At 50.4% G+C, this 60,948-nt stretch overlaps 1 protein-coding gene across 1 annotated transcript; it reads right to left on the bottom strand.

Moving 5' to 3' along the window:
• Positions 1-14,286: 14,286 nt before the first annotated feature.
• Positions 14,287-41,824, bottom strand: CALB2 (calbindin 2). The gene is made up of 11 exons (XM_004273241.2): positions 41,649-41,824; positions 32,030-32,106; positions 29,033-29,122; positions 26,336-26,416; positions 21,256-21,312; positions 20,599-20,676; positions 20,009-20,064; positions 19,634-19,673; positions 19,311-19,364; positions 18,459-18,530; positions 14,287-14,975 (listed from the first exon to the last, which is right to left on the bottom strand). Exons 1-11 carry the CDS (start codon positions 41,743-41,745, stop codon positions 14,859-14,861), a joined length of 819 nt encoding a protein of 272 aa, XP_004273289.1. The 5' UTR covers positions 41,746-41,824; the 3' UTR covers positions 14,287-14,858.
• Positions 41,825-60,948: the final 19,124 nt, after the last annotated feature.

Raw genomic sequence — 60,948 nt, 5'->3', positions numbered from 1 at the left:
AGTTTTTTTTTTTTTTTTTTTTTTTTTTTTTGCTGTACGCGGGCCTCTCACTGTTGTGGCCTCTCCCGTTGCGGAGCACAGGCTCCGGACGCGCAGGCTCAGCGGCCATGGCTCACGGGCCCAGCCACTCCACGGCATGTGGGGTCTTCCCGGACCGGGGCACGGACCCGTGTCCCCTGCATCGGCAGGCAGACTCTCAACCACTGCGCCACCAGGGAAGCCCCAAACCCAAAGATTTTTAGAGCATTACACGCAGTGCTGTAAGTCACTCAGCCCTTTACTGTTAATTGACACCTGAGCTGCTATTAAAATTAAACAGTTACGTGGCGAACAAGGTCTTGAGGTAATCTTCTTGTGCGGTGAATACATTTTTGTTTTTTTAAATCACAAACTTCAGCAGTGGTAGTTGCTCATTCAGGGGAGAGACCAGAGAAGGGTTTTAAGGAGAAGGCCCAGCAGGGAACGGATGTGGCAGAAGAATTGGAAGCATTTGAGGTCCCCACTGTTTAGGAGGTGGTGTAAACTGCACTTGCTGTGCCCTCAGACCAGGGCGTCCTGGATGCAATGAGGGTTTGGGGTCTTTTTTTTTTTAAATGATGACTCATCCTCCATAGCCGAGTCAGGCTCGCCTCTCCTTTCCCTGCTTAATTCCTGGTATACCTGCTCTGACAGCTCCCCAGGAATCCCAAACGACTCGAGGATGTGTTGCTGCTCAGGAGTGAGGAATGTTCCTCCAGACTTTGGAAGCTTTTCGTCTGAATGCTCACGTGGCCTGCTTCGGGCAGTCATTCAGTTGTGGGTCTACCAGCCAGAGATTCCCTCATTGTTGGGACTGTGATGCCTGGTACCAGGCAGCGGAAGCAAGCTTTGGAAATGCTGTGGGTGCAACAAGGAGCACCTCTGGGTGAGGGAACCGAGTGCTGGTTTTTGCCTTGAGTCGCCCCTGCGCTCTGTGGGATTTGGGGATCTTGGCAAAGACCCCAGGCGTCAGCATCAGCGTGAAGTTGGGCTGTGGGAGGTACGTGTCTGTAGCGTTGAGTGTGGCCATTTGAGTCCCCCTTCCCATTTTGTGGACCTGGACGGTCATCTGCCCAGCTGGCCCTGTGAGCTCGGTGATGAAGATTCCATCTAGTGCCTTGTGACACCACGGCTTTGCCACGATACATGTAATGTACGCAGAGGCATCTGGAGTTGGTAAGGTGTGTGCACCCTGTCAACGTTGCTGGCTGCTTTAAAGCATGGTGGTGGTTCTCTGCAGTACGAATGTGGCCGTTATCACGGGAGTCTCTAAACGATGCCGCTAGGATGTTGACGGCTGCGTGATATAGACCAAGTCGATGTTGCAGGTCATCATCAATGTGTGGGTTCAGAGATTCTGGTTTTCCATGTAAGTGTGGTAGCCATGGAGCTGGGGCTGTCAGGCTTGCAGTTAATTGCAAATAGCACCTCTTCAAGCTGGTCACACTGCACCAAAGATTGTGGTATGAATTGTCATAAGAGTGTGGAAGCCTCTCATTTGCTATGTAGACAGCAGAGCCGATGCTGGAGTATGTCCAGTCTCCACAGGTGGGGCCACAGTCTTCGAATTCTCACTGGGAAGAGCCAGGGAGGATTGCTGAGGAAGATGATGATTGAGTTGGCCCTGTTTGTGGGAATCAAGTTGGTTCTCCTTCGATGCTGTGACACAGTGGCTCTTCTCCACGTATTTGCAGAAGTGAAAGGTTTCAGCAAAGCACAGATATGTGGTCAGGAGAGACCTCAGAGGAGCCCAGGACAAGGTGTAGGGGCTTCCTCTGCAGGCCCGGACCCAAGTCCAGGCTGAACTCCTCCAGTGAGGGACGAGGAGGGGCTTGTAGGCTGACTCGTTGTTGGTGGTGGGAAGAGGCAGTTTAGCCAGTGGCCTTCACAGTGGTCAGACGGTTGTTTAAAACGCAAACCTCAGATTGTTCTTACTGGGCAGGCGGGGGAGGGGAGCACAGTTTGTATTTTCTCAGTAGGTCTAAGGCGAACCATAGGTGGAAGGATGCAGGGGGCACAGGAGGTCTTCCCAGGGGGTGGGCATCTTTGTCTCTGTGATCATGGAGATTGTGGAAATGACACGTGGCCTGTGACATCCATCTCTCTAGAAGAGAAGGGTTTCTCGCATCTGTTGGTGGGACTCCACTGAACCAGCCAGGAGGCAGGCACCGCACTGGAGGGCTCAGGTGACCCCTGGGAATGGTTGTCAGGGCTTCCAGTCCGGGCCGGGCTCCTTCAGCAGGAAGAGAAAGGCCCCACAGGTTGGCCTATTATTGATACTGGGAGCAAGACTTCACCTGTTTTGGTGGTTGGGCCAGAGGAACTCTCTGGTCATTGAGGGCATCTTCCAGGAAGTTTCTGGTGGACGGCTTACTTCTTGGAGCTGTTTCAAGAGACAGGGCTTGTTGAAGAGTCTCTCTGTTTCTTGGAGTGCTTGTCCTAAAACATGTCTCAAGTTGGCAATTCCCACCTTCTCTGTGGCAAGAGCTCTTTTAACATCCTGTACCCAGAACACGAGTTTGTGGCTTTCCTGTTTAAGAAGGCAGATGTACATTTTAGAGGACCTTTTCTTGTTTTTCTAATTTTTTTCTCCAGGTCTTGGATTTTCTGCTTATTCCTTTTCACTTCCTCAAGCCGCTTCTGCTGTTTCTCCACTCTGATTGGCTGTCTGTGCACCAGCACAGACTCGTGGCTGACGGCCTTCATTAAGGCCTGCGTGGTTTTGCCTTCATTTTCCAGGGGAGCATTGGCCAGATGCAGGGAACACTTGCCCCCTTCACTGTTCCCCTTCCTCTTCCAACACTTGCCTGCTGGACACGTATCTCATCTGGGATTGGAAGGCTGCATCTTTTTCAAACCATTCCCTTCCTTCCTGATTTGCTTGTGTTGTAGAGCCATGACTTGCTGCCGGTGGCCTTCTGAAGGCCCATGTGACTCTCCTCTTGCTTTTTCGGCAGAGCGTGGGCTGCGCACCTTCCTTGTCTCTGCTGTGGCGCAGCGATGCCTCCTCTCTCCATCTGGATGGGAAGGAGGCTGCCTCCTTCGAACCACTGTGGGCAGTATTTTGTCTTGGGATCGTATTCGTCACGATGGGACTCATCAGACTTCGGATTTTCTCATCCTGGGATTCAACTACCTTCTGACTTGGGGTGCACTGGATGCTGGGGTGGGGGCACAGGGCAGGGGGTGGGGTGTGAGCCATGGGAAATGGCACCAGGAAGTTGGGGTTTTTACCCACCGACTGCAGTCTCTCAGTTGAGGGATGCTCTGCAGGTGGTAACTCTCCGGGTCTTGTGGCCTCCCTGCCTTTTTGGGTCCATTTCTTTTCCCCTTTATACTTTTGCCTGGGGCTCTTCAGCTCCTTGCCAGTTAATCCGGCTGTGGTTCAGCTGCTTAGTCTTTGATGCGATAACCTACTTCAGAGGAGTGCCTCCTGACTTCAGTGATTTTCATGAAACCAGAGGCCAAGAAAGGGGAGTCCTGAGCAGCAGCCGTCTTCCTTCAGGACTTAGAAAGGCCACCTTTGGGGTGAGATGAGCCATCCTCCTCTAGGCTGCGGCTCTGGGGACAGCTGGAGCCCCTTCAGTGTCATCTCTCTGTTTGCTGACATGTCCCTGGGGGACGTGCTGCCCTGTCCATACCTGCCCCAAAGCCGGGGCCTGCTATGCAGGCTTTTGTGATTCAGAGCGTAGTTTTGTGGTCACAGAGGACTCTTCACAGCTTCACTTTGGTTTATTAAAATTAATATTCAGGATCCTTGCTTTTCGTTAACGGTTGAGTTCCATTTGCAATTTCTGCTCTAACAAGTGTTAGCGATCCCTTTTACGGGGAGTTGATGAGATTCTGGGCCCCGTTGGGGGCCGTTAGCGATGAGAGCCCATCCCCTGCTCATGACAAGCTGATGGGTCACAGACTGGGCTGCGCAGGTGGGCGTCTGTCCTGTTCTGCCCCAGGCTGGTGGTCGATGAGCTCGTTTATGTCTCCACGTCCCGGGGGCAGGGGCTGGCTTTTGGAGTGTGCAACCTGAGCGGCCACACGGGACCCCACGCTTGGTGTGATGCTCTGCTGTCGTTGCCTTGAAATTCTTCATACTTTTTTGAAGAAGGAGGCCCCGCATTTTCTTTTTAGCACTGAGCCCTACAGATCATTTACCTGGTTGGTCCTGAAGAGGGGCAGTTACAGACCACAGCGTGTCCCTGGAATATTACTGAGGGCAGTGAGGGAAGAAGAGGGGACAGGTCACTGGAGAAAGAGTTGTGCAGAGAGCCTGGGACTGCGGAGAGAGAGTGGAGGGTGGGCACAGAGGGACAGGGAGAGGGGCCGCCTTAAAATCAACGGGATGAATAGGATGAGAGGTTAGGCATTTTGTATGGGACTCAAAAAGGCAAGAACACCCCTGTGATTATTTGTCTGCTGGAAGTGTTGGCCATCCCCTCGACTGGGAGCCTTATCCGGGCAGGTCTGTTGTGGTTCTTCATTATATAAACCCCAGCGTGCGTGTAGCTCATAGCCTGTGGTTAATGCTCCAAACAGTAGTCGTCAAACAATGACAAACTTCGTAACCAAGCTGAATGACAGTGAAATCTGTTTCTTTGACAAGCAGCCAGGTCCCCGTTGTCGGCCAGGGCACTCGTTAAGCGGAAACCAGCAGGTCCTCCTGCGTTGATCACTGCTATTTCCATGGTTGGTTTGATGTGATGGAGCACATGCCCTTTGGGACATATCCATGGGATGTGAGCTGGTGGCACTGACCCCATGGATCGCTCTGCACCTTTTGAAGAAGTTTCCTCTCTCAGCTTCTGGCCCTCCAGTCTGGATTCTGTGTGTCTCTCCTGGGTTCCTTTTTCCTCTGCCACCCCTCACCGCAGGCACTGTGGCGCTCCAACTCATGCACCTTTTAAAAACATCCACTTAACAGGATGACAGACAGCGTGGTTGGTCCCTCCAGCCACTTTTGTCACTTCCTGCCTATTTCCGTGTTAGGTACAGGCTTCCCACCCGGCCAGCACTCCCACCCTTATCCCTGCAACTGAACAACCCCTTTGGTCCATGTAGGTGGTCTGTACATGATAAATATGCTTGCATTGCCTCTCTGGTATCTACCCAGTCCTACCTGCCTTCCCTCCCCTGGGGGCTCCTCCCTCCAAGGCCAGCTCTCCCTTGCTCCTCTCCATGTGTGGATGTGCTGGAGAAAATCCTCCAGGATGAGGCCCCTCCGGGAAGATGACGATGCTAGGAGCCAGGACAGGGTCTCTGTGTGGTGTCAGCTGTGTCCTGGGCAGCTGCAGCTTCCTGTGGGAGGGGACATGGGAGCCTCTGGGGCCTAGGGTGAATTTCAGCGCCCTTCTCGGTTTGTGGCAGTTTATTGTCTGTGCAAGGCCCCTGCCTTGTTTCAGGCCCTCTGAATGAGGTTTCCCACTCCCATGCCTCCCTCTCCCACCGTAGGCCACCCTTCTGGAACACTCAGTGGATGTCTTTTGGTTGTCTTAATGCTCTAACAGAGCATCGATGCTGTCTTGTAAGTACTTTTAATTCGCATAGGTGGTATTGTTACGCCATTTCTTAATCTGTTTCCTTTCGCACTCAACACTGTTTTTGGATGTGGTTTTCCCCTCTACATTCTTAAAACTCATTTGAGATTACCCAGAGAGCTTTTGTTTATGTGGGTTAAAACTCTCGATACTACTTAGCGCATTTGAAATCAGAATGGAGACATTAAAAAAATTACTTATTTATTGAGTCATTTGAAAATAGCAATGATGAACACATTGTATGTTAACATAAATAACATTTTATCATTATTATGAAAATAGTTTTGACCCCGCAGACTCTCTGTCCTACAGTAAAGTATCAGTCTGTTCCAGAAAGTGAAAGGGCACCGTGAAGGACAAGGTCTGGAAAGTGAAAGTGAATTTCATTTGTATTACTTTATAATACCTTTGTCTGAAAAGAAAGGGTGAAATATATTCTGTTTTAGCAAAGTTCGCTGAGGTTGGGTGGGCTTGCCTCCTTGGTTCACTGATTAATACCATTGCCTACAATACAGAAGGTTGTTCTCGATAGCAGAGATTCTGTATCCCACCAGAAAACTTCTTGGTGCTTTACGTTGAATTCGCTGTGTCCTAGAATAGACCATTTTACACCACAAAAAATAGAAACTCCTACTTACGAACAAGCTATGTGTATAATTCTGTTTATTTTACTTAATTTTTTCACAATCAGTGCCTGCATAGGCATTTTAAAAGAAAGTTAAGATATTATTCACCTTTGTAGAGAGTATAGGTCAGTGGGTTTTAGTATGTTATTAGGTTGTGCGACCGTCACCACTATCACCACTATCTAATTCTGCCTAATTCCAGAACATTTTCTTTTTTTTTTTTAAAGACTTTTTTCGATGTGGACCATTTTTTAAAAAGTCTTTATAGGGCTTCCCTGGTGGCGCAGTGGTTGAGAGTCCGCCCGTCGATTCAGGGGACAAGGGTTCGTGCCCCGGTCCGGGAAGATCCCACATGCTGTGGAGCGGCTGGGCCCGTGACCCATGGCTGCTGAGCCTGCACGTCCGGAGCCTGTGCTCCGCAACGGGAGAGGCCACAACAGTGAGAGGCCCGCGTACCGCAAAAAAAAAAAAAGTCTTTATAGAATTTGTTACAATATTGCTCCTGTTTTGTTTTGGTTTTTTGGCCACGAGGCATGTGCAATCTTAGCTCCCTGACCAGGGATCCAACCTGCACCCCCTGCACTGGAAGGCGAAGTCTTAACCACTGGACCTCCAGGGAAGTCCCTCCAGAACATTTTCAGAATGCAACCCCGTGCGCATTAGCAGTCACTCCTCAATACCGCACCCCGCCACCCCAGCCCCCGAACCACTGCCCCAGCCCCTGACAACCATTAGTCTACTTTTGGTCTCAATGGATTTGTCTGTTCTGGACATTTCATGTGAATAGAATTGCACAGTATGGGGCCTTTTTTGTGTAACTTCTTAGTATGATGTTTTTGGGTTCATCCGTGTTGTAGCATGTATCAGTACTTCGCTCCGTTTTATGAGTGGTTAATATTCCAGTGTATGGATACACCACGTTTTATTTATCCATTCATCAGTTGATGGGCATTTGGTTTGTTTCCACTTTTTGGCTATTATGAACAATGCTGCTGTGAACATTTGTGTGCAAATTTTTATGTGGATGTATGCCTTCAATACTCTTGGGTCTGTTTACTTTTATTTAATTTATTTATTTTTGCGGTACGCGGGCCTCTCACTGCTGTGGCCTCTCCCGCTGTGGAGCACAGGCTCCCGACGCGCAGCCTCAGCGGCCATGGCTCACGGGCCCAGCAGCTCCGCGGCATGTGGGATCCTCCCAGACCGGGGCACGAACCCGTGTCCCCTGCATCAGCAGGCGGACTCTCAACCACTGCGCCACCAGGGAAGCCCGGGTCTGTTTACTTTTAAATGTTGTTAATTAAGTGGGTAACCAAGGATTAAATTCTCAGGCACCCATGATCATATATTAATCAAGTGTCTATATCCCTTCTGGTAACTCTTTAGATTCTCCCTTTTCAAATAATTTAATAAATATAGAAAAAAAGAGAAAACTTTCAAGATATCTTTTACACCTACTATGTTCTTTGAGATTTCTCAGAGGAGCCCTGGAAAATCACAAAGATTTGTTTTTGCATCTTATCAAAAGAGAGTGCCAGAAAGAATTAGGTTTGTTTGATGTGTGACTCTTATAAGATTTACACAAGAAGACTTGTCAGATCAGAGAACGTTTTTGGCCTTCCTGAGGTTATGCTTATACAGATGAAATGTTAATGTAAGTAGTTTAGAAATCGTGTGGTTTATGGAAGCTCCTCGTGATTTGTGATGGCCTCACTGCCCATATATTTTTACCCTCAGGGGAAAGCCTCGCCTAAAGTCTCATGAAATCATTCCGTACGATAGCCTGAGAGAGAAGTTTACTCTCCTCCATTTTGATCTTATTGGTTAGAGTAATCAATTAACCACAGCCATGAAGTCTGTGTCACCGTAGAGATGTTTTCGTTTAGTCTGGTGTGTGCCTGAAGGCTCTGCTCTAAGCTGCAGGGTGCAGCGTGTGTCATCAATTTAAAAGGACAGTCTTAGAGCCTTGTGATAAAAGACTGTACCAGGTGCTTCAAACCGTTCATGCTTTATATAAAGAATAGACTCTTGGGTGCAGGCTTCTGAGCTGACGTCAGTTAAGCAGCTCTCAGACTATAAACATGGATCGAGTCAGGATTTCCAGGACTCTTTTTGGTCCAGAAGCAGATGGCTTCATGAAAGCAGACTGCTAATCCAAGATCCAGTGGAACAAGAATGAATTGCAGAGCACTGCATGGAGGGATGTGGGAATTTCATTGTGGTTATTTTTTAAAACTGTCGGTAATGTTGTTTTAACACTCAGCTTACTGGCTCTATGAGGAAGCCTTTTTTCTTCTTCAGCTCCCTGTCATCCGCAACAATTTAGCAGATTCTGCTTTTGTAAGCGGGGGTAAGACATTTAAAAATGATACTCAGTCTACACTGGTGTGCAGTGGGATCTCACAGTGGCATTTCCCTAATGGCTGATGATGTCAGTCGTCTTCGATGTGTTTGTTTGCCATTTATAAACGCTATTCAGTGAGATGTCAGGGGGTAAGATTTTGAAGGAGGCTTGCACACCGTTCGCTCCAAGCTTCCCATTCTACAGATGGGGAACTTGAGACCAACAAAGGGGCTGTCTGGCCAAGTTCTCCCGGTTGACTATGATCTCTGAGTGGAAACAAAGGACAGGCGTAAGGAGGACCGAGCACCCTGATCCAGGCTTCTGGGTGGTTTCTAGGACCCCCCTCGTGGGCCCGGTGTGTGAGGTCAGCTCCTGGGCCCTGGCAGACAGAACTGTCCCTTGGGGTGTCTGCCAGGTTTGGAGGACTCCCATCCCCGAAGGAGGATGCGGTGCACCAGGTGGGCGCCTGGTGGGCGACTTCCCAAATTTGGAACCAGCTGGGTCCCCGTGAGTCCTGGGGCAGCCACAGAACACACAGCAGAAAGCGGAGGAAGCCTCCTGCGCTACGGCCACAACAGACATCATCCCCACGGCTGCCAGTTAGTGAGACCCCGTGCCGGGCGCCGTGCGAAGCGTGTGTGTGACTAGCATCCGCTGGATCCTCGCAGAAACACTCACAGGAAGATATATTCTTACCCATATTTCATAATGTGACAGGAACACAAATACCGAGTAGGCGGGCCTATGTTTTATGTTTTGTTTTGTATTCACTTCCTGTTGGCTGCTGTGGCCACTTACCACAAACTTCGTGGCTTAAAACAACACAAATTTATTCCCTTACAGCTCTGGAGGTCAGAAGTCCAAAATGGGTTAAAACTGAGGTGTCGGCAGGCCTGCGGGGCTTCTGCAGGCTCTAAGGGAGAATGTTTTCCCGCCTTTCCTAGTTTCTAAACGCTTCCCGCTTACTGCATCCTTCTGACTCTGGGTTCTGCCTGCCTCTTTCACATCCAGGGACCTTTGTGATTACTCTGGGCCCACCTGGCTAATCTGAGATAGTCTCCCTGAAGTCAGCCGACTAGCAACCTTAATTCCTTCTACAGTCCCAATTCCCCTTCGCCATGGAAAATAACATATTCGCGACATCCGAGAATTTAGGGCTCAGACATCTTTGGGGCCACTATTCTGGGGAGCTGAGGGGTGCCAGGTGAGGAGGAGGCTGGAAGGAATGGTGCCCCCAGGTGTGTGGGTTGGGCAGATGTGGGCAGGACAGTAGAGTGTGAGCACCGCCCTGGAGGACCTACCTTCTAGCTGGGGGAGCACCTGAACGCACGTCAGGGCACGTCGTCATGTGCTATGGGGAAAAACATTCCTGGTGGGGAGGGGTTATGGGGCATCGGGTGGGGGGTGAGTGGGTTGCAGTTTAATCAGGGTGGGCCTCACTGAGGAGGTGACGGTTGAGCCAGGACCAGAAGGAGAAGAAAGGAGTTGCAAAGCAGCCTGGGAAAAGAGAGTGATGTCCAGCCTTGCACAAGCTGGTCCTGTCTGATCCTTGAGCTTTACCCTCTGAGCTTCTCCCCTCTGAGCTTCAGCTCTCAAGGGACTTGCAGTCCCCCCAGTTGAGCCTGGCTTCCTCTGGCTCTGGTGCCACTGTGGACGCTGACGTTTTAACTGCCAGGCATTCTCACCAAGGAATTCACCCCCGCCCCCAATCTAGGGACCTCTTCCTGTGCTTTTTTCTGACCTACCACTTACCGTGCGGACTTGCTAGTTTCCTCATCTCTCAGGCCCAGGAGCCTTTAAGCTCTCGGCAGCCAGGGACTCTCCTCTTCACTGCCGTGTCCCCAGCACCTAGCATTTGTCTGTCTCATGGATGTTTGTTGAAGGTCCACAATGTGAATGTGCAGTCTGGTTTCCGTTGGTGTCCTGACAGACACCAAATGCCAGGCAGCGTGTCCCAAATCCCAGTTACCCCCCCCCCGACCCATCCCCAAACCTGCTCCTCTCCTGTCTCGGTTAATGGCACCCACCACGCACCCAGTCGCTCCAGCTAGCAGCCTCGGAGTCATTTCTTGACTCCTGTTTTTCTCGCGTGTCACATATCTAGTCCTTAGCAAGCCCTTTTGATTCAATCCTAGAAACAGGTCCAGAATCTGCTATTGCTCTCACCTCCCACCACTTCCTTGGTCCAAGTCATCAGCGTTTCTCAGTGGCCCTGGTGAGTCAGCCTCCTAACTGGCGCCTCTGCTTTCTCCCTTGCCTCCTATAGTTTAGTGTTGATGCAGGAGCCAGAGTGACCTTGGAAATAAATCATGTCACTTCTCTGATGATCTCCCCCCTCAGTGGCTTCCTTTGACACAGTAAGATCCGAAGTCCTTTTTATTGTGGCCTCCACCTGGCCTCACCTGTTTCCCCAGCCCCATCAACTGTTCACCCCCTTCCCTCATTCTGCCCAGCCCCAGTGACCACATTTCTGAGCATGCCAGGAACTCTCCCACCTCAGGGCCTTTGCACTGGCTGTTTCTTCCATCTGGACTCCCTTCCCCAAGATGGCAGCAAGGTCCACTCCCTCACCTCATTCACATCTCTTCTTGAATTTCACCTATTCAGAGAACCTAAAATAGTGCCTCCCTCCCCTCTTCCTATCTCTTTCCCTGTTGAACTTTAGAGCACGTATCACAACTTTATGAACATTTTAATCTATGTATTGTCTTTTTCACCTTAGAGTATAAGCTCCATGAAGGTACTCAACAAATACTTATTGTTGAACGAAGGTGCCCATGGGAGTGGCACCCAAACTGGGAAGCCAGGGAGGGATTCCCAGAGGAAGGGGCAGTCCCTTTGTTGCTGCTGCCAAAGGGGGCGTGTGGGCCACACGTTCAAGGGTGCACCAGATACACAAAAGGGAGGCTCCTTGTGGGATCATGTGTTCCCCGAGGGTCAGGGCCATGCCCTCTCAGTGCCACCGAGCCTATCCCCTATGTCTTTGTCTTCCTTCCGTCTCCCCACGCAACCTGTGGTAGAAAGTAGTTGTCAGGAAAATTACATTATTGACAGTTTGCTTGGGGAAAGAACTGCAGTGGTCCAAACCATTTTGGGTTCTTCCCAGTGACCTGGCACCTTGTGGATTTGACCAGCCTGCTCTCTCGGCCCTGAGATGCAACTAATTCCAGCTAATCGAGTTAGCTGTGTGACACTGCTCTCTTCCTCGGGACTTACTAACTGGACTTGGTGTTCCTGGGCATTTTCCTTTTTCTTCATAGCCTGTTTCTGCTGGCCTTTGTGTTAGAAGGTGAGGCTGTTGATAGAGTTGCCTGGAGAAACTCAAGACAAGAGAAAGGTGCTGGACCTCACAGGGGTGGGGCCGTTCCTGGGGTGGTCCTGGGAGGCTAGGGTAGAAGACAGGTGTCCCCCTCCAAAATACAGAGTTAGATGGGTTTGTGCCTGGCTTTCGGTAATCTTTCCAAAGGGAATTTTGTGAATGGAGAATGTACCCGGGAGACAGTTGCCTTTAAGTTTGAAATCTCTGCGTCTGCATGGGACTGCTCTATTTTGGACTTTGGTCTCAGGTCCCAAGGCTCTATGTGGAATGGGAAATTCCACTCAAGGGCATGGAGCTGGGCTAGGATCTTCCGCTGAAGGGTTGTGTTTAGAGCTCACCAGCTCCTAACGCACCTGTGAGTCAGGCAGCAACAAAGTCTGGTGTCCACAAGAGAGAAAGAAGAGGGTGAAATGAATCCCAGATGCCACCCCACGCTCCCTGTCACCCCAGCCCCTGTTCCCCTGGCGTGGGCTCCTAACACAGGAGAGAGTCAGCACAGCCCTGAGGACGGCACGGCACTGTGATGGCCTTAGCATCACCCTCCCCTCTCCCTTTGTCTCAATAGACAGATACCTGCATTCACAATGAACTAAACGGGCTTCTGAAAGACCAGGTGTCCCTGACAGCATGAGTTTCCCCTTCTGCTGAATAGAGATTGTGTCTGGGAGAAAGGGCTCCCAGGCCCTTTCCCTTTCCAGCAAATCTGGGTCCCGGAGTTGCAACCAGGTAGAAAAGGACCCGCCTCTGCCCCTGCATGGATCCCAGGCTGTGGCAACCGCTCCACCCCATCTTGCCTCGGGGGCTTTGAGGGGAAGCCCAGGCAGAGCAGTGTGTGTCGGGAGGGCAGGTGTGAAGCTATAGACTGGGCTACAGCGCCTCATCCTGGGGGATGCTGGCCGAGGACACCTAGGGATGATAGGGTGGGGGGCTGCGCTTAGTGGACAGGAGATCCCCTGGTAGGATACATAGGGGTGGCAGGGAAATCGGTATTAGGCAGTGCAACAGGGCCTCGTGGGAGCTGGTGGGTGGTTCCCCTTCCCCTCACTCTGTTTCTGTCTCTTTCTCTCTCTCTCAGTCTCTGTCCTTCCTCCCTCCCTTCTTTCCTGTGTTTTTCTCTGCATCTTCTCTCCACTACTCTCTGACTGTCCCGGGCTCTTGGTTCCTACTCTTCTTAGCATCACTTCGGGCTTGGTTTTGGATCGCTGTCGTGCCACCTCTCGCCCCCAAAGCTGTATCACCACCCAGCTTCAATGCCACACATTCTGCCTGACAGCCCTGACTCTCAACCTCAGATTCCAGGAGACTCTTAGGGGCCCCGCCTGGACCAGATGTCCACTCTCGGCCCCGTCAGCTGTGGGCAGGCAGACAGAGGTCAGGTGGCTCGCCGGCTGCAGCATCTGGGGGGTGAACAGGACAGGCTCTCTCAGAAAGGGGCGTGGCTGGGAAAGAAAGGAGGCGTAGATTCGATCCACAGGGTTCTGTTGCTCCAGGTGAGTTCCTGGTTATTGAATGGACACTTCCAAAGTGACCTAACGTCTTTGAGCTTTAGTTTCTTCATCTGAAAATCGTATCCATCGCAAGGATTGTTGTGACGTTAAATGAGGTAATGTCAAAACAGTCAGTATCTGATAGCATTAAAAAAAAATCAGGTATCTCTCTGTTCTAGGATCCCAAAGAGTTCTGTGCACCCAAAGGCCATGCTGGCCCTATACCAAGGGGCATCTGATATGTTGCTGTGGGGCAAATTGCATTTCGAGGGGGAGAAGTTAAGTTCGTGGTGCCTGGAACTCCTGGGTGGAGGTCCCCCCTGCTGGGCGGAGATCACCTCGTCCCACTGTTGCCACAGGCCATTGGTAGCCCTACTGTAAAGAATGTGGATCCAGGGAATTCCCTGGCGGTCCAGTGGTTAGAACTCCGAGCTTCCACTGCAGGGGGCTCGGGTTCAATCCCCAGTCAAGGAACTAAGGTCCTGTGAGCCGTGTGGTGCGGCCAATTAAAAAAAAAAAAATGGGGGTCCAATCCTCGGGATTCATACCCTGGCTTTGCACCGCCAACTGGCCCTAAGACATGGGGCTCGTTACTTGACCTCTTTAATCTTGAGTTTCCTCATCTGTACGCTGGAGACAATCACAGCACCCCTCTCAAGGGACTAAGAGAGATACCGCAGGCAAACTGTTTTGCATAATACCTGGCATTTAGTAAACTTTCAATGAACTGATAACTGCTGTTATGATTTCAGAAACGTGGAAACAAACATGGAGCAGAGAAGTGACAGGCTGATGGGGAGAAGGCAGTGAGTGGCAAGGGAAAGTACAGCGTCCTGGGGTCCCACACCCTTGCTTCTAGCGGTTATGCCCCAGTTGGGGCACTCTCCCCTCTCACTCGAGAACAGGCTCTCTCTTTGTCAGGGACTAGCGGCAGAGAGAAAGTTGACCACTCAGCCAGAACTGGGAGAGCTTCCACAGGAGAACATTTCCTTTTTATTGTCTGTAAACTCTTCTTTGGTAAACAAGAAACCCAAAGGGAAAGGGAGCACGCTGAGTCAAGGACAGGGCCGGTGCCCGCCACGAACAAGGAGCTCTGAGAAGACAGCTACACCACTAGCGAGGCGGGGCATGGAACCTGGGGGTTCGGGGTGGCTGGTGGCATGGGGGAGAGGCAGAGGGGAGGGTGCACTCTGTTGGACATAGAAGCCTAAATCATACAGCGAATGAGCTCATGCATCACAGCGAAGAGAAGGAGGGACTCCCCACCTGTGCCCCCGCCCACCTTCTGTGCGGTTGGTGCCCCTCTGCATGCAGAGCGCTGTGACTGGTCATCCAGGGTTGGGTTGGAGGGGGCTCCAGGGGGCCCGGCAGCAGCCCCTTCTCCATCTCTTCTTTCCTGCTCTGCAGGCTGGCGTGTGTGCAGATGGCAGGGGCAGTGGGAGGGATGCTCAGGATCTCCGGGTCTGGGTGGAAGTGGCAGGGCAGCAGGGGCAGGTTTGAGGGGAGGTGGAGAAGCAGCCCCCATCCCCCCTTTTACATGGGTGGCTCACTGCAGAGGACAATCTCCAGGTCCTTGCGGTAGAGCCTCCCCGCCTCGGCCAAGGACATGATGCTCTTTTTGTAGCTGGTGAGCTGTTGGATGTTCATTTCCTAGGAGACAGAGAGGGAGAGGGTAAGAGGCTCAGAGGACGGCCCCACCTACACGGCCCAGCTGTTCATTCAGCCAGACCCTTTCCCTTATCCCATCTCAGTGCAAGTAGCTTAGAGGCACACAAAGCATGGGCCTTGGGAGTCAGAAAGCCCTGGATGAAAAACACTCCTCCTTTCACTTAGTGGCTGCATTGCTTTGGGGAAAGTAGTCAACCTTTGCTGAGTCTCAGCTGCCTCATCTGTAAAATGGGTACAGTAACGAGCCTGCCTCATTGAGGTGTTACGATGATTACGTGAGGAAATGAATGTAAACAATACTTAGCACAGTACCTGACACACAGCATGCTCTCCAGACAGTAGCTGTTGATGACAGTCATTATCTATGCATAGCTTCTCTAAATTCCTCTACCTCAGTGAGCCTCCCTTTACTCGAGCTGCTGGGTCCCTGCAGGTGAGGAGGAGAATGCCAGGGGAGCTCCCTGGTTTCGTCTTCAGGCCCCTTGGATCATGCTTCCCTAAAAGCCTCACCCAGCGAAACAAGGGATTCTAACTCCTTTCTCCTCCAGCGGCAAGCCTACCAGCCTACTGCTTGTTCACTGGCTCCTTGTGGCCTTGAGGGGCACTAAGACAGGTGACCCACAGACATATGCCCAGAGTCTCATACAAAATGGAGACCAACATGTACAGAACACCAACAGCCCACATGCCTTGTGTTGCCTTGGATGGAAATAGCCGAAAGTTCTGAAATAGAGCAAAGTCATCATCAACGTTGGAAACTCACTAAACAACCGTCTTTTTCTTTCCCTCCTCCTTCGTCTTCCTCCTCCTTTTGTATGGAACACGTCGGCAGATCTTTTTTTTTTTTTTTAAATAGTTCCCCTTCCAGGCTGATGGGTCATTATCTCCATTCAGCTAATGAGAAAAGTGAGGTGTAAAGACTAAGGTATTGGCTAAAGGATGGGACCAGCTCTACAGCCATAAGGAGTCTCGGTCCCCTGAGTAATTCTTCACGTGGCTCACCTGCCCTCAGTGCTCCAAGGTCGGTCTTTTATTGCATCGTTTGGTGACATCCCCTCACGTTACTGATTCCTGGGTTTGTGCCACCACCCAGCCCCAAGGCACTTTGCAGGCATCTCTAGCTTTGAGGGGCATCTTCACTAAAGTTGTGAAGTTCCTGGAAAAAATGTCACCTAGTCCATAACACCAGGGTGTGCCTGAGCGACCTACCACTCAATTAGGAGCTAAGGAAGTGACCCCATATACCAAGCCTGAGCTTGACAAAACCCTCCAGTTCAGTGTGGCATCAAGAGTTTTAGCAGAATGGACAGACGGGGCTGCTTACTTTCTGTGTCTAGAAGTATTGCTTGAAGCTGAGGATGGCTTTAGCAAGTTGCAACTGTATTAGGACTGCTAGGAAATGTCGAAGTTTGAGCCCATCAGCCTGTCCCTCAGGAGCCTCAAACATAAATCTGCTCAGAAACCGAATCACCGTCCGTGAAGGCACCATCAAAATGGCACACACGGACTTCCCTGGTGGCGCAGTGGTAAAGAATCCGCCTGCCAATGCAGGGGACACGGGTTTGAGCCCTGGTCTGGGAAGATCCCACATGCCACGGAGCAACGAAGCCCGTGCGCCACAACTACTGAGCCTGCGCTCTAGAGCCTGCGAGCCACAACTACTGAAGCCCACGTGCCACAACTACTGAAGCCTGCGCGCCTAGATCCTGTGCTCTGCAACAAGAGAAGCCATCGCAATGAGAAGCCTGCACGCGGCAATGAAGAGTAGCCCCTGCTCGCTGCAACTAGAGAAAGCCTGCATGCAGCAACGAAGACCCAACACAGCCAAAAATAAATAAATAAAAAATACATTTATTTAAAAAAAAAGGCATATGCATCTGCCATGTGGGCTCACCTAAAAATGGCCATTCCCCTCCCATCTCAGGGGCTGTTATTTACAAGCATGCAGCTCTCTCTACTGATTCATTCACTCAATCCCCATGTGCTAAATCTGGAGCTTAGTACAGGTGGAAGGCTCCTGGGTAAACAATTTTATTAATATCCTTGTTCTCTAATCTTCAGAGTTGTTTCCTAGCCCCAACACCTGACTCTTTTTTGTTTCCACATCTCGAGTCAAGCTGTGTAGCCATATGAGTTGTCTTTTGTGGTAATCAAGAAAGAGCCTAGTTAGATGATGACCAGGAAATTCGGGTCTCTCCCAAGATTTAATGCCTGCCTTCAAGGCCCATCAGCCTCAGGCATAAAGCAGGGTGATATGGAGAATAATCATGCCTCATTAATACAATTACAGTTAAAGATATTTTCCATTACGATGCGCAACATTCCTTGGACACGTAAGGATGCACAAATAATTTTCTCCTAGAGTTTGATGCCAGGAAAACGTCTGCTGAGTTCAAACACTTGGGGAGTACTTCCTTTCTTCCTAGGAAGTATTTGCTTATAATTTGTTTTCTGCCTCTTTCAAAAAGCAATTGTAGGCAGTGTAAAGCAAAAAAATAAATTTAGGGTGAAAGAAATGAAGGATGATATTCAGGATAAAGAAGTCGGAAGGCAGTTGGAAAGGGAGACAGATAGACTCAGAGGCTGTGATGAATTTTTTGCCCTGAAATTGAGCATTATATTTAGCTCTAGCCGGACCGCCCAGGCAGTTAGACAACGCAAGGAATTATAGAGCGTTCCTCATCTAATTAAAGAAAGCAGCAAAACCATTTTCCCAGAGAAAGACATTTTGCAGGAGGTGGAGGAAAATGCCGCCAAGACTCATCTCCCGGTTCCTGTAAAAAAGTCTTTTTTGTTGGCCATTTGGCTGACACTTCCAAGAACTGGGCCACATCAAAACTGCCATGGCCTCATAGCTGCGTTATTTCCATCAGCCAGCAGGCAGAAGAAACCCAAGTGTCTGCCTGTGAATGGACAGATAAAATGTCGGATAGACACACCACGGAATGTTACTGAGCCTTAAAAAGGAAGGAATTTCCGACATGTGCTACAACATGGATGAACCTTGAAGACGGCTACGCTGAGTGAAATGAGCCAGACACAGAAAGATAAATACTGTATGATCTCACTTATATGAAGTATCTAGAGCAGTGAGATGCACAGAGAAGGTAGAATGATGAGTGCCAGTGGCTGGGGGCAGGCAGCAAGGGGGAGTCATTGTTTAATGGCTACAGAGTTTCAGTCTGGAAAGATGAAAAAGAGTGCTGGATGGCGGTGACAGTTGCACAACATCGTGAATGTAGTTAATGCCACTGAACTGTACTTAAAATTGGTTAAGATGGCAAACTTTTTTATGTGTATTAAAAAAAAAAATCAGTCAAGTCAACCAGAAGAAAACCAAACCAAAAAACTGCCGTTGCCTTGTTAGGGGGTGATCAGAGAGGAGCAAAACGCACTCCTCGGCCTTCCTTCCCACCCCCATCCCGCCTCCAGGACAGCACCCCACCTCCAGGCTCAGCTACTCACCTTCTTGTTTTTCTCATACAAATCCTTCAGGAGGGCGTCCAGCTCATTCTCATCAATGTAGCCACTTCCATCCTGGCGGGGAGCAGAGGGTCAGCACAGAGCCTCAGAACTCAGGCCCCATGACCCCCGACCACAGTCTAGCTTTGCTAACGGTCTTTACTCTGAGCAAAAGAGGTGCCCAAATAACGTGTCACTTCTGACTTTACCAGTCACTGCAGGAATGGGAGGGTCCAGGGAAAACTGTTGGTAACCTTCCCTTCTGGTGTTTTTCATTTGCACTGAAATTGTAAGTGGGGTTCAAGAAGCATTTTGCTAACTCCCTGGGTGTCGAATCCCACAACAAGATGTCAGGATGAACACAGGCTATTTAAAGTTTACCCCCAAGCCTACAGTTCTAAGGAAAACCATTGGAGTCACCTACACAGGGGCAGCTAAGGGAGGGGTGACATTGGTACGGAGGGCCTCTCACTCCCCACTTCCTAGGAAGACAGCAAGATTATGACCTGGCACCAGGGGAGCAGTACTGAGCACCTCCTCTCTTTGGGTACCAACAATGTAATCACACCCTAGTTCCAGGCATAACCCTCTTCCATGAGCTATTCTCTCCTATACTTTTAAGGAACCAAAACCTTGGGTCCCACAGGCCACACACTGAAGGACATTTATCTTCTCACACAGCAGAAGATGCTGCAGGGAATCCAAAGGGACAGGAAGAAACAGCATGGCTCAGATTGCTGCTCCGACAGTTCCTTTACGCCTAAGGACCAAGGCGAGCCATTCTGGTGGGGTGGGGGGGGAGGGGGGGCTGGAACGGGCCTCCTGCTTTTCCATCCACACCGTCCTCTGTCTTACCTTGTCGTAAAATGTGAAGATTGCGTTGAACTCCTCCGAGGTCAGCTTCATGCCCTGGAAGGCCCAAGGTATTAAAGACAGAAGCCAAAGCCCTGCAGAGAGTGAGTGTGTGTGTGTGTGTGTGTGTGTGTGTGTGTGTGTGTGCGTGCGCGCGCGCACGCGCGTGTGCTGAGGAGGGGTGAGCTCAGAGGGGTGAGGGGAAGGGGGGAGGAATTGAAGAAAAGCATGTGTGTGTGTGTGCGTGTGCGTGCGCTGAGGAAGGGTGAGCTCAGGGGTGAGGGGAAGGGAGGAGGAATTGAAGAAAAGCGAAGAGGCTATTTTACCTGAAATTTAAGCAGGAAGTTTTCCTGTACAGGCAAGAGTCTGGAAAGAGAATGTTAGAGCAGCGATTAGGAGACAGAGCAGAAGCAAGAACAACTCGGACCTGGGGGGAGGGGATGCAGAAGGAGCATCTGTAGTTATGGAAACAATCTCTGAGCACTTAATAATCAGGTGTCAGTGGAAAGTTCTAAAAAGAGGGAGACGGAACGTTGAGGTGATGATGATCATGATTTGATCTAACTTTGATTTGTGCTTCAGGACACCTGACCTGTCATCTTCCCCACTGATTGATCTTGGTGATAGGGACGGTAGCACAGGGATGATCTGCAGGGATCTTGTGAAAAGTGATGCTGGGGTGAGTGAGGGCAGGCACTTACCGGGACATCTCCGAGAGGCCCAGTTTGCCGTCCCCGTTCAAGTCAAACATCCGTAGCTGTTGGGGACAGAAAGTGGTGCCTGGGTTATTTGCTTTGACTTTCTCTCATGTCGGACCTTGGCCCGCCATCCCCTGTACTGGAGAGGAAGGAGGTTGGGGGAGTATGCGCATGCGTCCTCTGAGGTCACCTGGTGGCAGGGACCAGCATGGGCTGAATCGGTCACTGGGGAGACAGCAGGGACTTGGTCATGGCTCCCCTCCCCCTTTCTCAGGGACAGGGCCGCAGAAGACAGCAGACCAGCACCGAAGGCCCACCCTCTCCAAGTTTATCCTCTCCTGGAGCTGTGGAGGCTGTCATGGAAACAGATGCTCCCGTCTTACACTGTCCCAGGAGCATCTGGCTGAGTGGGGACCTCAAGAGAGAGGGTGCAGGGCCCATGAACTAGCATCCCTCTTGCTCGCTGCCACTGGGAGACACCTCTCCTGGACCTGAAGAATCAGCCAACTAGCGACCCCACAAACCCCGAATCCCACCGATTTGGGGCCCGTGTCCTGCACCCCTGGGGAGGAGGGATACTTCCAGCCACTCACTATGGTTTGGGTGTACTCTTGGAGCTTAGGTTCATCATATGGTCGGTTCGCCTTCTTCAGCAGGTCAGACAGGAATCCCTGGAATACCAAAGTCCTCTTCAGAGCTCCCAGTTCAGGCTGTCTGTCCCTGACTCACCTGGTCCTTCAGACGGTCACTCAACACTGTTTTCCGGGGCACATCATTTGCGTAGCTTGCAGCCCTCACAATTCCCTCACCCCTTGATGCTTGTGGAGTAACCCTGAAGGGGGAGGGAGCTGCTGGATGCAACCTCTCCCCATAGGCCAGGCGGTAGAAACTGGCTCTGGCTCCTCAGAGAGCCCAGGACACATGCTAAGCAGTGCCTGGGACTCCTTGGGTCCAGAGGAATTTCGGGGTAGACGTGCAAGCGAGGAGGCCAGACTGCTGGAATGCCTGTCCTGGGCACTGACGTGCAGAGGAGTGTGGACTGGTCGAACTCCTGCAGCTCTGTGTTGCTGATTTCACATGGCTGAACATGTCTAACCATTCAGAGCCGGGCCTGAGTATCCCAAAGCAGACCACACACCTACATTCCCCACCCACCCTCTCCTCCCTCCCCAGGTTCCTTAAACCCACCACCACTTTGGTCTCAGGCCCATTCTCTGCGCCCTCCATGCCCTCTCCAAGGCTCATCTTACCTTGAGTTCGTTGGCTTCGATGTAGCCGCTTCTGTCTGTGTCATACTTCCGCCAAGCCTGCAATGGGAATGTCAACCTATTCACAAAGATTTATCCACACCTATAAGCTTCCCTCCATCTTCCTTTAACGGGCCAGGCCGGGTCTTGATATTCAAGAATATTACAATGAGATGGGGACATGGAGATGGTCTAGACCAGTCCCTTCCATGTCGCAGTTGAAGAGATAAGGGAAGGTGTCTTGGCCAAGGTCACAGAGAAGAAAACAGCCCTGCTGGGACAAGGTCTCCTTACTGTAACTGGCTTCAGGGTCATCTTGTAACCAGGGTTATGGTTTTCTAAGGTGTTAACCAGGCAGATTTTTACCAGGGCCAGCACTATGATCTGTTGGATCCCATTTTTGCTGTGGGTATATTGGGTGTCCTTTTACTGTTCTGGAAGCTTCTCATTCTCCGCGTGGGAGTTGGGAGCAAGGGTAAGAACCCTCTGGAAGGGGCAGAAGCAGGCTTTGGTTACTCCTCATTGTACTGCGTCCTCAACCCCTCCACCACGACGCATGTGGCAGCCACGTCTGAAGGTGGAACAGAACTGGTAGTGGAATCAGTTTGTTTAGACTATCCCAAGGCCACTCTCCCACCTTTCTGATAAAAAACATCGCCCCATTTTCTTTTTAGGAAACCACCCCTCTCTCATGCTCAGTCCACATGGTTCCGGAGGGGCTGATCCATCTCCAGAGGGAGGCATGTGATCTAGGCCTAGACAATCGGTCCATCACTGGATCTTGCTCCATGCTGGTTCTGGGCTCTGATCTGAGTCCCAGTTATTCAGTACATGCACTGGGTCCCTGTGAGGGACCAGAGAACTGCCTGCTGACCACAGCATCTGGGGGATCAAAGAGAAGCAGAGCTTCAGCAGGTGATATGGGTCTGACCACCTCCTTCCTCTGTTCTGGCCATCTGAGCAGGAGCAGACATCACACAGGAGAAACAAGGAAAAACAGTTGGAATGGTTTAAAAATGTCCACCAATTCTTCACCTCCCTAGTTTCCCTCTCCTTGAATGTGGACTGAACTTAGTGACTCACTTCTAATGAATAGAACACGGCAGATATGGCAGTATGTGGCTTCCAAGCCTAGGTCATAAAGACATTGAGGCTTCCTTCTTGTTCTGCCTCTTTGATCACTCACTCTGGAGGAAGCCAGGTGCCACGTTGTAAGGACACTCAAGCAGCCCTATAGAAAGGCTCATGTAGTGAGAAACTGAGGCCCCTTGCCAACAGCCACGTGAGTGCACCACCTTGGAAGTGCATCTTCCAGCTCCAGTCAAGCCTTCAGATGACTGCAGCCCAGCTGACATCTTGACTCTGAACCAGAGCCACTTGGCTGAGCTGTTACCAAATTTCCAACCACAGAAACTGAGAGATAATAAATGTTCGTTGCCTTAGGCTGGTAAATTTTGGGGGGTAATTTGTCACACAGCGATAGTTAACTAATACAATGGTCCTGAAAAAATCTGGTCCTGAATGCAGCTGTCCTGAAACCCCAGTGTTTAACCCAGTCTATCTTGTGGGGAGGCGGGAATACTATGGTGGGGGATGAGAGTGGGTGTATCTGTGACAAACGGCCCGGAGAACACTGTTTCCCTAATCTTTGGTCTATTTTGCTGCCTGATCACAGTTCTTAGATTTTCTTCCACGTTTTCTTCCCTTGATTTTTATTCCCTTCTCCCTCAGCTCCAAACAGCACAGCTAGACACCAGCAACTCTTGATTTTCTGAAAGTCAGCAGGCGCTAATTCTTTTCCCAAATTTGATCTCCTGTCTCCTCAACTTCTCCACATCATGTCCCCCACTTTAAAAAAAGGTTTTATTGTGGTTGATTTACAATGTTGTGTTAGTTTCTGGTGTACAGCAAAGTGATTCAGAAATATATATATATATATATATATACACACACACACACACGCGCGCGCGCATATATATATATTTTTTCCATTATGGTTTATCACAGGATATTGAATATAGTTCCCTATGCTATACAGCAGGACCTTGTTTTTTATCCATTCTATAAATAATAGTTTGCATCTGCTAATCCCAAACTTCCAATCCATCCTTCCCCCACCCCACCTCCCCCTTGGCAGCCACAAGTCTGTTCCCTATATCTGTGAATCCATTTCTATTTCGTAGATAAGTTCATTTGTGTCATATTTTAGATTCCACATATCAGTGATATCATATGGTATTTGTCTTTCTCTTTCTGACTTAGTATGATAATCTCTAGCTCCATCCATGTAGCTGCAAATGGCATTATTTCATTCCTCCTTTATGGCTGAGTAATATTTCATTATATATATGTACCACACATTCGTCTGTTGATGGCATGTCCCCCTTTTATTGTGAGGAGTGTGAGAATGTATAGATATTTTAGGATCTTTCTTCCATACCAGCAAACTAGGCTGTGTAATTCTCATGGTATAGTAGTGGCTCAAAAAATTTGATCCTGATTGTTTAAAAAGTTATGAGATATGAGCAAGTCCCAATAAAAAGGTAGATTTATTCTACGTACAACTTGGGTAAATGATTTTTGATTAGGGGAGAGTTCTTTCTTTGGGGAAAGAAAATGCCCGGCTCCATCAAAATATCCCTTCCCATGCTCTGAAAGCCCGCCCTCGAGTAAGCACAAAGAAATATGTGCAGATTTTCAAATATGACGTCACCAACCACCTGCATGCCTTTAGTGTACAGGAATTTAGTTCATCTAGGTTGAGTCTTGACTGGGAGAAAAAGGCAGACACCCCCTAAATTGCCTCAGGGGAGGATAACCTGAAGGGACCCCAGTCCTCCCAGAAAGCAAAGCAGCCAGTTGCTTTCGGAGTGAGATCATCCTAGCAGTTCTGACCTCCCTCCCTCCCTCTCTCCCTCCCTCCCTGGATCCACCCCCAGCTCCATGCTCTCACGCTGGACTTCTCTTTCCATCCCATACTTTGTGCTCAGCCGTCACAAAGTATGGTCATTATTCTCTTCGCATTCAAGGAAAAGAGTTCAAGAAACCTGGGCTTTGTGAAATCTCAAAGAAATCCTGAGGTGTCACTTACGTTAGAAATTAAAATGTTGGGATGAGCAGTGGGATGGAAGCATCTGGCAGCACAAACCTTTCAGAGCTACAGAGGGGCCATTTCATGTTTCCAGCTGATAAAGATGGAATGAATGGACAACCCCAGGAGGGGATGGTCCTGTAGGATGATGGGGTCCCAGGAAACCTGTGGGATGGGGGTGGCATTGGCTCAGTAGTTATGCTGGGGCTTAAAGGATAAAGGCAGGTAAAATATGGAACCATGTCAACTACACAGAGAGAAACCACTGATGATTTAGAGAGAGAGGGTTTCCTTCCCCTCCTCTTTAAGCATCTCTGCCCCCTGCAAGCTGTCATCCCCATTCTCCTGATCATAGGTGGAAGGGAGGCCAATCTCTGGCCGCCTCCCTATCAGGAAAGGAGTAATCAAGTATAAACGCTCCCTTTTCTACAGACAGAAAAACGGACACTCACAAAAGCAGCACCCTGACAAGTTCTATGTATAGGCGGACTTTTCCTCCTAGACAGGCAAGGGGGGAACTAAGAACAGAATCCAGCCTGTCAATGACCAGCTTATGGAATTTTGCCATCGTGAAAAAACTGGAGAAAATCCTTTAAAGCACAATAAAATTAAATCCATATCTGATGCTTAGGCAAGCTACCACTTAAAAAAATGAGTCTCCTGCCCTAAGAATCCATTATTTCTAACTGACTTTCTATCTATATGGGGAACTCACTGCCATGTGTGTTTCTGGACTAGCTCTCCAGTCATGTTTAAGCAGTGAATCAGGGACAGGGGATTACCGGTGGCTAGAAATGGATTTAATATGACAAATGGCGACTGGAGTTGTGTTGAAGGCTAGTCATTATTTATCACAGCAGGCACTGTGTGTGCGTGTGTGTGTGGGTGGTATGGGTTGAATTTCACCTTGAGGGACACATACATTGAATGGCTAGGGTGCAGAGCCCCAGAAAAATAGCAAAAATAACTGGTAGTTTGCCGGACATCAGGATTAGTAATATATTTGGTTAAACCGCATGGAATTTCCAATTTTTGTAAATAAAGAATGGTTAAATATGAGCAATTTCACATGGTTCAATCTGTCAATTGCATATTACTCAAAAGACACTTGAGTTTGGATGTCCTATTTCCCATGAGGATCTCAAAGAATTGCTACTGCAAAGATGGCAACATCTATTTTAAAGATGGACAGTGAAGCCCAGACCACAGTCAAACACCAAACCTGGAAGATACTGGAAACTGGAATTCTCACTGGGCTTTGCCAGTTTTAGAATGGTACCTAAATCCATCCTTCTCAAGAATGCTCCTTGGAACTCTGAATTCCAGGAACACTAATGCTATTGAGTGAGAAGGAACTATGAAAGATTCTGGAGGCAAACCAAGTGAAACAGGTCTCTTTACTGCAGGATTTCTCAGAGCTTGTAATATGCAAATATCTATGGCAAATACCCAAATGGGAAGTGGTGTGTACACATTATTTTCCAAAGGTACTTTACCCAAGCTTACCTCTCACCTTATTCCCCACACTTTAACGTGCACACACGTCACCTGGGGATCTTGCTAAAATGTAGATTCTGATTCAGTGGGTCAGGGACTCTGCATTTCTTTTTTTTTTTTTTTTTTTGCGGTACATGGGCCTCTCACTGTTGTGGCCTCTCCCATTGCGGAGCACAGGCTCCGGATGCGCAGGCTCAGCGGCCATGGCTCACGGGGCCAGCCACTCCGTGGTATGTGGGGTCCCCTGCCTCGGCAGGCGGACTCTCAACCACTGCGCCACCAGGGAAGCCCGGGACTCTGTGTTTCTAACAAGCACCCAGGTGGTGGCGACATTGATGCTCCTGGTCCATGGACCACATTTTGAGTAGTTGAGCTACTCAAAAGGGGTTTAGTGTCTTCCAGGGACCATTCCCAGGCATTGGGTGGGCCTGGCTCTGAACACGAGAGAAAGGCAGGCCCCGATGTACAAAAGAGAAGGCAGCACCTTGGTCTCACCTCCATAAACTCGGTGCTGGAGCCCACATGCTGCCTGAAGCACAGAAGGAAGTTCTCCTCGGTCGGCAAGATCTGCGCCAGCTGTGGGGATCAGAGAGCAACAGTAACATTACGGAGAGCCCTGCCAGGAAGCAAACAGACTTTCATGCAGGAAGGATGGAAACCAGCCAGTGGCAAGGCAGCATGGGAGTCACATTTTGCTCCATTTTGCTTCCTTTCTTGAGAACAGGGGCTGACAGCCCTTCAAAGGGGAAGAAGGGTGTTCTGAGAAGCGCTTCTGGGTCACGCCCAAACCTTCAGGTATGAGCAGCTGGAGGGACAGAAAGTGGTGCCACTTTAAAGCGCGAGTATCCAGACTCAATACTTACTAGATGGTTCCACATATATAATTCTAGAAAATGCAAACTAATCTGAGTGCAGGAGGGCCTGACCAGTCAGAGGAACATTTTGGGGGTGATGGAGATGCCGTATTTTGATTGTGGTGGTGACTACATGGCTGTATACAACTGTCTAAACCCATGGAATTTTACACTTCAAATCAATACTGCTTATTATATGTAAATTATACCACAACAAATCCGATTTTTAAAAAACTGCAAGTACTCTTGTGCCGCAAACACTGCTGGCTGCCCCCCTCCCCCCCCCAATGGCCTTCCCCTCTTCTCTGCTCCCAGCATGCTTGAGTCACAGGCAAATCCCGATTAGTCTCAGCTAGATGTGATAATCCCATTTCCCTGGCCAGTGATTGGCTTATGGCTAGACATGTGACCTACTCCTGGCCAATGAAATGTGAGGGGCGGTCTACTGCGGGTACCCCTGGGAAAGGTTTCCTTATTCTTATCAGGGACCAAATGAGATGGGCCCCTTCTGCATCTGGATGTGATTCCTGGAACTGCTCTAGCCAGCTTGCTACCAGCCTGAGGATGAAGCTGTTTTAGGGGTGGAGAACAGAACCAAGAGAACTGCCGAGAAGCAGGGCTGGAGACCTTGTCTCCTTCACCAGGAGTCAGTCTTTCTCATGGCCTTTCTCATTAGGAGCCTCTCATAGTTTAAGCTAAGAGTCAGTATATTATGGCCCATGAGCCAAATCTGGCTCAATGCCTGTTTCTGTAAATAAACTTGTATTGGAACACGGCAGGGCCCTTTCGTTTACATACTGTTTGTGGTTGTTCTGTGCCACAGGGCAGAGTTGTTGAAGGCAGGGTTTACAGCTTGCAAACCCTGACCATAGTCTGGAACTTTACAGAAAAAGCCTGCCAACCCCTGGTTTAAGCCCATTTGAGTCAGGATGTTCTGAGGCCTGCAGTTTAGGCATCTATAGGGATGGTCTTGGTGCTTTTCACAGATCACCGTTAACTGGGCTGGTAGCCCATCCCTCAGCTGCTGTGAAGGATGACCGCTAGTGGCTCATTGCTGCCCCCTGCAGGAGAACTGCCCTCCACCAAACTGCCCTAGCCATCCTCCCCTCCGACCCGCATCCTGGAGGGGGCAGCTTGCATCCAACGCCTGATTGACATAGGGGTGCAAAGGGCCATCCTACCCCTTGCTTCAAGGTGGAGCCAACCCCGAGGCGCAATCCACACTCCAGAGCCCCCCATGAGATCAGGCCAAGACAAGGCTCCAGCTGAGACCACGCGCTTGCTTAGCTTCTTGCTCTGTCTGCCCTTTCCTGTTGCTCTCTCCTCCCTTCTCTTGAAATCCTACCCACGAATCTCTGTCTCAGTCTCTCCTTCCAGGGCACTGACCCAAGGCACCATGGCAACCAATTCCCCCCGGGAGGAGTTCTGCCCTCCTTTATGTGCTGCTGTCATCATTCTGGACCACTTGACCATGGGTTGCAGACTGACTTCCAGAGGTGTCTGGTTAGGCCTGCACACACAGGCACATGTAGATGTGTCTGTATAAGTGTATGTGTGTATATATAAATTGTTAAACAAGGAGGCCATTAGACTGAGGTAGCCTTAATGCCTTAGTAGCCTACGTTAGCAAACCAAAGTCTAAACACACAGCCAGAGCAGCCAACTAGGCTTTCCTGAATGACGCGGCCAACCAAACAACTTCCTTGCTTTGTAACTGGCTCTTCCATATACACGTCTTTCCCGTAGCTCCCATTGGTAGAGTGCTCCTAACTATTTTAGGTTCGGCGCTGGCCCATTTGAATTGATTTTTGCTCCAATAAACTCTTAAAATTTTTAACATGCCTCAGTTTATCTTTTAACAATATGTATATATCTATGCACATCAATACACACGTATGAATGTGTGTGTGTATATATTAATATATATAAATTATACATGCTACATATATAAATTATATACACACACACACACACACACACACATACACACACACCTTTGGATGCCTTTAGGTGGGGCATGAACTCTCCTGTTCTGCAAACTTCACCCTCTCTTCTGTCTTAAACTGAGCTCATCACACATTTATAGTACCCGTTGGACCCTGAGAGCATTAAAAGTCTTCATCCCTGTCTTAGGCCAATGTGTGTTGCTTCCTCGTTCCTTGTGAGTCAAAGGAAAAGCTCCATCTGTTCTCTTTCATCAGCCTAAGTGCTGGGAGGGGTGGTGGGGCTTCAAGACCACCACCTCACTTGGATCCCTAGAAGGACTCCTGTGCGTGGGAGAGGCACAGGCAACCGATGGCCCTTCCCGTGTAGCTCTTAGCAGGATACTAGGACTCACCTCTGCCATCTCGATTTTCCCATCTGCGTTCTTGTCATACTTCTGCATGAATTCCTTCATCTTCTCCCCAAGGTTGTCACTCTTCGACATCTACAGAAAGACAAAGGGCGCTGATTTTGCTGCTGGGTCCCCTGCGAACCGTGGATCTCTCACCCTCTTGGTGCAGCAATGGTGGGGAATCATTCTGCACCCCAAATATGCAGGCATGGAACCAGGTTGAACCAATGCTCTGAGTAATCAGGGCTGCACCCTTTCCCTTTTTAGGGTTCCTCCAAATCTAAGTGTTCTCTCTCTTTTTAAAAATATTTATTTATTAATGTGTGCGTTGGGTCTTCGTTGCTGCGTGCGAGCCCTCTCCAGTTGCAGCGAGCGGGGGCCGCTCTTTGCCGTGGTGCACGGGCCTCCCATTGCAGTGGCCTCTCCTGCTGTGGAGCACAGGCCCCAGGAGCACGGGCTTCAGTAGTTGTGGCACATGGGCTCAGTAGTTGTGGCTCGCGGGCTCTAGAGCACAGGCTCAGTACCTGTGGCGCACGGGCTTAGTTGCTCCACAGCACGTGGGATCCTCCTGGACCAGGGCTCAGACCCATGTCTCCTGCATTGGCAAGTGACTCTTAACCACTGCGCCACCAGGGAAGCCCTAAGTGTTCTCTTCTTTGAGGCTCAATCACATTATTTTCAAAGGGAAACAACATATGGATGTGCTCTGTACCACATAAGTAAACATGCCTGTCTGCTTTTGAGATGGATTAAACCATAAGTCTACCAGAAGGGTGAGGACTTATTTCCATCACTCAGATGTGAGAACTCAGGCCCCAACATTTCATTGAGGCAGCTTCTAATAAGCCCAACCTATTGCAGGGGCCCCCAATAAGTTCTAGACATTCCACCAGAGCAAAGGTGATCGCTCATTTTCTTCTTTAAAGACTAACTGGAAATTCTACAGTGCTTTTCACTCTGATTTTAGGCTAGGAAGAATGTGACCAGAAAGTCTGTATAGTTGAGGGGTCATTTAAATAGTCCACTAGATGAATGTGACTACTAAAAAGGCAAAGAGCTTCAAAAGTTCTATTGCACCATCACCGCCTAAGTTAAGTCTAAGGTCCTCTTGAAGTTCTCAGAGCTTCTCTTCGCTTGGGGTGCTGCTTGTTAAGTGTTTGCATTAGTGAGCTCTTCTTTATCCCTAATCAGTGATGAATCATCTTGGCATCTGAAGCCTCTTCGCTTCTCCAATGGCTTTCTGCTGGGTTGTGTATTTCCTAGGATTGGGCCAAGGAAAATTCTACCAATTCTTAGAGTCTTTTGTTTTTTACCTTTTGGACTGGTCTCAATTTGCCCATATGTATTTTTTTATCAATATTTATTGCGTTACATCTACAAATGTGCCTGGAATGAGCCTAGGCCCTTATCAGAAATGTGGCCATCCTGTTTGCTTTCCACAACAGTCCCCATGATGTTAGTAGCCTGTCCATTTTACACACAAACGGAGGCTGAGATGACGTGACTTCTCCTGAGGTTACCAGCTAGTATCGTCAGAATTTGAACTCATGACTCTTGTTTCCAAGGCCAATGTTTTTTCTACCACAGAACAGCTGCTCTGAGATCCAGTCCGGGGTGATGTTAGTTGAGAATGTTGTTGACAGACTTGAAAATCACCCCTGATGCCATCTGAGGAAGGGAATGACTAAGAGAAGGATTTCAGGTTTGAAGCACTTTGTAAAAGCACATTCCTCCATCTACCCCACGATCCCAGAACCAGTTGTGAAGCCTGTGTTTTCTGTGATCCGGGCTTCATTATCCTAGTAATGAGGGGTGACGGGGGACTGTTGATAAACAAACCCATGAATCACCTCCATCACTTAAGCCCATCGCCTGGACATCTTCCTCACCAGGGCGCGCTGACAAGCTCTGAATCAGGTGTTCACCAGTGGATTTGTGACTCATCTCCCAAAGCGCTCCATGAAGACTTGCTAATAAGCAGTGGATTGGCCAACAGACACGCAGCAGGGGAGAGTAGAGAGACCACCCCCCCCCCCCACGACCAAAGGACCCGCAGGAGCTGGCGGGGACGGAGTTGGTCTGACTCCATATATTCGAGAACCAGACATGGGAATCACAACAGACTAGCTCCAATCACCTTACCTTTTCAATATTTCAGACGGTCCCCCAAAAGGCTTTAGTGAAGTCAGTCATGCCAGGTTGGCACGTGGGGAAACAATGTGCCTGCCGTTAAGGGCATGGGACATGATTTGCAGTCACTTCAGGCCATGAAGGGCAGTCTGACACCTACACCCATGAGCCAGTCCGATCTGGCTCAGATGCTGGTTTGGAGCAATCCTCCACTTTCCTCTAGGTCCTTGCCGAGGTTCCAACCTTGGCTGGTCTGGAACAGTGGTTCTCTAGTGGGGACGATTCTGCATCCCTTGCAGGGGACACTTAGCAATGTCCAGAGACATTTTTGATTGTCACAATTTGGAGGGGTGCTACTAGCGTCTCATGGGTAGAGGCCAGGGACGCTGCTAATCATCGTACAATGCCAGGGACAGCCCCCCATGACAAAGAGTCGCTACCCCAAATGTCATTAGTGCCGAGGCTGAGAAACTCCAGTCTTGAACAAAGGCACTTGAAAGCCCCTAGGCCTCCAATCCTGAGTCATGACCCCTCTGAGCATATTAGGTAGGCTATGGACTCTTCCCTAGGAAAAAATACTTCTTATACACACAGACGCAGACACAAACGTTTGCAGTTTTGGGCAGTTTATCAACCCCCGGTACCCATGAACACCCCTCAATCCCAGACACCCAGAGATAGTGAGGTAAGGTACTCTTTTAAGGGAGTATTTCAATTTTTAAAATCCTTCCAGATAAAAGAAAAACTCTAAGGGTCAAAACCAGAGATGTCAGGCTGCTGATGGAATGTATGACCTAGGACAGACAATGCTCAAAGCCATGGTCAGGATGACAGAAAATTCCAAACAATGGGAGAGGGGTCTGGGCTTACCATGCCAGAGCCTTTTCTTGCCTTCTCCAGTTCTTGGAAAAAGTTTTCTAGCTCTTTACCTTCAATATACCCATTTCCTGCAAAGATAGCAAAGAAAAAAAGCAATGAACCTCAGAGTTAAGTAGTAAAACTTATGGTGGATGGGTGGGGTGGGGAAATGGGGGGCTTCATTGAGAACTTGTTCTCCTCAGTGGTCAAGCAGGTGTCTGGGCCAGCCCTGGACTGTTAGGGATGTGGGTCCTGCCCTCTGGCCATTTGCAACCATAGAGATCCAAGATTAATAACGGTGTTGCCTTTGTGATATACATTCAGTAGTCAGAGACTGGGAGGGACCAGCGTGTGGGCCATGCTGGCAGAGGGAGCTGGGAGCTGTCTGTCCATAGTCAGCTGGGCACGCAGCAGGAGCTGCAGATCTGACAGGGGACAACAGGTCATCAGCCTCGAGATTTGTCAGCAGGTGGCAAGCCCTGGTCAGTAGGGCGAATGAGGTCAGAGGCAGAACTTGGGTCTTTGGGGTAGGAGGGTGTACTGAGTTGAAGAGTGTCCCCCAGGGACTTCCCTTGTGGTCCAGCGGTTCGGACTCCATACTTCCACTGCAGGGGACACGGGTTCAATCACTGGTTGGGGAACCAAGATCCCGTGAGCCGCTCAGTGCAGCCAAAAAATAAATAAATAAATAAAGTGGACTTTCTAATAAAAAAAAAAAGTGTCCCCCCAGAATCCATGTCCACCCAGAACTCAGGATGTGACCTTATTTGGAAATAGGGTCTTTGCATATGTAATTAGTTAAGATGAGGTCATACTAGATTAGGGTGGGCCCTAAATCCAATGACTGGTGTCCTTATAAGAAGGCCAAGTGGAGACACAAAGGCACCCCGGGAAGAAGGCCACATGAAGACAGGGGCAGAGATGGGAGTGATGCATCTCCAAGCTAAGGAGCTCTGTGAATTGCTCGCAACTACCAGAGGCCAGGAGAGGGACATGGAACACATTACCCCTCAGAACCTGGAACCAACCCTGCCAACACCTGGATTTTGGACTCTAGCCTCCAGAACTGTGAGAGAATCAATTGCTTTTGTTTTAAGCCACCCAGTTTGTCGTACTTTGTCACGGCAGCTCCAGGAAACTAATGCATAAGGGAAGAGTGGCAAGAGAAAAGTAGGGATGGGGGCACCTGAGAGGCGGTTGCAGGGATCAAACATATGGGAGGCAACCTACTCCACAGCAATGAAGAGAGGGGGCGCTGAGGTCTGTGGAGGTAGATTCAGATCCTGGTTCTGCTGTACTTATGAGCTGTGTGGCTTTGGGAAAGATATTTAACCCATGTCATCTGCAAAATGGGTAATTAAATGGGATTTTTGCATATAAAGTCCGTTACGGGTGCAGTGTAAATGTTACTATTGTTTGAGTTCAATTACCAGAACTTGTATAAAAAACGGGAATGAATTTGGGTGAAAAGTGCTGTTATCGGGACCGGGTCCCAAGGTCAAGGCCTGACTTGCAAGATCACGTACGTAGTAAGAAGTCCTTTAGGTTCTTCACCACTGAACCCAAAAGACCTAGAGACCAGGGCGAGCTGAGTCCATGGTCAAGCTCCCTGGTCTGTCTGTGACCGGGAGGAATCATTTGTGGGTGGGAAATCAGATAGGTCTAAGGCAGTGCTCCCCAGACTGCTGTGAATGGGAATCTCCTAGAATCTTAAAAAAAATATGGATGTCTGGCTCCCATCCCCAGACATTCTGATGTAATTGGTTTGGGGTATGAGCTAAGCATCGTGATTTTTAAAAAAGCTCCCCAGGTAATTTCCATGTATATAGCAAGGTTTGGAAACCACTGACCAAAAGTCAAGTTCCAAATCTGATCTAAAGCAGTGAGCAAGGTTCCCATAGAGACTTGAACAGGAAAGGGAGATGGTAGCTTGCTTCAGGGGCAAATGGAGTTACAAACTAAACAAAGAGAATAAAAATAAGTATTTAGCCTGGCCTTGGTGGGGGCTTTGGGAGGCTGGAGGGCGATGTGGGAGTCGGGTTGTGTGTTCTTCCTAGCCTCCCCCACTAGTGTCCCCTGAGAATTTAGATTTGGAATGAATAATCCTAGTGGCGCCCTCTAGTGGAGAAGGTGCCACAATACATAGTGTATGGAGGAATCATGTGAGATAAATTAAGGTTTTTTGTTTTGTTTTTGCGGTACGCGGGTCTCTCACTGTTGTGGCCGGCCTCTCCCGTTGCGGAGCACAGGCTCCGGACGCGCACGTTCAGCGGCCATGGCTCACGGGCCCAGCCGCTCCGCGGTATGTGGGATCTTACCGGACCGGGGCACGAACCCGCGTCCCCTGCATCGGCAGGCGGACTCCCAACTACTGCGCCACCGGGGAAGCCCCTAAATTAAGTATCTTTATCTGCAGGGAAAAGATATGATTGTAATTGCACGCCGGGAGTGGGCATGGTGGGGAGAGATGAGACTTGAGTTCCCTTTTTTCCCCTAGGCTAGAGTGGTCATCTTTCTTCTAGGATGTTCTGAAAGCTTCTTGGGAGAGCTGGACAGCTGCAGCAGGGGGAGTGAGGAGGGGAGGGAGGGAGGGAGGGAGGAAGGGCTTTCTAGACAAAAAGGCAGTGGTCCAGTTGACAGTGCCACTGAGTTGGAGGAACGAGTACTCTTTCTCTCGCTGGTCGCTCCCTGCCGTGATCTGTCTATTCTTCCATTTCTCAGGCAGGAAGCTGAGCTCAGCTCTGGGTCCAGGAGCAGGGGCTGGGGTTGGAGGGGCCGGGGGGCGGGGGGCAGGGGTGGAGCTCACATTGTGAGCATGCGCTGGGGTTCGAAGTACCAGAGGCCTCAGAGCTGGGCCCGGGCCAGGGCTGGGTGGACACCTGAGTCAGTGAGTATGAGTCTGTTTCGTGAGTGTATTAGGAGGTGGCTGAAGTATCTATGAGGGCTGCTTGGACAGGGTGGGCAGGGAAGGCCTCGCTGAGAAGCCCCAGCTACTAGCAAAGGCAGGGAGTGGGGCCCAGTGCCCCTGTGGAAAGAAACCCCTCTTGCCATGCTGGGAATTACAGTACCACCTCGCTCTGTGCAAAGGGACAGAAATGTTGTTCAATTCCACAAGCCTTTATTTATTTATTTATTTCTGTACGTGGGCCTCTCACTGTTGTGGGCTCTCCCATTGCGGAGTACAGGCTCCGGACGCGCAGGCTCAGCGGCCATGGCTCACGGGCCCAGCCGCTCCGCGGCATGTGGGATCTTCCCGGACCGGGGCACGAACCTGTGTCCCCTGCATCGGCAGGCGGACTCTCAACCACTGCGCCACCAGGAAGCCCGTCTTTATTTTTTTGAACTGAACCACAGTTCAACGTTGTGGGAACTATAGCCAAGTTTAGATATGGGCCTGTTCCCCAAGAGCATTTAATGGTCTACGGGGGTGAGGCAGCCAGACAAGAATAGCAGGAATCTACCAGTTGAAGGGAGAGGGTGAGCAGAGATTAGATAGGCAGGCAGGGGCTGCAGGGCCCAGATGGGGCATCCTCCAGCACTGGGGGAAAAGGTCTTCGCTACTTTGGCTTCCCTCAGAGCAACTCCCTAACCATCATGCGGGAGGCACCTATTATAGGAGGTGGGAGTAGAGGACAGGTTGGCCTACCTCCTTGCAGGGAGGACTTCAGCACTGGGCAAGTGGTTTGCTTTTTCTATGACCGTATATAGGGGGGTGGGGTGACTGGCCACCACGCAAATCTCATGTGGATGGGCATGGATAAGGATGTGGTTACCATAGCAACCATCATTCCTAACTTCCCCATATCAAACTGCAATCTGTGAATATTAGGGAGGGGGATGGGAGGAGCCGGGGACCCTGCATCCGTCCTTATTCTGGGCTTGCTACCATTCTTCACCACCATGGTGCCTCAGTTTCCCCAAATTTTGAAGTGAGACAACACTTCTTTACAATTAATCTGACCACAGACACTTGGAAAACTTTGACCAAAGAATGCCCTGCCTCACAGTGGAAAGGGGCTTGTTTCTCACTGAGATTTGTGCATACAGATTTTCTGAGAGTTGAACAGGTAAGAGGAGCCCGATTAAGGGTCGTAAGTCTACCACCAGCTCTGTGACTGTCCATGCAATGTTGAGCAAGTCAATCTCTCTAAACCTCAGTTTCTTGATCTCTAAAATGGGTATAACTATGCTTTTTTTTTTTTTTTTTTACTTTATAGAACCATTGTGACAGCCATACAAGATAAGGCTGTGAAAGCATTCTGGAAAATGTAAACTCTCACATAAATGGAACTCTGTGTTTCTGGGCAGAGCTGCTTCTGGAACAGAGGCTCTGGAGCTGGGCTGGGTCCCCTGCACCTGTGGACATCTGGCAGCCTAATGCTGGGCCAGTTCCTGGTGTGGAGGAGGCCAGAAGGATGGGGCAGATTGGGCTAGAGAGGAGGTGAGGCAGCCGAGAGCCAGAGAGGAGGGGGAGAGGGCCAGAGCCAGAGGCCCCAGCTGGGACCCGCGGGGCAAAGGCGGGATCTGATGCAGTCCTCCAGGACAGCCGCCAGGTCCAGAGCCGGAGAGGCGCAGTTCTTGAAGTGTCTCACGCCTGCTCTGTTAATTCTGGCTCCCTGGGTATCGGGAGGGATTTCCCTGAGGGGTCTCCTTAGCCCCGGAAACCTCCCCCAGGGGCTCAGGTGGTGAAACTACTGAAGTCAAAGGGGAATAAACAAGGAGCGAGGGCAGGGACGCGGGATCGCTGGTGGCCGCCCACGCGAGGCGAGGCGAGGCTGAAGTGTCCTGTTTGTGAAAACGCCCCCGCAGCTGCCTCCCTGGGGAGCCCCAGCTCTCAGACACAGCTGCGTCCCCCATCGGCTGGCTGGGCCACGGGGCATGAGGGCCTCACAGAGGATGTCCGCAGCTGGCATGCCGCGGACATCCACACCAAAGGGCACTGTTGGCAAAACAGGTGGGGAATTTGGGGGTGAAAGTGGAGGTGGGATGGGGTACTTATTCCTAGGGCTTACCCCAGGTGGGGCAGGAGGCTGCTCCCAGAGAACCCCAAATCCTGACATCAGGCCTAAATGGGACACACGGACCCCACAGAGAAATGCCGACAGGGTTAAAAGAAAGCTGCTCTCAGACAACTTTGGCTCCCTCCCAGCACCAGACCCCTTTGCCTTTAATGCTCCAAGAAGCAATCATTTTTATAAATCCTGTAATTATCTTATGAACAGCACAGCTGTATTGCATAGTAACAGCCATAGGATTGGTGTAAATGCTTAATATATACCGGATATTCTCTAACCCTTTTGAGGCAGGTCTTTTATTATTATTAATTTTTATTGTTGTGTTAGTTTCTGCTGTGCAGCAAAGTGAATCAGTTATATGTATACATATATCCGCTCTCTTTTAGATTTCCTTCCCATTTAGGTCACCACAGAGCATTGCGTAGAGTTCCCTGTGCTATACAGTAGGTTCTCATTAGTTATCTATTTTATACATAGAGGTCTTCTCTTCAGTATTCCAGAAGACTTCGTCATTTAGAATTCCAGGGCAAGGTGCCCAGGCCTCTCTCCACCTGCGAGAGGCGCTGTTGTTCAGCTTTCTTCTGTTTCCCCTCCCAGGGACACAAGCTCCTCAGTGCCTGAGAACCTGCCTGAGCACTCTCTGTCTGGCCAGTGTCCCCCATGGGGGATGGGTTTGGAGGGTGCTTCCGTTACTACTACTGGGTGTAGGAGGAGAGAGGAGGGAAGACTGCACAGGGCCTTCCTCAGTTCTTGGTGGTCCTTCCTGTCATTCATTTTCAAAGTCCTCAGGGCCACACCCATATGGAACAAGGGTCAGTCCCTGTGCAAGGCTTTGAGAGCCTCCTGCATCACTAGGGCCATCTGGAGGCAGACAAAGGCCTAGAACACTCTGGGCAGATTCCCACACCTGGAGATATATATGCATTTCTTTTGGGGGGAGGGGGGGTGCCCATAAAATTATTTTCTTCTTGAATATTTATTGTTTTGCTGATTACACAAGAAACACATGCTCTTGTAAAACACTACAGAAATTTACTTATAAAGTTAAAGAAAATACCTTTCAATTTTACGTCATCTACTCTGTAGAGGACCACTGTTATTATTGTCTTTCAGATATTTTCCAGCATACTTGTTTCATTAATAGTAAAAATGGGCTCATACTGTAATAGTGTCCTGCCATAATTAAAAAAAATCTCCGTAATACATCTTGGACACTTTTCCATGTCAGTACAAAAGCCCCATCTCAGTCCCATTGGTTGCATAATATTCCACTGTAGAGGTTAGCAGGATTTATTTTTCTGTTCCCTAGGGAAGCACATTCTTAAAATTTCAGTATTCCGAAGAACTTGATACTAGGCCCCCTTGTTCGCATAACTTTATGTATTTGTACAAGTATATCCATGTAGGTTGATTCTTGGAGTGAGTGGGATTCCCTGCGTTGTCCTGTGAATGTCTGCTGGCCTCTGGGAGAGGAAATATCCCTACACTTGCAGTTGCTCCCAAAGGGTAGCAAAGGCCAAGGGCAGAACTTGGCTCCCCACGGACCTCGTACTGATCGTCAGCAGAATAGGAGCCTGGTGGCCGTGTGGTCAGAACCACAAAGAGAGGCCAGCGTGAGCTCTGAGCTGGGCATCCCTCTGAAGCCTGGATCTTGCAGAGTGAGAACGTTTCTGACCAAGAAGTGACCAGGAAACAACAGAACGGGGGACTCAGTCATGTAGGGCATGTAAGGGTCACTCAGAGCATGGGGATGTTATCTGGAAGAGCTCCAGCCCCAACCTGGCTCATAGGGTGCACTCGGCTGCCGTCTTCCCTTCCTCTGCTTTTGAGAGATGACACCTGAACGCTTCCAAGGGCATGACCTTGGCTGACCACTGAGAAGGAGTGGGGGGGGGCTAGGAGAGGATTCCTGGGTCCCCCTACCCTCTCACTTTGCTGTGTGATCTTGTGAAAAGAACGTTGCCTCTTTGAGTCCCAGTTTCCCCCTCTTCAGACACCTGCTCCTTCATTAGAAATGGGCTGAGTTAGGAGGGTCAGATTCCCTGCGTCATCCCCACTGTCCTCGGAATCCAGCTTCTCTGCGGACTCCTAGTCTCTGTTTACTGGAGTCCAGGACGGGTGGGGTGGGTCAGTGCTCCCCCTGCTTGGTGGCTGGGACTAACTGGGCTCCAGAGAGCTCACCCCAGGGACCTGGTGAGCCGTGGAGAGTCCTCCCAGAGCTCTTTAACTCTGTGAGCGGCAGGGGGACACTTAGAGTCGGGGGAAAACCCCCAAGATAAAAACAGAAGCCAGAGTTAGTAAGAGGAGGCCCAGCCAGGGCAGGGAGCGCCTCGGGGGGGAGGGAGAAGCTCCCTGGCAGCCATGGGAGTTCGGAAGGGGACAGGTACGGAAGGTCCAGAGCAAGTGACCCACAGCTTAATTCTGGGTCGTTTAGTCGAATTTCAATTTGGCTATAGCCTCATTTTCCTAAATCGCCTTCTGCGCCATCTCTGGTATTCTAATCCTTTTTGCTTTCCTTCTCTGTTAGGTCCATGGTCCCTCCTTGGGACTTCCCTGAAGTGGTGACCAGAGAGGGCGATGGGATGCCGAGGGGGACAAGGAGCCAAGAAGCAGTCTAGCTCCCCTTTCACATGGTACCAGAGGTACGATGGTTCTGGGGGTCTTTAAAGACTCTTTGGCCTCATGCTAGCTTAGCTATGCTCCAGCCATAGGACCCCTTTCTAGTATTAAAGGGACTGCCCATCACCTCCGAGGCTGGATCAGGAGGGAAAGTAGGTGTCCAGAAACCAGAGTTGGGGAATTAAGCGCTGGCCAGGAACCAGTGCCGCCATCACGTCGCTACATGACCTCAGAGAAGTCACACTTTGTGTCTGTTCCCTCATCTGCACAAGGAGAATCATGGTCTGCCCACAGCCTCACTGTGCAGGACTCAAGGTGCGACTGTGTTTTGAAAAGTACAAAGTCTCAGACAAATGTGAGGATTTGCATGGTTATCAAGAGCGCTCGTGGTTGACCCCGTGAGAACCGGGGGAGAACAGAACTGTGGAGTCCTCTGTTTATAGCTGACTCATCTGGCAGGAGGCCTGTGGTATAACCTTGGCCGCTTGATAACTTTCCTTGAATCATGCAAGTCTCTGGTGCAGATAAACTGGCAGGAGAAGCCTTAGGGAGTGCGCGTGTCACCCAGAATACAGAGAGGCTGCAATCTTTTTATAGCCCTTTCCCCCAAGGGAGTTTTATGGTACCAGCCAGGGACTGGAAACACAACCCCTCCTTAGCCCCATTTTACAGATTTAACAATCTACCCACCTCCTTTAGTAATTCATAGGCAGATCACCATCCTAATCCAGGTGTCACATGCCCAGTCCTCTGCACCCCCAGATTCTCAGTTTGCTCCAAGGGAACAAAACTTCATTGGTTATCATACCCATTAACCCCTGCCTCTGCACAGCACTCTGGGCCGAGGGCCTCTGTTTAGTCACCTTTGTGCCCGCCCTGCCGAGGTGAGGAAGGGAAGGGAGAAGCATGGAGGGAGGCTCCACATGCTCCTCCCTCTGGTTCCCATGCCCCTCGCTCTCAATCCTAGGATGAACACCCTGGGCCACCACCCTGCCAGTGGTCTGAGATGCCAGAACGTTTCGGATGCCCACCCCGGCCAGGACCTCAGAAGGAAATCAGATCACTTAATTTTTTGGAGTGGTGGAGAAAAATTTGTCTCTAGTGATATCAGAAGCCTCTAAAATGAGGTGGGGGGGGGGCTCCCTTTATGCCCGAGTCAGGCCATCATAGACCCTTGTAATACCAGTCCTTAGAGCCAACTTCCAAAGGTTGTTCAGTCCAGCCCTCGATTTTTGGGTGAGTAAATGTCAAGACCACACAGAGCAGAGGGTGGGTCACTGAGGCATTTAAGATTGTGCCTCCCCCGACCCAGAGAAGGAAGGAGTCACCCAAAGCACCCAGGATTATCACCATGAGGGAACATGTCAGGCTGGCACCCCAAGCTTGCCTCCCACCACACCCTGTGAGTGGGACCTGAATGCCCGTGAGGGATGGAACGTGGGCAGAGGAAGCCTAGGGGATGCTCACTGCCTGGATGCCCTCTCCACTCCTGCTCCCACCGGACAGGCTGGGGAGGCCAAGAGTGTCCCTTCAGGACCCCCCAGTTTGCCCCAGTCCCCAGGACCCCACGGGGCTAACCTGGTATTCAACAAAAGGGGAACTTGAGGGAAAAAATGAGTGGTGTCTGAGACCTGTGGCTGCCGCAGCTGAAGGCAGGATGTTACCTTGAAGAGAAAGGCGGGGAAGATAAGACGGCAGGGGGAGTCATGGGGAGCCTTGCCAGCCCAGGCCTCCCCTCTGGGAAAGCTCCAACTTGCCCAGAATGAGGCTGCAAAAGCCGGTGGGCTCTGTCGTCTCTGTCAGGGAAGAAAACTTACGGGCGGTTGTCACCAGGGCACCCAGGTGTCTCCCAAACTCGAGACCCCTACCTCAGCAGGCTCTGCACCCAAAACACCCACTGGGGTAACCTTAGCCCTGCCCGCAACTTCCTTGCCCTCTTTAATCCACCGCAGGTCCCCTGGGGGCGAGCGGGCACACAAGTTGGGAGCTTTACTTACCGTCTGCGTCAAAGTGCTTCCAGATCTCCAGGAACTGGGACGCCGTCAGCTCCGCCAGGTGCAGGTAAGGGGGTTGCTGCTGCTGCGGCCCAGCCATGGCGAGCCGCTCGGAGACCTCAGGCAGCACTGCGCTCTCCCTGCGCGCCGGCTCGTCTACCGCACTCGGCCAGGTCTCGCGCGCCACGCTGCCTTTATATACAATCCGGAGGCTGCGCCCGCGCCCCGCTGCCAGCAGGAGGCGCGCGCGCTCAGAGAATCGGCTTGGGTCTCAGCGGGGCGGCGGCCGACCCGGGGCTCCGCAGGGGTTCGCAGGGTGGGGACGCCCGTCTGTGCTGAGACCACTCCTCGCCTGGCCAGGGAAACAGAGGCTCTCGGGTGCAAAGGGGAGAGAGGCTGCCCTTGCCTTCCTTCTCCCTCTCTCTGATCATCTTGAGTGCAGCCACCACGTATCATCACTAGCAGCAGCAATAATACTAACAGTAGTAACAGCAACACCGCCAGTAGTAATAATAATAAAAGTTTGACAAGTCTATAGCACCTGGACTTCGGAGTTCTCTAGGACTTTCTCATGCCTCCTCTCGTCTGACCCTTTCACAGCAGGAAGACCAGGGACCACTTTTCCGATGAGGGGACTTGAGACTTCAAAGGACCAAATGACTTGCCCAGCCCGGCTCTGTTTCCTCCCTCTCACAGCTCCTTAATGGGGCCCAGTCTTGTGGAGAGGCCCAGGGTTCTCTAGGCTTTACTGGGGGTGGCTGGAATCAGCGACCCCCAGGAAGGATCCAGATGGGAGGGAGTGGAGGAGGGGCTTCCACTGATTGCCCTTACCTGGGTACCTCCCTCCACCCTCTGGTGCCTGCCGCACCCTGGACAGGCTCTGGGGGCTTTCAGACAGAACTATATCCTCCTCTATCAGGTCTTAGCCACGCCCACCCATGGACATCGTGGGAGTTTGCTTAGGCTGGTGGGCAGAGAAGGTCTCACGGCTGACCTAGGAATATTCTGCGCTGGTCTCAGAAAAGACAGAAGCAGCTGCTGAGGGTACAACCCGAGAATATAGACAGGACTCCCCAGCTGGGGGCTAGGCTCCCTCCCCATTCTCCCTGGGGGCCTGAGCCTGGGGGCCTGTCCTGGCCTTGTGGACCATTACCCCCAGAGTGGCAGCTTTGTCCCCACTTTCTGCCCTCTCCTGCTGAGTGACTGAGAAATGAATTGATGCTCATTAGCATGTGCTAATGAGTGTTAGCTGAACTGCCTTCCAAAAGGAGTGCAAAGGCAAGGAGGTGAGAATGAAAAGGAGGTCACCAGGGGAGAGAGGAAAACCAGGAGACAGAGGGGGTAGGTTGTTCCTTAGGGGGAGGGACGAGCCCACAGTGAGCCCAAAAGAGGCAATACAGAGTGAAGGTTCCAAAACCACTTGCTTTTTTTCTGCCCAGAGCAAAAGTGTTTAGAGTTCCTTGCAGGAACGGACTAGGAGAGAGGAGGTGTCATTAAGAAGCTAGCTTTCCAGGCCTGTATGCATCCCCCTCCCCCATGCTGCTGGTGAAGGGTCCAAGGGCTGAGGAATTCACCAAAACCGCTGGGTCTAGGGAGGCAGGATTGCTCAGTGGTTAAGAGCAGGCACTCTAGAATCAGGCTGCTTGGATTTGAATCCCAGAGTAAGCTGTGTGACCTTGGGCAAATTACATAACCTATCTGTGCTTCAATTGTTCTCTTCTACAAAATGCGAATGTGGGTATTTACCTCTTAGTATTGTTCCGAGGATTAAATGAGCTCATGCTCCGGCTGCCCTTTGTGGAGAAAGAGCAGCGGCGGTTGGCGGTTGGCCGTTGAAGGTTGGCGTGGCAAGAAATTCCTTGGCCAGCATCCCTCCCCTGAGGTAACTAATAGTTTCTAGAGGGGTAACCCCAGAGTGAGGCCAAGGGGAAAGGCTAAACACAAGCTCTTAACCAGTGTGCTGCCAGCCCCTCAGGGGCCAGGCTCAGCCCCTTCCAGCTCTGACACTGTCATCTGGGCTCTTCTGGCTCACTTCCTGCGCCCTCCCCTGGCCCAGATCTGGGGTGAGGGATCTCATCTCTGGCTCTCTAAAGACCCAAACCAGTACCCCCCTTGCTGCTTTGGTTTTCCTGGCGAGGAAGAGAGAGTGGAGCTCATGCTTCCTACTTTCCCGAGCTGCTGAGATGGGGGAAGATGTTGGCTTGACTAGGAGAGGTCCTGAGTAGGACAGCAGGGTGACCACAGTGGTCTCCAAAGCCTGCATTGGGATAGCCCTGCATCGTTCATTTTAGATGCATGCTTGGAGTCTCTTTGTGGGAGGCACATCCCTGACTCCCAGATACAGGCCCAGGGAGGGCTGCAGAGCCCAAGCACATCCCTTTGTTCCCAGGCTGAGTCCTGCAGAAGCAGCCATGTTTAGGATTACCAGCCCCTGCTGTGCGGTTGGAGAGATGCGGGTACAAAACCTACTTTGAGACCTTGGCCAAGCTATTTAACCTCTTTGAACCTTAGTAAAAATACAGGTAATAGGGCTTCCCTGGTGGCGCAGTGGTTGAGAGTCCACCTGCCGATGCAGGGGACACGGGTTCGTGCCCCGGTCCAGGAGGATCCCTCGTGCCACGGAGCGGCTGGGCCGGTGAGCCATGGCCGCTGAGCCTGTGCGTCCGGAGCCTGTGCTCCGCAACGGGAGAGGCCACAACAGTGAGAGGCCCGCGCATCACACACGCACACACACAAATACAGGTAATAATAATACTGGTGGCACAAAGTCAGTGTAAGGCAACACAAAATAATGTAGTCGAGGAGTTAGTTAGCAAGAATCCTGGCAGCTGTAAGTGCTTAATTAAAAGGTGGATATTGTTATTAATATAGAATGTTAGGAATTTTCTTGTTGTTCTGAAAGAGTAGCACAAAAGGGGCTTAGTACCCCACTTGTTAAACTTCTCCCCAGGAGCCGGGTACCTCCTGTCTGCTGGGCTGCCCTGTAGCTCCAGTCAAGGCCATGGGCTATGAAAGGAGAAGCTGCATGGGGGAGAGGAAGGAGCCTTAGTCTTTGGGGAGTGCAGCGTGTGGGGCTCCTCTGAAGCTACACTTTGCTGGGGAGACTCCAGAAGACCTCGCCAGGTCTTGTGGGGTGCCTGCTGTTAGGGGACACTGGCAGGCCCGCCTGCTCCCGGAGCAGAATTCTGGAGTCTGGGCCCCTTGTGAAGACAGAACTGGTGCTTGTGTCTGACTTAGAGCTGTCTGAAGGCCCAGGCTGTCCTGTCCTGGGCCTAGAAGGAAGGTGGGGGCGATGGCACCCCGTTCCTGTTCTCTGCAGCCCTTCCTTGGAGGTTGCTGTGGCTTCTGGGAAGGTGCACAGAGTTGAAAGGAGGAGCAAAAGCTAGATACTGCTGGTCGATCCTTGGTGTTGAAGGAGGCCGGGGTAGACCTGAAAATGGCTCCAAGAAAGCCTTCACTCTACCGTGCAAGGTGCCCTCGAACTCCCCAGAGACCAGCTGCAGTTCCCGCACCCCGAGGTGACCAGATGGGTGGGAAGATCTCCTCCCTGCCCCGGCCCCTACCCACCGAGGGAGGAGATGTCTCAGAGCCAGCCCCCTGCTCGTCTCCACGCTCAGTCCCCAGCCAAGACTCCAGGCTGCAGCGGGGGGAGGAGGAGAGCTTTGAATAGCAGAAGAAACTGGAGTTGTCAGCTGGCCCTGACCAAGTTTAAATACCCGAATGTGAGAAGAAAAACATGGATGCAGACGTCGCTCAGGGATGGGAAAGAGTTTCAGAGATCTGAGGTTCTGCTACTCCTCCAGGATCTCCCCACATGTTTATAACGATGACAACGATGATAATGACCGCAAGGATACCTTTAGTTGACTTTAAAAAGAGGGCTTTTACTGTGTCTTGCTTGGTGAGGTCCTCACAGCTAGCCTATCAGTGCGAGAGTTGGGCCTGTTTTGAAGATAAGGAAACCAAAGCTCGGAGAGATGAACACCCAAGACCTGGCAGGGGTGGGAGATAGGGAACATTTTGGCTCCTCTGGTCTATGGAGTCCTTGTGGACCAGGTGCTAAGGCCCTGGACAATATGTACAAAGTTCTTCCCATGTCCTGACCACTGGAACTGCAGGGAACCTCCTGGTGGCAAGGGATGACACCACGTCTGCTGTTTCTGAGATGCCTAGGAGTTCAGCTGATGGCTGCTTCCTCCTTCTCCAGAAGGGGCAGACTGGGTGCCATCCTTCCTTTCGCACCTCCAGGCCACCAGCTGCATCATGAGGGCTGCAGTCCAGTACCAAGCATTGGCAAGAAGACTTGCCCTCGGCCTCAGACCCCAGACTTGCTCCCCCCAAGAAGGGAGGGAAGCCTGCTGACTGTCAGGTGGTGAGATGGAGAACAGATGACAACTTGTTAGCCAGTATCCACTGTGTCGAGGTAATTGGCAGAGCTGCTCAGAGCACCTGGTGTTATTTTGGAGAGCATCAAAGAAAAAATCAGAAACCCTGCTTGGTTCCTCCCTCTGCCTGGAAATATTTCTTTCAGATGTTGCCTCTTTGGTCTTTTTTTTTTTAATATATATAAATTTATTTATGTATTTATTTATTTTGGCTGTGTTGGGTCTTCGTTTCTGTGCGAGGGCTTTCTCTAGTTGCAGCGAGCGGGGGCCGCTCTTCATCGTGGTGCGCGGGCCTCTCACTCTCGCGGCCTCTCCTGTTGCGGAGCACAGGCTCCAGACACGCAGGCTCAGTAGTTGTGGCTCACGGGCCTAGCCACTCCGCGGCATATGGGATCTTACCAGACCAGGGCTCGAACTCACGTCCCCTGCATTGGCAGGCAGATTCTTAACCACTGCGCCATCAGGGAAGCCCCTGCCTCTTTGGTTTTTAAAATGGTTAGGCCTGGCTACTGGGGTGCCGGAGAGCTGGCCTTGCTTCCCAGAAAGAAGGATGAAAAGGATGCAGGAGCCCAGCAGTTTCCATGGAAACGAATCAGGTGGAGGGAGAATAGAGTCCAGAGGAACCCAGAGGTGGGAGCAGGACTATTGAATAAACTCAGTCTGAAGCCTGAGAATCTGTGGACAAAATACTCCTCTCTGAGCAAAGGATTTGGGTCACCAGGATAGCAGTAGGAGGTGGAATGACAGTAACTGGGGGCTGTTGAGTGACATCCTCCCCTAATAGGCAGGGACACAGAAGAGGCTGAGAGCTCAGGCTTCAGGATCCCACAGGCCCCTTTTGGCTCTTGGTTTTGCTGCTAATCAGCAGTTCTGCCGTGTGATGGCTGTGTGACCCTTGGCAAGGCTTCCAACCTCTCTGAGCTTTCCTTTCCTCGTTGGTAAGATCTAGTAATTTCCTCATATGACCTTTGTGAGCATTAAGACTTGGAAAGCATGTAAAGAGTGATGTAGGGCCTGGAACATATGAAGCACTCAAATGTTGTTATTATAGGTGAGGAAACTGAAGGCAGATGCTAAGGGGTCTCATTGAGTCAGTGCAGCCCACCCCCCGGCCAAAGTGCAGTCAAGGATAGGAAGTAAGAGATCGCATTCCAGAATGGGAAGGAGCTGCTGGAAGGGATGTCCTCTCTATGGCAAACAGACTGGTATGCAGCTGTGAGGTCTGGAATTGCTGCAGCCACCTTGACACCATGAGGGAGAGTCTAGAGTGGCCCAAGATGGAGAAGGGCACGGAGTGGAGACTGAGGATGCAGTCCAATCACAAAAGGCAAGACAGAGAGACTGCAAGAAATTGGGTCACATGTAACATCATTTGAGCTGCTGGATCAAGCTGAGTCTGAAGTACCTTGGACTTTTCAGTTACATAAGTTGATATATAACCATTGGTGTTTAAGCCCATTTATATTAGATTTTCTTTCATTTGTAACCAAAAAGTCCAAACTAATAATCCAAGAAGAGGACAGTTGTTCTCGTGAGACCTGGACTTGGGAAACCTTCAGGGACCAAGGCTCCTCTCTTTCCTTTTTTCTTAGGGCAGCAGGCCACTCCTCAGATTCTGTCTCCATCTGCACAGTTTGTCCAGTTTCTTCTCTCCCACAGCACCTGTCCTCACGACTTTGCCTTTCCTTGCCTGTCATAGCCACCTCGCCTTGACTTGTCCCAAGAGTCCCAGCTTCCATTTCCCCTCTGTTTGTTTCCCTTTCCCAAATCCCAAGAGAAGGATCTGATCGGTCTAGTTCATCTCTTTGTGTCAGGCTATTCAAGTCATAAGTTGCTGCCCAGCTGTGGATGGCACCCACCCCTTGATCCCATCAGCTGTGGATCCAGTCAGAAGGGGGTGAGGGGAGTGGAGGGGGGGGGCGCAGTGCAGAGAAGCGGCTGTTTCCCTTAGAGGGAGTTGTGGGCACAGTGGCGTTAATGAACACCTCTAGTCTTGGGTGCTCAACATGGAAAACTCAAATAGGCAGTGGGACATGTAAACCTGGGTAAAAAAGCACTCTGACCAGTGAGTCCAAATGTAAAGGAACAGGGGGAGGGGGTGTTATCTAGAACAGGGGTTGGCAAACTTGTTTTTTGTAAAGGGCCGTGTAGTAAGTTTTTTTAGCTTTTCAGGCCAGAGTGTCAGTCTCAGCTACGCAACTCTGCCATTGTAGCACAAAAGCAGCCAAGGACAATATGTAAAAAAACATGGCTCTGTTTCAATAAAACTTTATTTACAAAAACATGCACTGGGCCAGATTTGGCCTGGGACATAGTTTGCTGATTCCTGGTCAAGTAGAGTGAATTTTTAGTCTCTCTCTAACCTCTTAAAGCCTCCGTTTCTTCTCCTATGAAACAGGAACACTAATAGAACCTACGCAGAAGAACTGTAATGATTCAGTAAAATGATGCATGTAAATTACTCTGCACAGTGTCTGGCACAGAGTAGATAGATATTGACTGCTTTTATTCTTTTTATCACTGGGTTGGATCTCAGAATAACTGGATTCTAGGTCCACCAGAATTTATGAATCTACAAGAGTCTCTTCATCTTCTCTGAGCTGAGCTGGGAGCTGATACTTCCTCTCTCCAGAAGGTTAGAGAAGATCACTAAAGGACCGGGGTGAAGGAGGTCCAGTAAGATAAGGCTCAGGCAAGGCCGGCAGAGGGAAATATCACTGCAAACCAATCCAAACCTGCAGGGCCTCTGTGTGAGGCTGGCTTGGCCTCTGCTTGGGGCCTGGCAGGGAGCCCTGGGCTCGATTTGCAAACAAACCTGCTCCATTTCCTGCCAGAATGGGACTTGCTGGTGGCCGAGAATTCAGATCCTTTCACCAAGGATAGGTAAAGTGTCCCTAGAGGAGCAGTGTCCCACTTCCAGGATTTTCCAGGATGTACCAGGGATGTTGGAGTGAGGTGTTCAAAGGTCAGGGTTGCATTCCATTCATTCATAAGCTCGTTTAAAACTGAATTATTCATGCCCTCAAAAAAATATTTAATAACCATCGGCTTTGTGCCAGGCACTGTAGTAGGCCTTAGGGAGTCACTGGTTAGACAAACAGAACTAGTCCCTCCCCTCAGGAGTTTAAAGTCGAGTGGGGAAGACAGATATTGATCAAACCACATAATGGAACATAGAAGGGCAAACAGTTTTTAACAAGAGTGCCGTAAATATCTAGTGTTTAAGGGAGGTCATTCTGAGGGGGAATTAACCGGGAGAAGGGAGGAGGGGAGCATTCCTGGGATTTGAACCCCGTGCTCCGTGGTGGAGGAACTGTAAGAAGACTAGTGGGATTGGAGCATAGGGCGGGAGGGGTGTGTGGTGGGATGGTGACCCTGGAGAGGTAGGCGTTGGCCAGGGTCCATCTCCAGGGGTGGTGGCCACCTTCCTTCCGTCAAGGGCAATCCCTGGAGAAGGGTGCAGGTGTGACAGGTAGCAGCCAACACCTGCAGCAGCTGTGAGGTGGGAGCCCTGGTTAGGGAAGGGGACGGAGTGGGGCCCCAGGAGCAGCTGCTGTGCCCCAGACGGGACAGGTGCATCGCAGCAGTGCAGCCAGCAAGAGAACAGGCCAGCCACTCTGGAGCAGCGGCCAGCAGGGAGGACCCAGTGTTCCTCCAAGTGACCTCCATCCCCCCACCATTAGTTATCCTGTTGTCACTGCCCTCCCTCACGCTCAGACACCATGCTGGAGAAGGAGGTGAGGAGAGGATGGAAAAGACTGAACATTTCTCCAAAGGAAACCAGATTCTTCAAGAGTGCCCTTCTGAGCAAAACAGCATAGTGGTGCCATAAAGTGGCATTTTTTTTTAAAGTCTTTATTGACTTTGGTGCCATATTGCTTCTGTTTTTGTTTTGGTTTTTTGGCCACGAGGCATGTAGGATCTTAGCTCCCCGAGCAGGGATCGAACCCACACCCCCTGCATTGGAAGGCGAAGTCCTAACCACTGGCCCGCCAGGGAAGTCCCATAAATAGGCAATTTTCAAGTGTGTTCCCCCATTCCCACCCCCCTACTGCCTGGCCGGGTGGAGGCATTTGAGGAAGACAGGCCCAAGAAACTGTATCTTCGTTGTGCATCTCTCTGAGTGATTTGTGACCCCACCATGCTCAGTTCTTCTCTGTCGCCCCCACTAGAATGGAGGTAGGGACCTTGTCTATTTTGTTCATCACTTTTTCCTGGCTCTCAGCACAGTTTGTGGCCCATATGTGCCCAATGAATAATTGCTAAGTGAATGAATGAATGAATAAAGGGCAGCAGAGAGGAAGAGGATGTTTCTACTTAGAGAATTACGACCCTCTGAAAGCTCTAGAAATGAGCCCTTGCATGGACCTCGCCAGCTCAACTCCTGGCAGTCAAGTGCCAGGCAACGGGCCCCCAGGGTCACCCTTGGGAGGGCAGCTGCTTGCCCTGCTGGCGGCTGAAGCACCGTCTGGCGAGGAGGAGCTGCCTGGGTCTCATCCTCTCCCTCATTCATTAATTCCTAGGCCTGGCTCATAGCTGCTTCCCTGCCCTGCTTTCCCCATCACGTTAGTGGGGATCCCCTCACAGGCAGAACACAGGATGGGGGTGGGCAGGGAGCAGGCCCAGGCCGGAAGGAGCCACACTGGGGCGCTTCCTGGAACCTTCAGCTCTGGCTGTGATTGCTGGTGGTCTGATACAGGAGCCAGAAGCCCGGGCCAAGCCCAGCCCAGCCAGTGCTGGAGGGTGACAAAGGAGGAGGTCCAAAAGCAAGAGAGGAACAGGGGGAGAAAAGGGAGGGGAGGGAAGGGAATGTGGTTTTCCAGGAGTCACAGAGACAGATAGTGAGGTCTGCGCCTACAGGGTCACCTGCCCATAGTAGATGCCAATTGCGCCCTGCTGAGGACCCTTCAAACGATGGTACTGTGCCCACCAGCTGCTGTGAGGGTTGACTGCTAGGGCTCAAAGCTGTACCATTCTCTGGAGAATTGCCACCTTGCCCAGAGATGCTCCCCTACCCCACCGTGGGACAACCCACGGCCAATGACTGACAGATACAGCATATCTCAGCCTGGTTCCTTGCCTCAGGGCGAGAGGACCCTGTGTCCCATTCATGCTCCAGAGCTCCCCAGAGATCAGGCTGAGGCCAGACTCCAGCTGAACCTGTACCTTCTCAGGGTTCCTCCCAGGTGCCCTCACCTCAATAATTCACCTGCGCAGAATCCCTGTCGTGGGCTCTGCTTTTAGATCAGACCTAAGACACGCTCTCAGGCTAAGGTTCCTCTCTCGTCACTTGTTGGAAAGCCCACTCTCAGTCTAGGACTCTGGTTTCTGATACTATCTAGAAATGTTGTGTTTTCACAAGAGGGCAGGATATTTCCAGCATGTCAGTGGTTCTAACAAAGGGTTCTAGCACCGCCATTTATTAGCTACGTGAACTTGAACCAAGACGTTAACTTTTCAGGGGTTCTATTTCTACATCTGAGGAATTGGGATACCATGTTGGAGTGTGGCTGTGAGATAGAGAGGGCTGGGGGAGCCGGTGACAGAGAACCTGGCTTTAGAGTCAGATAGATCCGACCGGCTGTGTGTCTTGGGTGTGTCGTTAACCCCTCTTGACTCAGTTTTCTCATCCGTAAGATGAAAATAACGCTGGTACTGAAGCCGTGGGTTCCCGAGAGCCCCAAGTGCATGCAAAGCACCTGCAACAGAGCCTGGCTCATTCTGGGAACATTAGCCACAGAAGGTTCACATGGCACCTGCACAGACCGACTACCCAGTACGAAGTGAGTGTTGTTTTATTAGTGGGAATGGTTCGCCTAAAGTCAGATGTCATAATAATGATAATAATAATAATAAATACCTTTGGTAATTTGGGAGAGGTGCCTAAAGAGTGGCCCAGAAGTGTGACGGATGGAACCCTCAGGGACTGATACATCCCATGTGGGCTGGGGAGGGGTAGTCAGATGCGAGCCACCCTCAGTCAGCTGGCGTGAACCCGAGGCCACTGCTCCGCAGCAGCTTGCTGGTGGCTAGCCTGCATGCCAGCCCATTTGTCACCCTGTCTCCTCCACATTTGAAAGCAGGTCCCCAGGGATCGTGGACAGAGCACACAGAACAAGGAGCCACTTTTTTCTCTTGAGGGCTGGAGAGGCGAGCAGCAAAGAATGACCAAGGGCTTGTCCTTGAGGAGAGGACGGTTTCATAAGATGGGAAAGGTGCAAATTCTGTCTCATGAAGGACGGGGAGCTGTGAGCTGCGGATCTCAGGCAAAATCCAGCCACCTCCTATGTTTGCATAGTCTGCAAACTAAGAATGGCTTTTACATTGTAAGTGGTTGGGAAAAGATTAGAAGAAGAATATTTTATGAAAATGATAAATTTCAGTGTCCGTAAGTAAGGTTTTAGTGGGACACAGCCACACCTATTCATTTACTTGGTGTCTACGGCTGCCCTCGTGCTACGACGGCAGAGTCCAGGGATTGCAACAGAGACTCTATGGCCAGAAAAGCCAAAAATGTTTACTGTCTGACCCTTTTCAGAAAAAGTTGGCTGACTTCTGACTCAGAGCATCAGGCTGACCAAGACTGGGTAGAAGGAACGTTGCTTCTCCCCGCTTACATTTGCTTTTCCTCCACAATGCCATCTCTTTTTAATAACCCTCCCCTTCAAATGCTTGGTACTTTCTTAACACCTGGGTAAGGCAGAGGGAAGAATCTGATTAATAAATTCACCCTAAGGTGTTGGTGACTTAATGTCTTGTGCCCTCCTTCTCCCAGGAGATTGAACTGAAGGAATAAGTCTTTGAGTGGTGGAATTTTAGGAACTGTGGATCGTGTGTGTGTGTGTGTGTGTGTGTGTGTGTGTGTGTGTGTGTGTGTGTGTGTGTGTGAGAGAGAGAGAGAGAGAGACATAAAGAGAGAAAAATGTTTAATCACAAAGGAAGCTGTAGAGCCCTGGCCCTAAAGATATAATAGATCAGTAGCTTCCTTGGGAAGGACTCACCTGGGAATGAGCAGTGTGGGTCCCCCTTAGTGGCCCCCGGAGCTTCCGAGGGCGGGTTAGAGAAGGTGTGACGCTTCCTGATGTGAACTCTCAGCCTGGATGGTACAAGGCTTCTCTGATGACCAGATAGTGCTGGGAGGACATGGAGTATGTGAACAAGTCAGGACAATGGGGGCACCCCCCACCAGGTGCTGCCCAGGAGGTCAAGCCCCCATGGCGTGGCCAGGGGACAGGTGACAGCTGGCTTTGTGCCTGTGTTGGCCTTGACACTTGCTCTGCAGGCTCTGGTGCTCTGGGTACCAGCTGCTTGCCTTTATGCAGAAGCATACCTTTGTCCTCCTCTTCTCTCTGCTGCCTGGATCTGAAGTTCAGTCGCAGCCGGTGGGCAGGGAGAGTGCAGCTTGGCCCCCACTGCTCAGCCGTCCCCCAGACTGCAGACTCAGCCATCCTGACTTCAGGCTCTAAGTGGCTGGAGAGCTACAATGGGTTTCATCCAGCCTGCCGCCTCTGGTTTCTCCAGGCTGCCCTCTCTACCAGAACCAGGGAGAGCTTTCTGAAATGCCTGCTGGTACGGGCTGAACTGTGTCTCCCCCATCTCCACCCCGTCCCCCATCCATATGTTGAAGTCCTAACCTCAGTACCTCAGACTGTGACTGTATTTGGGAATAGGACCTTTAAAGAGGTAATTAAGTTAAAATGAGGTCCTTAGGGTGAGCTCTAATCCAATCTGACTGGTGTCTTTCTAAGAAGAGACACCAGAAAGACACACACACACACACACACACACACCAGGGGTGCTCAGAGGAAAGACCACGTGAGGACATAGCAAGAGGGCAGCCACCTACAAGCCACGGAGAGGTCAGAATGAAACCAAGCCTGCCAACACCTGGATCTTGGACTTCTGGCTTCCAGAACTATGAGAAAATAAATTTCTCTTGTGTAAGCCATGCAGTCTGTGATGTTTTGTTATGGCAGCCCCAGAAAACTAACCCTCCAGCCGAACCACAGAACTCCCGATTTGGAATCTACATGGACTCTCCAGCATCCAGGATCTGCTTCCTGCCTGGCCTCCATGCCCCCAGTCTCATCTCCCACCGCCCCCCATGCAGCCTTCATCCACCCCCACCAAACTCCTTGCAGTTGCCAGAGTGTGTGTTGTTCCCCGGGGCCAAGCCCTTGCATATGTTGTGTTCTGTGTCGGAAAGGTCACTCCCCCACCTGGCAACTGCTATCTCTCCTTCAAGACTCCTTCCCAGCGTCACCTCCTCCGACCTCCCTGATAGGAGCACTAAGTAGGGCTCTGGTGGAAGTTACGTGCTAGATTCCCCATGAGCAGTCATGTTGATCCTAGGCTTGTTTTATTTATCTCTGCGGCCCCAGAATTCAGCACAAGAACAGACCCAGGATACAGTAACACCTCTTCCTCTGTGGTGGGTGATGGGCTGAGCATCCCACACGGATTACCTCCTTTAACTCTCAGCTGTGACGTGGGCATCACGTACTTCCCACCTCCTATCACTGCGGCGAGGAGGCAATGTTATAATGTACCCAAAGTGCTTGACACAGTGCCCTGTGCCTCGGATAGCTTCTGTGGGCTTTGCTTCTAGTACCTCACACCTGTTCTCTTCCTCAGGGACTGCCTGAACCACTTCACCTGCAAGGGAACTGCTCGTGCGGGGTCAAGTCAGGCTGAGGCTTTAATAATTTTATTTATTTATTTTAAAATATTTATTTATTTATTTATTTTGGCTGCGTCGGGTCTTAGTTGCGGCATGCGGGATCTTCTTTGCGGCATGCAGGGTCTTTCGTTGCAGTGCGCAGGCTTCTCTCTAGTTGTGGCGTGTGGGTTTTCTCTCTCTAGTTGTGGCGGGGGCTCCAGAGCACGTGAGCTCTGTAGTTGGTGGCACGCGGGCTTTCTCCTTGAGGTGCGCGAGTTCAGTAGTTGTGGCATGTGGGCTTAGTTGCCCCGAGGCATGTGGGATCTTAGTTCCCTGACCAGGGATCGAACCTTCACCCCCTGCATTGGAAGGCAGATTCTTTACCACTGGACCACCAGGGAAGTCCACAGGCTGAGGCTTTACCTGACGTCATGCCCTGGCTTGGCCTCCTCCCTTTCCCCATCTTGCTGCCTTCACCCACTTACTGGTCCCTCCTGGCAGCATTTCCTTGATAAATCGCTGCCCCTAAATCCTTGTTCCACTTCTGGGAGACTCTAACCTAAGCTGGGGTTGGCAATAACAGGGCCAGATAATAAATACTTAATACATATTTTAGACTCTGTGGGCCTTATAGTCTGTCATAGCCACTCACCTCTGCCATCCTAGTTCGACAGCACCCATAGGCATTCTGTGAATAATGTGCCTGGCTGTGTTCCAATAAAACTTTATTTAAAGAAGCAGGAGGTGGGCTGTATTTAGCCTGGGGGCCATAGTTTTCTGGCTTTAGACTAAAGACAACAGCCCTGGACGCTTGGTGCTCTGTCATATCCTCAGTTTTATAAACAAAGAACCTGAGGTACAGAGAGGTTGAGTAGCCCGCCCAAGGTAACATGCTGGTGAGTGGCAGGGCCGCAGCCTGGCTCTGAAGCCTCTGTGCTGAACTGTTCACCGAAGCCAGGGCCTAATAAACGAATGGCTCCAGGTGTCTTGCAGGGTGAACGCAAACACAGTGCAGGTGAGAGTTGAGTTGGCTCAACTCCCCTCCATCTCCAGAAAGAAGAGTAGCAAATGAATCCCTGGGGTGGGGCTGGGGTGAGGCATCTCCTCTAAAGTTCTGGGTGATTACTACTAAATCATTAATAGGTTCATTTGCCTTCCTAAAGCACTGGGTGGACTGAGAAGGACTCCTGGAATCCTTTGTGAAACTATGCGGTGGAATGATTTTAAAAATAGCACCAGATTATTTGACAAGTGAAGTGTTAATTACCCTGCCGCTCCGGCACCCTGGCCGCGTGCTGCCGCCGCTGTCCGCCCTCGGGCTTGGAGCCCTCCCCCAGCTTTGGATCCTGAAGGCTTCGTTGAGGAGTGAGGTGAGGCTGTCAGTATGCCCCCGAATTTTCCAGCTCAGGCCAGGGAGCTGCTTCATGATGAGGGTCTCTAACCTGAACGTGATTCTGATGGGGACCTGGCGGATCCTTGCCTTCGGCACACCTCAGGGAGTGGGGTGGGGGGTAGAGGAGCCCAGGTTGGTGCCACCCCGTGGCCGCCAACCCAGGAAGCTTTCTGGCCAGCTTTCTGTGTGTTTGTGTACGTGTAAACTTTTTCTGAGCAAAAATAATTTATATTCATTGTAGTGAATGCTGCTGAACAAAAAGAAAAACCACCCACAATCCTACCCCCTGGGTTAGCGATTTATCAACATTTTGATTTAATTCCTTCCAGCCTTTTGCCTATGCGTATATTCACACATTATTTATTTGCTACAAAAATGGGATCCTACTGTGCATATGACTTCATTTCAATGACATAGTTTGACCATCTTTCCGTGTCATTGCATAATCTTCCACGTCTTTTAAAATGGCAATGCATGAGACACTCTTTACACGCATGTATCGTAACTTCTTTATTCACCAATTCCTTCTTATTAGGGAAAAGGTATTGTTTCCAGTTATTTTGCCATTATAAAAAAGTAGCTAAATCTTTGTTCAAGTCCTTGATGATCCCCTACAATTTCAGGCGTGGAATCGCTGGGGCTTCGGATAACTTTGGCGGGTTGGAGTCTTATTGATCTGTTCTAGTTACCTACAGCTTCTTGACAAGATATTCTAAGGGAGCAATTAAGGGCACATGTTCTAAAGATTGGGCGGCTGGCTTTGCTTCCCAGCTCTGTCTAGAAAACGTCTGAGACCCTGTGCATATTTCTTACCCTCAGTTTATTTGTCTGTAATGTTGGAACAACAAGAGTGCTTGACTTTTTCATGTTACAGTGATAATAACAATCTGATTCTCTTCCATTGATCTGGCCTGGTCCCCTGCTGCTCCCCCAGCCTCACTGATGGAATGTGTCAGTGACATGTCCACTACAGGACCTTTGCACTTGTTATTCCCTCAGTGTGATACGTTATTCCTCCAGATTTCCATATGATTTACTTCCTCAGTTCCCTCAGGTCTTGGTTCTGATGGTCAGGCCCCTTTCTGACCATCCCCTGTCTGTCACTCTCTGTCACTTTACTGGGTTTTATTTTTCTTAGACCACTGTGTCTTCCTGACGTAAGACATGTCTGTTTGCTTTTGTTTCTCTTCCAGCCCCACCCCATCCTGAGAATATAAGTTCCCGGAGGGCTAGGAGTTTATTTTGTTCATGACCATGTCCCCAGTATCTGAATTATATTGTCTGTTGCATAGAAGGAACACAAACATTATTTTTGCAATGAATGAATTTTGCATTTGAAGTACTGAGTACAGTGCCAACCCCAAGTTGATGTGCAATAAATTGTTATTCATCTCCTAGAAGAGCTGAATGGAATGACAGAGAAGTTGAAAAGGGGTGTTCCAGGGGGTCTGAGCAGTGGTGATGCTCTGGGGAACAGCAGTGCTTGGTGGAACAGGAGTTGGGGCTGGCTGGGCTCATGGGCATCGGGAAGGTGTGGCCACAGTTCCCCCATCTGTCCTCTTTCAGCACCCTTCACCTCAGGGGCACTGTCCCTCCTTCCCCAGACGCAGAGCCACTTCTCAACTAATCTCTTCCTGTGCTGTTTAATTTTTTTTTTAATTTTTATTGGGGTATAGTTAATTTGCAATCTTGCGTTAGTTTCAGGTGTACAGATTTTCTACATCTGTAACTCTATTTCTGTTTTGTAGATAAGTTCATCTGTAGGCTTTTTTTAGATTCCAAATATAAGTGATGTCATACGATACTTGTCTTTCTCTGTCTGACTTACTTCACTCAGTATGACAATCTCTAAAAAAAAACAAAATAATGCCATTTGCAGCAACATGGATGGACCTGTGCTGTTTGATTTTAAAGGGGAGTTGGGCAGCTGGAAGCCCATGGAAAACCAAGGCACATTCCCTTTCTTGCCCTTGCTTTCTTCTTGAGCTGCGTTTCTCCTCTCTTTCAGCCTCATTCTCCATGCTGCAGCTGCATTGAACTGCTTGCTGCACCCTGATGCTCTCTCCTATCTCTGGGCTTTTGCATATGCTGTTCTCTCTGCCTGGAGCACCTTTCCTTCCTTCTATCCATTTGCTCACCCCATCCTAGCTAACTCTTGCCCAGCCTTCAAGGCTCAGCTTAGGTTTTGCCTGGCAAGTACCCACTACCCCCTCCCCAGTCTGCTGCCTCCCCACCCCCATGCTTCTGTTCTCATCATTTTTCTCACGCTGCATTGTAATTCTCTGTTTTCTTGTTGGCCTCACCGACTACACTGCCTGGGTGAACACAGGGACTCTGCAATGCTCACCATTTATCCTCAGTGCCTTGCCTGACACAGAGAAGGTGTTCAGCACTGTTGAGTGAATGGATTAATGATGAAATGGGCACCACTAAGTGTCAGCAGGGGCATCTCTTGGGCGGGTTGCAGCTCACAGTCACGTGGGCAATTTGTGCCAGGCCTGGAGTCTCAGGTTCTGTCTCCCAGGCTCTTACTGAACCTGGATTTGAATCTGTTTGCCTGATGGGCAGCAAAGCCAATCTACTGACACCAGGTTGTGGTGAAGGAAAGTACAGCGTTTATTGCAGGGTACTAATCTAGGAGAACAAGCAGCTAGTCCTCAAAAGACCTGACCTCCCCAGTGGCTTTCAGGGAAGGGTTTTTAAAAGCAACATTAGGGGTGTGGGTTGCAGGGTGCCTGATCAGCTCGTGGATGTTCCTCTGATTGCTTGGTGGTGAGGTAACAGGGTGATATTTCAGAAGTCAACATCATCAACCTTCTGGTCCCAGCTGGTCTGGGGTCTATGTGCTTGTGGTCAGCAGTTTTCATTTGGTGGGAGTCTGGTTTCTGTAAAAACAGCTTAGGAATGTGCATCAGACATTGTTATCTATGTTCTTCAGGGAGGAACTAAAGGTCCTGTGACTCTGCTGTATGGCTGATCTATTGTTTAAATTACTACCAGTTTCCTGGCCCAACAGCTATTCTTGTAACAACATGTTCACATTTTCCTAATCATTAATTCTTTTTTTTTTAGTAAATTTATTTATTTTTATCTTTGGCTGTGTTGGGTCTTTGTTACTGCACACAGGCTTTCTCTAGTTGCACTGAGCGGGGGCTACTCTTCGTTATGGTGCACGGGCTTCTCACAGCAGTGGCTTCTCTTGTTGCGGAGCACGGGCTCTAGGCGCATGGGCTTCAGTAGTTGTGGCACGTGGGCTCAGTAGTTGTGGCTCGTGGGCTCTAGAGTGCAGGCTTAGTAGTTGTGGCGCACGGGCTTAGTTGCTCCGCAGCATGTGGGATCCTCCCAGACCAGGGCTCGAACCCGTGTCTCCTGCGTTGGCAGGTGGATTCTTAACCACTGCGCCACCAGGGAAGCCCCTAATCATTAATTCTTGAGCCAGGCTTTTGAGATTCAGGGGAAGCCTGAAGCCTTTTACTTGAAGAGACGGAAGACATGGGGGGCTTGTATACCAGAGAGGGTCTGGAAGGGTCCTGCTCGGTTTCAAGTCCAGTACTTCCATGGTTTCTGGATAAAGCATCCTATGTGTCTGGGGGGGGTGACGTTCTCTGCTTGGTGTGCCAGCCCTGTCAGATTCAAATGCTTTAGCCAGTTTCTATAAATGTGAACATTTCAATTGGGCAGCAGCTGCCATGGTAACAGGCTGAATCTTAGAACTTGGGGACTAGGAACAGACCAGAGATCAGACAAATTTTAAGGAGCTCCTTTTGAATTGTGCTAGTGTTTGGAAACTCACCAGTGAGAACTGACTGTCCAAGTGCCCCATTATGCCAGGACTCTGTGCTTCCCTCTCTATGGGAGGGGATCTTTAAGGACTTTCACTGATTGTATTTGTGGCGTCTTCATCTTATCCTCTTGGAGCCCAGGTTGTTTGGGGCTCAGATGCAGCAGGCTGAGATTTTCCTTGGTACACCGAGGTGATAAGACTGGGGAAAGGATTTGGTCAAGCAGGGGGATGAAGGTTCACAGACACCTTTAATATTCTGTTCCAGTCTAACTTCCAAGTAACAATCCAGCCTCATGGGTACCTCCTTCTTCTGGAGCTTTCTTAAGTGGCAGGGCAGTATTTCTGAAACATTAACTAATGTTATTTCCCCATGGCATTTTTTTTTCCTCCCCATTCAGACTGTACGACTGTGTGGTCAATATTTTGCAACCCATACAGCTGTGGATATGCATACAGCTGTTCAGGTTGTGCACTGCATAAGTTCCATGGTGCTCCCTGAACTGTGCAGTGTGATGGCCCTGAAAAAGGATTTAACAACAAAAGAAAATGGACCTGCCTCAGGGATTTTTGCATTCAAAAGCCTTGGCCTTAGGGGAACAAAATGAACTCCAAGTTCCAATAAAAGGATGAGAGAATGTTGGATAACTAACAACAAGGATTCTTCACCCTCAGTCTAAAGAAAGATTCCTTGGGCTGTCAGAGGGAGAAGAGACAAGTGCATAGAAGTTAGTGGCTCACTGGGAAGAGGACCCTGCACTCTGCTCTCTGGGCCAAGTCCTGGTTAGGGCAGGAGGGTGTGGCAAGAACCTCCAGTCAGTTTGCAGAATCAAAAATCTCAGCGATGTGTGTCCCATTTCCCCGTGGAGCTCCAGAAAAGAAAGGGCTGCATGGTAATTCTAGGCAGACAGGACCTCCAAATGTGAGGGGCAGTGGGATGGCTTTGGTGCTGTGGGCATAGCATCCGAGCTGGCCAAGGAGTTGTTGAAACTGACTGATCCTGGGGTCAGGTGAGTTTCCTGGGCCGTCCTCTGTGTGGACCGTTGATGAAGGTGGATGGGGTGATGGCTGAATCCGAGGAGGCC

This window comes from Orcinus orca, chromosome 20 (assembly GCF_937001465.1).
Source record: "Orcinus orca chromosome 20, mOrcOrc1.1, whole genome shotgun sequence".
Taxonomy (NCBI): Eukaryota; Metazoa; Chordata; class Mammalia; order Artiodactyla; family Delphinidae; genus Orcinus; species Orcinus orca.
Note: the sequence above shows the minus strand (reverse complement) of the source record. Positions and strands in the feature narration are given on the sequence as shown.

Coding starts and splice junctions, on each gene's coding strand:
- CALB2 (XM_004273241.2), bottom strand. CDS start 41,745: ATGGCTGGGCCGCAGCAGCAGCAACCCCCTTACCTGCACCTGGCGGAG. Junction 32,107..41,648: donor GAAGCACTTTGACGCAGACG/GTAAGTAAAGCT, acceptor CTATCTTTGCAG/GAAATGGGTATATTGAAGGT. Junction 29,123..32,029: donor CAAGAAAAGGCTCTGGCATG/GTAAGCCCAGAC, acceptor GTCTTTCTGTAG/ATGTCGAAGAGTGACAACCT.